Source organism: Somniosus microcephalus, chromosome 12, assembly GCF_052327205.1.
Source record: "Somniosus microcephalus isolate GS21.2 chromosome 12, FLI_Smic_1.0, whole genome shotgun sequence".
NCBI classification, from domain to species: domain Eukaryota; kingdom Metazoa; phylum Chordata; class Chondrichthyes; order Squaliformes; family Somniosidae; genus Somniosus; species Somniosus microcephalus.
In genome coordinates, this window is record NC_140998.1 from 92236246 (window position 1) to 92308334 (window position 72089).

The window sequence follows — 72089 nt, forward strand, 5'->3', positions numbered from 1 at the left end:
GCCACCCAGGGGTCACGCGGCTGTTCCACTTCATAAAGTCCCGCAACTTACCCTACTCGATTGAGGAAGTTCGGTCTCTGACCAGGAACTGCCGCACTTGCGCTGAGTGCAAGCCTCGGTTCTACCGCCCAGATAGAGCCCATTTAATCAAAGCTACACGGCCCTTTGAGCAGCTCAGCTTAGATTTCAAGGGCCCCCTCCCGTCCGTCGACCGCAATGTTTACTTCCTGAACATTGTGGACGAATACTCCCGTTTCCCATTCGCCCTCCCCTGCCCAGACATGACCAGCGCCACAGTCATTAAATGCCTCAACAGCCTGTTCTGCCTGTTCGGTATGCCGAGCTACATCCATACGGATAGGGGGGCGTCCTTCATGAGTGAAGAGCTACGCCAGTACATGCTGTCCAGGGGGATCGCCACAAGCCGTACCACCAGCTACAACCCCCAGGGTAACGGTCAAGTGGAGCGAGAGAACGGGACAGTATGGAAAGCAGTCACTCTAGCTCTAAGGACCAAGGGCCTCCCTATCTCCTGCTGGCAGGAAGTCCTCCCAGATGTGCTCCATTCGATACGGTCGCTATTGTGTACTGCCACTAATGCCACGCCTCATGAGCGAATGTTTGTCTTTCCCTGGAAATCCACCTCAGGCGTATCCATGCCGTCATGGCTCTCCACCCCGGGTCCGGTATTCGTGCGAAGGCATGTGAGGGGCCACAAGACGGACCCTCTCGTGGAGTCAGTGCACCTACTCCACGCCAACCCCCAATACGCGTATGTCCGGCACGCCGACGGAAGGGAGGACACCGTGTCCATAAAAGACGGCGCCCCAGCCGGTAACGACAACAACCACGACAACAGCAGCAACAACGATCACAGCAACTCTTACCCACCCACTACTCTGTCATCACCCCCAGAAGAACATCGACCAACGGTACCCCCAGCAACAACCCCTTCAACAACCCTGGCGGCACCCCTGGCAGAGACCCAGGAGGCCACCGGGGACACCCAGCCGACACCCACGGCACCACAACAGCCACGTCGGTCGCAGAGGACTATCAAACCCCTGAACAGACTAAATCTATAGAAGGGGTGAATGTGATGAAATAGTCCATTCATCACTCATTGGTATTCTCTGCCTGTGACTGTGGTTGGTTTCAGTTTCATTTCCCTTACCTCAGTTCCGTTTCCTCACCATTGTATTGTACTGTGTGTAGGGCTCCGCCCATACCTGGCCCCAATGTAAGCTGGCCCAGCCTGCATCACATCCAGTACGGCAGACCTCTGGATGGAAGATACCTCTCCTCTGTGTGTTACCTTCTAAGTCAATAAAAGCCTTGTTTTGTTTCGCTAACATCGAGTCTCGGATTTATTGAGGCACATCAGAGGCGATGAAAATCAGGGATGCAAGAGAGGACAGAATTAGATAATGCAGAGACCTCGGAGGGTTGTAGAGCTGGAGGAGGCTGCAGAGGTACGGAGAGGTGAAGCCATGAAGGGATTTGAAAACAAGGATGAGCAATTTTAAATTGAGGTGCTGCCGGACCAGAAGCCAATGTAGGTCAGCGAGCACAGGGGTAATGGGTTAACGGAACTTGGTGCGATTTAGGACACAGGCAGTAGAGTTTTGGATAAGCTCATGTTTATAGCTTAAAGAAAACATATAGAACATCTGTAACAGTTTGGTCTGTACCTGTATTGCCTATATTAGAATTTTAAGTTTATCTGTTGATCTCCAGTAATATTGCACACAGGGGTGGAGAAATTGGTTTGCACCGGCCAGGGAACAGCCCCTGCACCGGAACAGGTAGGCCCGAGGCCTGATCAAAATTGCACTCGAGCCTCATTTAAAGTAGACCAGAGAGGTGTGGATGCTTGCTGTGCATCCCCAGGTAGCTCACTGGAGAAGTGGCTGCCAATTTTTGGTCATTGTGATGCCATCAGCAGCCCTCAGGTATGTCCTGAATGGGTGGGGGGGTGGAGGAGGCGATCGGGAGGGTGTCAAGCAAGGGCCGGCAACGGTCTTCGGAACTGCTGTGGAGCCAGGAGGCGCATTGATGTTCCTCCAGGCTCCACATTCAGGTAAATATTTTTTGCAAAACGTACCTTTTTGATGGCAGCCTCCAGCGGTCCCTTTAAGGACCATTAGTTAGGTCACATGTGCACCTAGTTATCCTGAATGCAGGTTAACCAGCTCAGTCAATTGTAAACTAGGCTATCAACACAGATTGTGTCCATTCAATAGTGATAGCTGATTATCTTGGGTTAATTAAACAGTGAAAGGCATGTGGTTTTTCCGTGCTTCTAAGGATGGGTCTATTTTGGAGCCTTTGGTGATTGACAGTTCAGCAGGTCAAACCTGCCTGAGCTCACAATCCAACCATTTCTTTCACTCTCTGACACAGAAATGGATGTGTGAATTGAGCAGCCTGTAGCAGAAATACAGGGTAATTAGTTTGGGAATAGCAAGCTTGAAAGTGCAACTGGGCTAGCTAACACAGCAACAAAATGCATTTCAGTGGGAACATTCACCAACAAATTCTGTGTTGTAGTTGCAGATCCAAAAACACTGTGGCCTAGAAATTCGGTGGGCTGCGCCACCAGTTAGCGCCCAAAGAGGGCACTTAGTGGTTTTAGCGCCACTGGCCACGCCCCCCACGAAATTTAGAGGGGCACTAATGGCGGCGTTAGCCTGTAGCGCTGCGCCACCACCGATGACATCATCGGTGTGCACAGCGCCCTGCTACCACCCCAATCGCGATATTTGGTAGTGCCCCCTGCTGTAACGCTGGTCGCAATCTGCGACCGGTTCAGGGGGGCCTACCTGCAGCGGTAGAGGCGCTATTTAAAGTAGAGGTGCGGGGCGGCCATTTTTTTTGCTGGCCGCCTGCCAGCTCCTCTCCGCGCTGCCGTCCCCGGCCTTCTGAGCTCCCCCCTGTGTTGTGCCAGCTGTGTCCCAAGGGCCCGGCACTTCTCCTCGGTGCCGGGCTCTTTTGCCGGTACTCGCGATCTCAGATCGCGCTGCAGCAGTCCCCTCCCCTTTAAGAAGAGGAGGAAGGCCTGCAGTACCGCAGCGCACCGTGCCGCAGCGTGTGGTGCTGTGGCACGTTGTGCTGAGATTTTCAGTTGCAGCGCCCCAAGAGGGATGCGGGGCGTCTCGAGCAGCGCCCCGCTTCCGTTTGGGGCGCTGAAATTGAATTTCTCGCTAGCGCTCGTGGCTCCTTCCGGGGCAGTACTTCTGGCGCCCAGGCGAGACTGGCACCCCAAGCGGGGTGCCACCGAATTTCTAGGCCTGTATCTATTCAGTTTAAATTGGTGTGATTACTTTAGTCTTGTCTACTGTGAAAAAAACAATCCAGGATGCATTGATTTAATCTTTCAAAATCTTCCACAACTTCTTGCTTTAAATAACACAGTCTAATTAAAAAATCAATTTCAACATATTCCTCGTAATGCACACCATCATTAACATAGGGATGTTAAATTGCAGTGGAGATTGCCAGCTCAGGTGTTAAAGGGTGTAAATGCAAGACAAAACTCCAAATACACTGGGGTAGAAATTGGACCTGATTGCACCTGTTTTACAGGCGTAAAGCGCGCACAATAAGGGCCAATTTTGGGGACCAATGTCCCACACCTGAAGGAGGTGTGAAAGATGTCTGACCCGATATTGGGTTGGGCCATTATTCAGACGTCCCTGGTGGCAACATAAAACAGGCATTACGTCCATTATATATGTAAATGAGACAGCGGCCTCCTGTTTTCGGCTCTCTGGCAGAAATTGGTTTGACAGGAAACAGTAGCATAGTGGTTATGTTACTGGACTAGTAATCCAGAGGCCTGGACTAATGACCCAGGGACGTAGAATCATAGTATCATAGAATTGTTACAGCACAGAAGGAGGCCATTTGGCCCATCGAGCCTGTGCCTGCTCTCTGCAAGAGCACTTCAGCTAGTCCCACTCCCCTGCCCTTTCCCCGTAGCCCTGCAAATTTTTTTCCTTCAGGTACTTATCCAATCCCCTTTTGAAAGTCATGATTGAGTCTGCCTCCGCCACCCTTTCAGGCAGTGCATTCCAGATCATAACCACTCGCTGCGTAAAAAAGTTTTTCCTCATGTCGCCTTTGGTTCTTTTGTGAATCAACTTAAATCTGTGTCCTCTGGTTCTCGACCCTTCCGCCAATGGGAATAGTTTCTCTCTATCTACTCTGTCTAGACCCCTCATGATTTTGAACACCTCTATCAAATCTCCTCTCAAACTTCTCTGCTCTAAGGAGAACAACCCCAGCTTCTCCAGTCTATCCACATAACTGAAGTCCCTCATCCCTGGAATCATTCTCGTAAATCTTTTCTGCACCCTCTCTAAGGCCTTCTCATCCTTCCAAAGTGCGGTGCCCAGAATTGGACACAATACTCCAGTTGAGACCGAACCAGTGTTTTATAAATGTTCATCATAAATTACTTGCTTTTGTACTCTATGGGCTCGATTTTGCCATTGGTGCGGGCTGGGTGCGTGTTAGCCGCTTTTCGTGTTAGCCACCCGACTCCAATTTGATGTGGGAAAAATATACGATTTTCACCTAAATGGGCAATTGATTTCCAGCGTGTGGGAACCTCTGGCCCACTTAGTCTTTCCATCCTGAAAGTCGTCTCCGATGACATCATCGCTGCTTCTTCTGCAGACTGCAAACCTTATGCCCTTTGCTGTGATAGATTCCTCCAGCCAATATGTCCAGCAGTAGGCCAAAGTCTGCACCAAGGTTTGATGATGCCGCCCTGCAAGCTCTGGTGGAGGGAGCAAGAGGAAATAAGGAGATGCTCTTCCCATCCTCAGGGAGGAAGAAGCCTCCCCAGCAGACAAAATCTGTGTGAATGCAAGTGGCCCAAGAGGTCAACTCTTTGTCTATGTGCTGCAGAGCCTGGTTGCAGTGCAGGAAGAGGTTTCATGACCTTCTGCGTGCTGGAAAAGTGAGTATGACTTTCCCATCACCCTCAATCTGACCCCCATTGCTTCTACTCACCAGCACTCAGCTTTGACAACCTCTTCCTCCACATCCCACTTGACACTGACATCCCTGCACCCTTACCCATTCCCTCTCTCTCTATGGTCACATTCACCTAACTATTTGATTATGCAGCCCTCACACTCCCTATCGCTGTGATTCTATAAAAACAACATGCAACACACAGGGAGGGCCCTTGGTCTTGCCACCTCACTCCATCTTTGTCTCCTTCTAACCATCAATGATATGAATTCTCTACACTCACTCCTTCATTCTCACTCAAACTTCAGTTGTCTCCCTCATTGCAGGAAAAGAGAGCTCACAATAAGAGCGAAAGAGCAAGGACAGGAGGAGGGCCATCCTCAGTAGCCCAGCTCACCCCCTGGGAGGAGACGGCCCTAGAGATCATGGGAGTGGAGGAGGATGCGCAAGTGGGGGACGGACAGATGGGTGCATCAGAGCAAGCTGGTGACAGAGTAGTTTATCACCTCTCTCATTGACATTGCATGAGTCACTGATAATGATTTTGATGCTCTAACAGATTGACTTTTGATCATCTGCAATATTCAATGTGCATGTAACCTTGGCCTCACATCTCTGACTCTTTCCTTTACTCCCCCACAGGACCATCGAGAGCCCCCGTCCCCACTGTCCAGGAGGAAGAGCCTGAGCTTCCAGACTCCTCAGAGGAAGCTGCAACTTCTGAGGGCGCTCTGTCAGCAGAATTAAGCGCACCATGCACCAGCGCAGACACTCACATCTCGGTGGGACCTTCGGGACATAGAGTTGAGTTGTCACCTGGTGTATCACAGCTCACAAGTGAGCATCAGCAGATGGTGGAGACAGGGTCAGCAGTGGAGAGTCCTCGTCGGAGGGCGCAGGATGATCCCACCTCGGCTCTGCTGCATGTTGACCCTGTGCCTTCGAGTCCATCCAGAAGGACAGCGGTGCTGGAACTCCAGGAACAGGTGCAGGAGTCTCTGGCAGGTTTTATCTCCAGGGTCGCTGCGAGTGTGGAGCGAATGGAGGACTGTATCGCTAACATGAGCAAAGACTTTGTGGAGGCATTGGCACATGAACGCATCACCATGGAAAGGATGGCAACCTCCGTGGAAAGGATGGCTACCGTAGAGGAGAGGATGGTTAGGGCCATGGAGGAGCTTAGTCGCCAGGGTCGTGAAAACATTGTTCACAATAGACTGACGTCTCTTGAGGAGCGATGGTCAGCTATTGAGCATACAAACCAGACATTCATGCAAGTCCTCGGGAGTAGGACTTCCAGTACAGAAACGGGTCCTCATGGCCCCCCTGAAGTGCAGCAAGGTGCTGTCAAGCTACTTGCTAGCTCTGAAGTGGGGCTGACCCATGAGAGGCATGTTGGTGGCATACAACAAGGAAGTGGGGGCTCCTCTCCAAGCGCTCACATGACCATGCCACTGCAGAGCCCTCGGTCAGAGCCCCACCAGAGTCCCCACCCAACCCCAACTGAGATCGGCGTCTCAGCCCCTGTACAGCTGCAGGAGCAGCAGACTGTTGCCGAGCCCTCACAGGTTCACAACCCCAGGGGACGCCCGCAAAAGGTGTCAAGACAGGAGCAGCAAGAAAGTGAGCAAGGGGCCTCCACATCTACTGAAGCCACAGGGGAAGTACCACGTAGGAACACGCGTAAGAGGAAGATAATGCACAAGTAGTCACAAGTGTAGTCACTTGGGTGTAATGTGTTTATTTTTAAAATGCCATCACTTGCTTATTGTCATAAAAAATTCTGATGGCAAACTGTTGCAGTTGTGGTGTGTGTCATTTCGCAAATGGGACTTCCACATTGAGGGCTTAGGGCAACTTGCAATTGTCAGTATGGTGGTCAGAGTGATAAGAATCCGCAGGTTCTTGGTCATTGTTGATGGTCTGATAAGAATTTGCGAGGCAAAAGTGTTTGCTTGTGCAGGCTAAGCAAATCTGGCCAAGATGAGTGTGTCCCTTGCATCCCGGGCAGAAATGTGGTCGTGCGCTGGCGCCTTCTGGCCTGTGCAGCTTCAGGTGTTGCTCCTGCAGTTGGTGCTACTGTTGTTCAGGGTTCTGCTGCTGCCGCGGCTAGTTTTCATCCGAATCTGATGCCCAGGAGGAAAGGAAATAAATGATTCCCATTCTTCTGGTATATACCTCAGTTAAGGAAGCGCTCAGTCAAGGTGGGGAGAGGGGTTTCCCAGGAGGTCACACTGGAGATGGGTGTCAGGCTCCAAACTTCCACAACAATGAGTAGGCCTGTTAAAAGTTTCCCCAGACCTGAGACAACAAAGTTCTGCCACCTGCAAATGAAGATTGCTGAAAACTCCTTTTTAATGGTGGAGCTGCAGCTTTTAGTAAGCAATCCACTAATGCTGCCGCCAGGTTTCACTGTCGTGTTTCAGAGGAGGCGTGCAGCATGTGGGAAAACTGTTAAAATCACAAATGCCTCTCAAAATGGGATTAAAGAGGCACTTAACTGGTTGTTAAGGGCCTTAAGGGCCTAACCCGCCTCTTGGAGGCGGGATGGAGACGGGGTCAGAAAACTCGCATGTGGGAAAATTGCTTATAGGCAGGATGGAGGTGGGATCGGGCCCACCTGCCAGTTTTTGCGATTTTAACACCTCACACGCCTCCAATCCCACCTCCTCGGGCCTGGCAAAATCGTGCCCTATGCCTCTATTTATGAAGCCCAGGATCTCGTCTACTTTTTTAACTGCTTTCTTAACCTGCCCTGCCACCTTCAATGAATTTTGCACATATACCCCCAGGTCTCTCTGTTAAAGCACTCCCTTTAGGATTGTACCCTTTAGTTGATATTGCCTCTCCTCATTCTTCCTACCAAAATGTATCACTTCGCACTTTTCTGCATTAAATTTCATCTGCTACGTGTCCGTCCATTTCACCAGCCTGTCTATGTCTTCTTGAAGTCTACCACTATCCTCCTCACTGTTCACTATACTTCCAAGTCTTGTGTCATCTGCAAATTTTGAAATAGTGCCCTGTACACCCAAGTCCAAGTCATTAATATATATCAAGAAAAGCAGTGGTCCTAGTACTGACCCCTTGGGATCACCACTGTATACCTTTCTCCAATCCGAACAACTGTTCACCAATACTCTCTGTTTCCTGTCAATTAGCCAATTTCATATCTGTGCTGCCACTGTCCCTTTTATTCCATGGGCTTCAACTTTGCTGGCAAGCCTATTAAGTAGTTACCCTTTACCCCTATTAATGTAGGGGTAAAGGGTAGCTATTCAGAGTGGCAGAAGGTGGGTAGTGGTGTTCCACAAGGATCAGTGCTGAGACCACTGTTGTTCACAATTTATATTAACAATTTCGCCTTTGGAATCAAAAATTCTAAATGTGAAGATGGCACCAAATTGGGGGGGGGGGGGGATAGTCAATACTCAGGAGGACTGCAACAAATTAATAGAAGACATTAATAAACTTGAAGAATGGACATGTAATTGGCAAATGAAATTCAACACAGATAAATTTGAGGTATTATATTTTGGTAAGAAAAATAGAGAGGTCACAAATTACTTGGAAAATATGAATCTAATTATGGTAGAAGAGCAAAGGGATCTCGGAGTACAAATACACAAAACACTAAAAGTTGCAACATAGGTTAACAAGGCCATAAATAAAGGAAACCAAGCACTGGGGCTGTTTTTTAAAGGGATTGAATTGAAAAGTAGAGAAGTTAGGCTAAACTTGTATCAAACCTTGGTTAGACCACACTTGCATACAATTCTGGTCTCCATATTATAAAAGGATATAGAGGCACTGGAGAGGGTGCAAAAAAGATTTACAAGGATGATACCAGAAATACGAGGGTACACCTATCAGGAAAGGATGAACAGGCTGGGTCTCTTTTCTCTTGAAAAGAGAAGGCTGAGGGGTGACCTAATAGAGGTCTTTAAAATTATGAAAGGTTTTGATAGAGTGGATACTGAGAGAATGTTTCCACTTGTGGGGAAGAGCATCAATATAAGATAGTCACCAAGAAAACCAATAGGGAATTCAGAGAGAACTTCTTTACCCAAGAGTGGTGAGAATGTGGAACTCGCTACCACAGGGAGTGGTTGAAGCAAATAGTATCGATGCATTTAAGGGGAGGCTAGATAAGCATATGAGGAAGAAGGGAATAGAGGGTTATGCTGATAGATTTAGATGAGGAAAGACGGGAGGCGGCTCGTGTGGAGTATAAATGCCAGCATGGACTGGGAGGGCTGAATGACCAGTTCCTGTGCTGTATAACCTATATAATCCTGTGTAAGGACTATCCGTTTCTCATAGCCCCCTATGGAAACTATATCCTGTTAGTCTCAGATAAATGGACCCATCCTGCCTGATATACCTATCAATTCGTCCAATAAAAAGCGACGAGTTAGGAACGTAACTAAAGGTTTTTATTGACTAAATAACAGAGCCCACCCTCGTGGGTGATCGGGTCCAACAAGGAGGAATACCAGCCAGTCGACTACCTTTATACCTGGGCAGGTAGGTGGAGCCATGGGCGGAGTCGGAGGTGGTCAGCCCAGGTATAACAGCGCGACAAGAGGCGACCTCGTATCGTGATACAACAGTGATAACGGTGATAACAATACAACAGTGATAACTATAGTGTAACGATAAAAGTGGTTTACCACATTCACCCCTTGTTTAGATTTGAGTCCGGCGGGGTGAAGTGTACTACCAGTTCTGGTATGTCAGTCTGTCCGGAGGCCTCGTAAGCCTCTCCGATCGTCGCAGCGGCGGTGCTGCATTATCCGGTGTTAGTGCTGGTGTCTGCGTGGTCGGCGAAGGCTCGTGGGGTTCCGGCATGCCGTCTACCTGGGCTGGAATTGGGGGGGTGGTGGGGGGGGGTAAAGGTGGTGTCTCCGGAGTGCCCGAGGGTGCGAGGTCTCGTAAGGAGACAGTGTCCTCCCGCCCGTCTGGGTAAGCCACGTAGGCGTACTGGGGGTTGGCGTGCAGGAGGTTCACCCTTTCGACCAGGGGGTCTGTTTTATGGGCCCTCACGTGCTTTCGCAGCAAGACGGGCCCCGGAGAGGTCAGCCAGGTTGGTAGAGTGGTTCCCGTAGTCGACTTCCTGGGGAAAACAAACATTCGTTCATGGGGGGTGGCGTTAACGGCAGTGCAAAGTAGTGACCGGATGGAGTGCAGCGCTGTCGGGAGGACTTCCTGCCAGCGGGAGGTTGGGAGGCCCTTAGACTTTAAGGCTAAGAGGACGGCCTTCCATACCGTCGCGTTCTCTCTTTCCACCTGGCCGTTCCCTTGGGGGTTGTAGCTGGTGGTCCTACTTGCTGCAATACCTCTCGCTAGTAGGAACTGACGGAGTTCCTCGCTCATGAAAGAGGAGCCCCGGTCACTATGTATATAGTTTGGGAACCCGAACAAGGCGAAGAGGTCGTTCAGGCATTTAATGACCGTGGTACTGGTCATGTCTGGGCAGGGGAAGGCAAAGGGGAAACGGGAGTACTCATCAACAATGTTGAGGAAGTACACATTACGGTCAGAGGACGGGAGGGGCCCCTTAAAGTCGATGCTCAGGCGCTCGAAGGGGCGGGTGGCCTTGATCAGGCTTGCTCTGTCCGGCCTAAAGAAGTGCGGTTTGCACTCGGCGCAGGTCTGGCAGTTCCTGGTTATGGTCCTGACCTCCTCGATGGAGTAGGGCAGGTTGCGGGCCTTAATGAAGTGGTAAAGTCTGGTGACCCCGGGGTGGCAGAGGTCGTTGTGGAGGGTCTGAAGTCTATCACTTTGCGCGCTGGCGCATGTAATTCGTGACAGAGCATCGGGGGGTTCGTTCAGCTTACCTGGCCGGTACAAGATATCATAATCGTAGGTGGAGAGCTCGATTCTCCACCTCAAGATCTTGTCATTCTTGATTTTGCCCCTCAGCTTGTTATTAAACATAAAAGCGACCGAACGTTGGTCGGTAAGGAGGGTAAATCGTTTGCCTGCCAGGTAGTGCCTCCAGCGTCATACCGCCTCCACAATCGCCTGGGCCTCCTTCTCGACCGACGAGTGTCGGATCTCAGGGCCCTGTAGGGTCCTTGAGAAGAAGGCCACCGGTCTCCCCTCCTGGTTAAGGGTGGCGGCTAGGGCGAAGTCGGATGCATCGCTCTCGACTTGGAAGGGGATGGACTCATCCACTGCGTGCATAGTGGCCTTGGCAATGTCTCCCTTAATGAGGGAGAAGGCTGCGCACGCTTCCTCCGTAAGGGGGAAGGATGTGGACTTCATGAGGGGTCTGGCTTTGTCCGCATAATTGGGCACCCATTGGGCATAGTAGGCGAAGAGCCCCAGGGTTCTCTTAAGTGCCTTAGGGCAGTGGGGGAGGGGTAGCTCCATGAGGGGGCGCATTCTTTCGGGGTCGGGGCCGATGAGTCCGTTCTCTACTACACAGCCAAGGATGGCAAGGCGCGAGGTGTTAAACACACATTTCTCCTTATTGTAGGTGAGGTTCAGCCGTTGGGCTGTACGGAGGAATTTCTCCAGATTCACGTCGTGGTCCTGCCGGTCGCGGCCGCAGATGGTGACGTTATCTAGGTAGGGGAATGTGGTCTGCAGTCCGTTCTGGTCAACCATCCGGTCCATCTCCCTTTGGAAGACCGAGACCCCGTTGGTGACACCGAAGGGGACCCTAAGGAAGTGGTATAGGCGCCCATTCGCCTCGAAGGCGGTGTACTGGCGGTCCTCGGGGTGGATAGGGAGTTGGTGGTAGGCCGACTTAAGGTCGATGGTCGAGAATACGCGGTATTGTGCAATCTGATTGACCATGTCAGATATGCGGGGAAGGGGGTATGCGTCCAGCTGGGTGTATCTGTTTATGGTCTGGCTGTAGTCGATGACCAGGCGATTTTTATCGCCGGTCTTAACGACCACGACCTGGGCACGCCAGGGGCTGTTGCTCCCCTCGATGATGCCCTCCTTCAGGAGACGCTGCACCTCAGAGCTAATGAAAGCTCTGTCCCCAGCGCTGTACCGCCTGCTCTTGGTAGCGACGGGTTTGCAGTCGGGGGTGAGGTTAGCGAACAGGGAAGGTGGCGGCACCTTGAGGGTGGATAGGCTGCAGGTGTTACGCGGTGGGCGGTTTAACCTTCGCTGGTTGTCGACTGTGAGTGGGGGGAGGGGTCCACCGTATGCTAGGGTTACACTTTGGAGGTGGGATTGGAAGTCCAGCCCTAGTAGGACGGCAGCGCAGAGCTGGGGGAGGACGAGGAGTTTAAAGTTTTTATACTCTGTACCCTTAACCGACAAGGTCACAGCACAGTAGCCGCTAATGTCCGTGGCGTGGGACCTCGATGCCATCGAGATTCGGTTGCGCGTTGGCAGGACAGGGAGTGAGTAGTGGCTCACCGTGTCTGGGTGGATGAAGCTCTCCGTGCTTCCGCTGTCGAACAGGCAGGTCGTGGCGTGGCCATTTACTTTGATGTCCATCATCGACTTGGACAGGTGGTGTGGGCGGGCTTGATCCAGAGTGACGGAGGCTAGCGTGTAGGTAAGCGAGTCGTTGTCGTCTGCGGGCGAGGCGGTCGTCGGGTCCGGGGGCCCGGTGGCAGTCGGGCGTGGTGGGTAAAATGGCGTCTCCCACGAGGTAGGACAAAATGGCGGAGAAGATGGCTGCCCCCATAACTCACATGAGGCACTATTGGGGTCGGTTGCCTTGATCAAAGATGGCCGCCCCATGACTCACGTGTGGGGATACTGGCCTCAGTTGCCGTGAAAGAAGATGGCCGCCCCCACAGTTCGCATGAGGCACTGCTGGCCTCTGAAGATCCGCTCCTGCAGGCCTTAGAGAAATGGCCTTTCTTCCTGCAGGTTGTGCAGGTAGAGTTCCTGGCTGGGCAGCGCGACCTCGGGTGCTTCTCCTGGCCGCAAAAGAAGCAGCCGGCGGCCCGATCGCGGGTGCCCGATGTCGGAGCCGGTACCGGGGGTGGCGGGCCCGGTCGGGTCCGGGACGCCGACGCTGAGGTAGGTCCCGGGGGCGGCGCTGCGAAGGGTATTGCGGTAGGGGTCGGGGTAGGTCCCGGGGGCGGCGCTGCGAAGGGTATTGCGGTAGGGGTCGGGCCCGAGTCCCAGGGTCGCGAGCAGTACCTGGAAAACGCCTCCTGGTCCTGATGGGCCACCTCCAGGGAGAGAGCGAGGGCTTCAGCTTTGTCCAGGTCGAGGTCTTTAGCTTCAAGCAGTCTTTGCCGTGAGTAGTCGGACCGTAGGCCTTTCACAAAGGCATCGCGGATATTATCTTCCGTATTTTCAACAGCCGTCACCGCTTTAAAGTCACAGTTCCTGCCGAGTGCTCTTAGCGCCCGTAAAAATTCAGCTACAGACTCTCCTGGCTGTTGCGGGCGGGATCTTAGGAGGTGCCTGGTGTACATGTAATTTACCGGGCTGCGGTACTGCTGTTTCAGTAGGTTGATAGCGGCCTCGTACGTAGTCGTGTCCTGTATGAGTGCGTATACTCTCGGGCTCGCTTGGGCGTTCAGAAGTCTTAGTTTGGATCTCTGCGGGGCGCCGGATTCTTCCAGGTAGGATTCGAAGCAGTCCAGCCAGTGTTTGAAGTTGAGGGCTGCGTTTGCTGCCTGTGGGTTTAGATCCAGGTACGGTGGTTTGAGGGCTTGCAGCCAAGCCGGCTGGTGTGGCTGTGCTTCTGGGAGGGCTTCTGGCTGGCCAGTAGTAGACATCTTTAAAATTTAGTCAATAAAATTGATATACCTATCAATTCGTCCAATAAAAAGCGACGAGTTAGGAACGTAACTAAAGGTTTTTATTGACTAAATAACAGAGCCCACCCTCGTGGGTGATCGGGTCCAACAAGGAGGAATACCAGCCAGTCGACTACCTTTATACCTGGGCAGGTAGGTGGAGCCATGGGCGGAGTCGGAGGTGGTCAGCCCAGGTATAACAGCGCGACAAGAGGCGACCTCGTATCGTGATACAACAGTGATAACGGTGATAACAATACAACAGTGATAACTATAGTGTAACGATAAAAGTGGTTTACCACACTGCCATAATAGGGAACATTTTTGTGGGCTGTCCCTCGGGGTCACCCAGGCACAGTGAATATTGGAAAAGCAGGCAGGTCAGAGCATACGTTTAAATTAATACTGTAGAAGGGAACTCAGGCTGATTTCTTTACGGGTATTCACTCCAACTCAGTGATGCAATACACCTGGATGCAAATGCAGGAAAATCTCCTCTTATGAGTCTGGATGGCTCACAATGAACACTCTCCATTGTCTGTAGCTGCAATAATATGCTAGAAGCAACACTCCACAAATTGGTTTACCTGGCTTTAATACACAACTCACAGCCCTCCTGGTCAGAGAATTCAAACCCCGAAGAGCAAAGTTTAATTTAAATGTAATACTTTAATATAAATAATACCAAGATTCTGCTGGAGCAAAATAGTCAGAAACCCCAAAATGTGACAGAACCACTCACTTAATTCGAAATAATTTAAAACACAGTATCAGAGACAGCAGGAAAATAGCAAATGAGTTCCAATGGTATTCGTGCAGTTTTCTAATCATATTCATTCTAATGACAACTATAACCACTTATTTTGTAAATGAGACAATTCCCTGTTTGACTTTGGTTTTGTAAGGGGACAAAAACGGCTGCTTAGAATTAAAAGTTAGAAGAAACTATAACTTCTTAGAATTAAAATTAGTGGAAACTAGAAGGCTGATAAATTTGTCTCCTATCCTTGCTTAGGAATGTAGGACGCAGACAAGACAGGAACTGTAAAGCTAATAAGCTGGTCTTTTGTCCTTGCTTAAGGTAAGGCAGGACATACAGATTCTCAAAGCATGATGTAATCACCTCCTGGAAGAGAAGGAATAGATAATGTAGCCCGCGAATGCTGTAAAGATGGGTTTCTGTGAACCATTCAGCAACCTCCCTGATAAGGGGCATCAAATGGACACAGCCCTTCGCCAATTCTGTAGACCAATCAATAATCGTAGAAGGGGTGTGCACGAGGGGTGCATGCCTCAAGTTAGGGTATAATTGCTGTACGTATTTGATACTCGGTGGAAGAATCCATTCTCTGGGATGAGACTGAGATTTTCCCCCTGCATATGCTTGAATAAAGATCGTGAAACTTATCCAAGGTGTCCGCCTGGTGAATTCGTGGTTGCTATAGGGCAAGTGTCGACCCCTTATCTCAGGGGGTCCGCTTGAGAGGAGGGAAGACTTCTCCTTTACCCCAACAGGTGGCGTAGCTGGCAGGATGCAGACTCTCTGACCCGAACAATGTGGCAGCTGTTGGGGAGAGTATCTTTTAAATACCACCGACAAGTTAGAGCTGCTACATTGTGGATGGAAGGGGAGGTAATTCGTATAAAAGAACTAAGTATAGCAAACCACAAACTGACGGGAAACGAGGAATAAGCACGACACGGGTTATGAGTAGGTCCTGAAGTGTGGCGACGAGCCAATACCAGTGAACCGGTATTGGTCACAGTCAACCGGCGCAGACAAGAAGGAGCACATGAATTACCTAGAGGTGACATAATGACCCCAGCATTTTACAGGTTAAGAGTAGGTCCTGAAGCGCAGCAAAAGAGGCAATAGCAGCGAACCGGTATTGGTCGTATATGGCCAGCACAGACAAGAAGGAGTACAAGAGTAACCTAGGGGCAACGTCATGACCCCAGCAATAAAATAGGTGAGTTGCAAGTAGTGCAGAAAGTTTAAGCATACCTCTGACAACAAATCGCCAGAACAAAATTGTTGCAAGTACAGTCTCACTCTGCGAGAGTATTTAAGAGAGGTACCTCTGACAACTCCAGTTGCAAGTACCGTCTCACTCTGCGAGAGTAAAGTAGGGGAGATACCGCTGACAACAATTAACAATGGGAAGTGAAAAACTCGAGTGGGGGCCAGCAGGGTCTCTGACACGCTATTTAGCGGACAAAAATAAAAGATTGATTGACAAAACGGTGAAAAACGATTGGCAACCAAACAGCCCACCGGTAAAATAAAGACAACAGAAACATAGAAACATAGAAGATAGGAGCAGGAGTAGGCCATTCGGCCCCTCGAGCCTGCTCCGCCATTTAATGAGATCATGGTTGATCATCCAAATTCAGTACCCTGTTCCTGCCTTCTCTCCATATCCCTTGATCCCTTTAGCCTTAATAAATATATCTAACTCCTTCTTGAATATATTTAATGAATTGGCCTCTACGGCCTTCTGTGGTAGAGAATTCCACAGGTTCACCACTCTCTGGGTGAAGAAATTCCTCCTCATCTCTGTCCTAAATGGCTTACCCCTTATCCTTAGACTATGACCCCTGGTTCTGGGCTCCCTGACCATCGGGAACATCCTTCCCGCATCTAGTCTGTCTAGTCCTTTTAGAATTTTATAAGTTTCAATGAGAATCCCTCTCATTCTTCTAAACTCCAGCGAGTATAAGCCCAATCAACCCCATCTCTCCTCATACGACATTCCTGCCATCCCAGGTATCAGCCTGGTGAATCTTCGCTGCACTCCCTCCATGGCAAGAACATCCTTCCTCAGATAAGGCGAACAAAACTGCGCACAATACTCAAGGTGTGGTCTCACCAAGGCCCTGTACAACTGCAGCAAGGCATCCTTGCTCCTGAACTTGAATCCACTCGCTTTGAAGGCCAACATACCATTTGCCTTCTTAACCGCCTGCTGCACCTACATGCTTACCTTCAGCGACTGGTGCCCAAGGACACCCAGGTCTCGTTGCACTTCCCCTTCTCCCAATATATTGCCATTCAGATAATAATCTGCCTTCCTGTTTTTGACACCAAAGTGGATAACTTTGCATTTATCCATGTGATATTGCATCTGCCATGCTTCTGCCCAATCACCCAACCTGTCCAAATCATACTGGAGTTTCTCGGCATTCTCCTCACAGCACACACCCACCCAGCTTTGTGTCATCTGCAAACTTGGAGATATTACATCTAGTTCCCTCGTCTAGATCATTAATAAATGTTGTGAATAGCTGGGGTCTAAGGACTGATCCCTGCGGTACCCCACTAGTCACTGCCTGCCTCTCAGAAAAAGACCCGTTTATTCCAACTCTTTGCTTTCTGTCTGCCAACCAGTTCTCTATCCAAGTCAATACCTTGCCCCCAATCCCATGTGCCTTAGCTTTACACGGTAATCTCTTATGCGGGACCTTATCGAACGCCTTTTGAAAGTCCAAATACACCACATCCACTGGTTCTCCCTTATCTATTTTACCAGTTACATCCTCAAAAAATTCAAGTAGATTAGTCAAGCACGATTTACCCTTTGTAAATCCATGTTGACTTTGTCCGATCCGGTCACTGTTTTCCATGTGCTCTGCTACTACACCTTTTATGATGGACTCTAGCATTTTCTCCATTACCGATGTCAGGCTTAGCGGTCTGTAATTCCCCATTTTCTCTCTACCACCTTTTATGAATAGTGGGGTAACATTAGCTACCCTCCAATCTATGGGTACTGTTCGAGAGTGTATCGGATTTTGGAAGATGACCAGCAATGCATCTACTATTTCTAGGGCCACTTCCTTAAGTACCCTAGGATGTAGATTATCAGGCCCTAGGGATTTATCGGCCTTCAATCCCATCAATTTCCCTAACACCATTTCCCTACAAATACTGATTTCTTTCAGTTCCTCCCTTTCATTAGACCCCATGTTCCCCGACATCTCGGGGAGGTTATTTGTGTCCTCCTTTGTGAAGACAGAACCAAAGTATGTATTTAATTGGGCTGCCATTTCTTTGTTCCCCATTATAAATTCCCCTGATTTTGACTGCAAGGGACCTACGCTTGACTTCACCAATCTTTTTCTCTTCACATATCTATAAAAGTTTTTACAGTCAGTTTTTATGTTCCCTGCAAGCTCACTCTCATATTCTATTTTCCCCTCTTAACTAATCCCTTTGTCCTCCTTTGTTGAATCCTAAACTGCTCCCAATCCTCAGGTTTACTGCTTTTTCTGGCCAATTTATATGACCTCTCCTTGGATCTTATGCTATCTCTAATTTCCCTTGTTAGCCACGGTTGAGTCACCTTTTTTGTTTTCTTTTTATGCTAAACTGGGATGAACAAACTCTGTAGTTCATCCATGCGATCTTTGAATGTTTGCCATTGCCTATCCACCATCAACCCTTTGAGTGACATTCCCCAATCAATCCTACCCAACTCGCACCTCATACCATCGTAGTTTCCTTTATTTAAATTCAGGACCCTAGTCTCTGAGTCAACTACTTCACTCCCATCTTAATGAAGAATTCTATCATATTATGATCGCTCCGACCCAAGGGGCCTTGCACAACAAGATTGCTAATTAATCCTTTCTCATTACATAATACCCAGTCCAAGATGGCCTTGGGTGGGCTAAGGATACAAAATTAAAGGAAGAAAAGCTCATCATTTTAGTGGCTCACGCATATTATGAGTTGAGTAGACGTACTCAAATTTGGACCAAAAACGGGTGCCAAAATTGTACCCGAGTACCAATAATTTAAGAAAGGCAATAAGGAAAAAAATTAAAGCTTTATCAACACAGATGCTATCAGTTTCTGTCCAAAGCATATAAAATACAGGATTTGCTGAGTGAAAGGAATCTTAAAAGGAATGCTGGAATCTCAGTTTGTGTGGAAGTGTGTGATAAAAGTGTGGAAGTTTTCTGTCTTTGAAAGTGTCTGTTCTGTTTGTTTTAGCTCCACCTACTCTTTTGTACAGAGAGCTAAAAGCTGTTTAACCCTTTGAAGACATGCCTTGAATGATGGACAAGCGTGTGTTGTTTTAAGTTTGTTGTTGGTTTACAAAAGATAAGCTTCAGCCTTGAAGTTACAGTTGCCAATGTGCCTGGAAGGAAATTAATTTGAATGTTTACAAGGCATGGGTGATTGTTTCTTTGTTAATGTGGTTTCTTTCTTTTCCTAGTGATACTGGTTAGTTGAAACAATTGACCTGGATTAAATTGGAGTTATGAGTTTAATTAACCTATTAAAATCAGAATTTCATTGTGGCCATGGTGAAATTCTGGTTGGTGTAAATTTGTGTAGACTGAATTGAATAAGATAACTCCACGAGAACATCCGATAGTGGCAGGTCCCTCTACAATATTCAATTGACTACGGTACTGGGAGCCCTACAGAATGCGGGACTAAAAGTAAACCCTAGAAAGGTACAAGTAGGGAAGGACAAAGTAACCTACCTAGGATACATAATAACACAAGGGAAGAGACAAATGCCCGAAGACAGAAAGGAGGCTATTAGAATGATGCCGAGGCCAGGAACAGTGAAAGGGGTCAGGCAGGTACTAGGGCAATTTAATTATTGCTGGAAATTTATCCCAGAATATGCAGAAATGGCCCAGCCAAGACAGGATTTGATCAAAGGGGGGAAACCATCCCAGGAGATGGTGGACTGGGGCCCCAACCAAGAAACAGCATTTGTAAAGTTAAACAAGCCCTCGTAAGTGCTCCTGCCCTGGGATTACCAGACCAGAATAGGCCATTCCACATCTATAACTACCACAGTAAGGATCATTACAATGCAGTAGTAACTCAGGTGTATGGGGATAGACAAAGGCCGGTAGCGTACTACTCCACTAAGCAGCAGCCTGTAGCTGCAGGATTGTCCAGATGCATTGCTGCCCTCGACTCCGCTGTGTGGGCCATCAGAGTTAGTGAACCAATAGTGATGTCAGGACAAATTATTCTACATACCCAGCATACCCTAATGGAGTTGCTTAACACAGAAAGGCTAAGAACTGTATCAGATGTGCATAGAGCCACATGGGAGCCAATGCTCATATCCCCCAATGGCACAGTAACAATAGTTAAAGACAATAATAGCAATCCCACAGGGTGGATTACAGATAGTCGATATGCCTTTGGGGTGGTGCATGATTACATGGTAGCCTGGAGTAGGCGAGGATATATGACATCAGGAGGAGGACCTATAAGGCACAAGAATATAATCAAGGAATTAGTGGGAGCCTCCCTCCTACCCCAAGAGTGCGCAATAATAAAAATTAAAGCACACAAGAAGATTACTGACTGACACCAACAGGGCAATGCATGGACAGACGAGGCAGTCAAGCGGGCAGCTGAGAAAGGGAATCTGACCAATGAAGCCCAAGTCGGTGCATGTACAATTGGGCCCGAGGAGGTGAACATGCTTAAGGAACAGGAAGATGCCACCCCACGGGACAGGGGTGGGTGGACGTGTTACCCCGAGTCCTGATGAAATTAAGGGCAACCCCTAGCTGGACTACAGGACTGTCGCCCTTTGAGTTAATGATAGGGAGAGCAATGAGACTGCCCAAGATACTGGTCACAGGAAGTGAGGACGTAGGACCATATAAAGACAGAATACGGAGGTTTGTGATGGAACTCTGTAAGCAATTACATGACCTGAAAGCACAGGCTAGGGATCAGCAAGTAATTAAAGACTTAGAGAACAACACCAAGGAACAGAAAGTCCAAATACCCCAGGTAGGCAGTCAGGTAATGGTAAAGATAAACAACCCATAGAAACCCGGGTTCTCGCCAAAGTGGACCGGCCCCCATCAGGTAATAATGGTAAGTGACACGTGAGCTTGCGTAGTTATAAGGGGCACCAGCAGATGTAAACACTGGACCCAGTTGAAAATGCATGGACCCTAACTAACTGGTGACAACCGGGAAATATTGGCCCAGAACTTCGGGTCTCCACGAGTGAGTACGCACGGTTTACTCACCCGTAGGCCCAATGGAAGTGCCGGTTTCCTGCATGCACTGCACATGCGCGGGAAACCGACACTTCCGTTCCCCTGAAAGAAGGGGTTCAGAGTTCGAACGCGTGTGCAGGAGGCCTGCTTTTTACAAGGTAAGTGGTGAATTAATTAAAATTAAAACATTTTTTCCACAGGTTTATTATTTTTAAATACTTTAAAGCAAGGTAAGTTTATTTTTAGCCCCGTTAGAAAATAAAATTATTTTTTTCAAAAATTTAAATTATTGTTTAAAATAGTTATTTCATGTAATTTATAGTTTATTTAAAAAATGTGATTTAAAAAAAAATTATTTGAAGATTTAGTGCTGTTTTGGTGCCGTAGTATTTATAAGTTTTGACAGGTCTTCCTGTCAAACTTATGAATGGGCATTCCCTGCTCCGATTGGCTCTCCATGGCCCACGTGATCCCAGGGGATGCATCGAACGAACTGCGCCCCTGGGATATGCAAGCACTGTGCGCCGGCAGTTGGAGCAGGCCCAGGATCGGAATTCCACGGGGACCCACAGCTCAATGGCCAGCACACAAGGTAAGTGCAGGTCAGGGGCTTACACCCGATGGAAGCCCTCGATCTGAATTTCTGGGCCATTATGTTTTACAGGATCTTATCCCTTATAAGAACATAAGAAATAGGAGCAGGAGTAGGCCAATCGGCCCCTCGAGCCTGCTCCGCCATTCAATAAGATCATGGCTGATCTGATCCTAACCGCCAATCCACTATCACAGAACCATCTCCTGAATCTAACAGAATTAGACACACGAAATAGGAGCAGGATCAGGCTACACGGCCCCTGAGCCTGCTTCGCTACCCACAGGGCCATGACCGATCCGAACCTAGACTCATGTCCAAATTCCTGCCCGCTCCCCATAACCCTTAATTCCCTTTACTTCTAGGAAACTGTCTATTTCTGTTTTAAATTTATGTAATGATGTAGCTTCTACAGCTTTTTGGGGCAGCATATTCCATGGACCTACCACCCTCTGAGTGAAGTACTTCCTCCTCATCTCAGTTTTGAAAGAGCAGCCCCTTATTCTAAGACTATGCCCCCTAGTTTTAGTTTCACCCATCATCGGGAACATCCTCCCCGCATCTACCCGATCCAACCCCTTCACAATCTTATATGTTTCAAAATGATCGCCTCTCATTCTTCTGAACTCCAATGAGTAGAGTCCCAATCTACTCAACCTCTCCTCATACGTCCATCTCCTCATCCCCGGGATTAACCGAGTGAACCTTCTTTGTACTGACTCGAGAGCAAGTATGTCCTTTCTTAAGTATGGACACCAAAACTGTACGCAGTATTCCAGGTGCGGTCTCACCAATACCTTGTACAACTGAAGCAATACCTCCCTATTTTTATATTCTATCCCCCTAGCAATGAAAGCCAACATTCTATTGGCCTTCTTAATCACTTGCTGCACCTGCAGACTAACCTTTTGAGTTTCGTGCACCAGGACCCCCAGATCCCTTTGTACTTCAGTACTTTCCAGTTTCTTGCCATTAAGATAATAACTTGCTCTACGATTTTTCCTGCCAAAGCGCATAACCTCACACTTTCCAGTATTGTATTCCATCTGCCAAATCTCTGCCCACTTACTTAGCCTGTCTATGTCCCCTTGCAGGTTTTTTATGTCCTCCTCACTCACTACTTTCCCTCCCATCTTAGTATCATCTGCAAACTTTGATATGTTACACTCGGTCCCCTCCTCCAAATCGTTAATATAGATTGTAAAGAGTTGGGGACCCAGCACTGACCCCTGCGGAACACCACTAGTTTCTGATTGCCAGTCTGAGAATGAACCATTTATCCCAACTCTCTGCCTTCTGTTAGATAGCCAATCCTCTATCCATGCCAGAGTATTACCCCCAATCCCGTGATTTTTTATCTTAAGCAATAATCTTTTGTGTGGCACCTTGTCAAATGCCTTTTGGAGGTCTAAATACACTACGTCCACTGGTTCCCCTTTATCCACCCTATATGTTACTTCCTCAAAGAACTCCAGCAAATTTGTCAAACACGACTTCCCCTTCATAAAACCATGCTGACTTTGTCCTATTAAATTATGATTATCCAAATGTCCTGTTACTGTCTCCTTAATAATGGACTCCAAAATTTTACCTACCACAGATGTTAGGCTAACCGGTCTATAGTTTCCAGCCTTCTGTCTACTGCCCTTTTTAAATAAGGGTGTTACATTAGCAGTTTTCCAGTCTGCCGGGACCTTTGCCGAGTCCAGGGAGTATTGGAAAATTATTACCAATGCATCCACAATCCCGACCGTCACTTCCCTCAAGACCCTAGGATGTAAGCCATCAGGTCCAGGTGATTTATCCGCCTTGAGTCCCATTATTTTACCGAGTACCACTTCCTTAGTGATTTTGATCGCGTTTAACTCCTCCCTCCCTTTAGCCCCCTGTTTGTCCAGTGTTGGGATATTCTTAGTGTCTTCTACTGTAAAGACTGATATAAAATATTCATTCAGTGTTTTTGCCATCTCCATATTTCCCACCATTAATTTCCCGGTCTCATCCTCTAAGGGACCAACATTTACTTTAGCCACCCTTTTTCTTTTTATATAACTATAAAAACTCTTACTATCTGTTTTTATATTTTTTGCTAATTTACTTTCATAATCTATCTTCCCTTTCTTAATCAATCTTTTTGTTATTTTTTGCTGTCTTTTAAAGTTTTCCCAATCCTCTATCCTCCCACTAGATTTGGCTACCTTATATGCCCTTGTTTTTAGTCGAATACTATCCTTAATTTCTTTACTTCGCCTCGGATGGCTGTCTTTTCTTTTACACCCTTTTCTTCTCAGTGGAATATATATTTTTTGGAAATTGTAAAATAACTCCTTAAATGTGCACCACTGATCATGTATCGTCTTACCCTTTAATCTATTTTCCCAATCCACTCTACTCAATTCCGCTCTCATACCTTCATAGTCTCCTTTATTCAAGCTTAGCACGCTTGTTTGAGATCCAACCTTCTCACCCTCTAATTGAATATGGAATTCAACCATGTTATGGTCACTCATTCCAAGGGGATCGTTTTCTAGGACATTTTTAATTAATCCTGTCTCGTTACACAGGACCAGATCTAAGGTTGCTTGCCCCCTGGTCGGTTCAGTTACATACTGCTCAAGAAACCCATCCCTAATACACTCAATGAACTCATCCTCAAGGCAGCCCTGCCCAATTTGATTTGTCCAATTAATATGATAGTTAAAATCCCACATAATTATAGATGTTCCCTTATTACAAGCCTCAGCTATTTCCTGATTGAAACTCCGTCCAACAGAGTTGCCACTGTTCGGAGGCCTATAGACTACGCCCACTAGTGTTTTTTTCCCCTTATTATTCCTTACCTCCACCCAAACTGTTTCATAATCCTGATCTTTTGACCCAATATCATTTCTCTGTATTACAGTGATTCCTTCCTTTATTAACATAACCACCCCACCTCCCCTTCCTTCCTGCCTGTCCTTCCTGATCATTAAATAACCTGGTATGTTTAATTCCCAGGCATTGTCACCCTGCAGCCATGTTTCTGTAATGGCCACAAGATCATACCCATGTGTAGTTATTTGTGCCATTAACTCGCCTATTTTGTTACGAATGCTACGTGCATTCAGATAGAGAATTTTCAAATATGTTTTGTGACACTTAGTTCCTGCTTTTGCCCTTTTTATTACTTTACCTTTTACTCCATACCTTCTGCCCCTTCCTGACACGCTCTGGTTTTTAATTTCCCCACTGCTACCTAAGTCTATGGAGCAATGGGAGAAACTGTGCAGGCCGGCCAAAAGAACCAACAAGGCCTGTATTACAGAAACTCGAGTGACGTTAGCTGTGATCAGGAGTGAAAGGGTATTGGTAATAAAGAAAACTAAGGATAAAATACACTTTGGGGTACGCCAATGAATAATTATGGTGTTCCTAAACCTAACGGATATAACCATTTCCAGCTTTTGTGGAAAGGAAACCGTAAGCCTGTACAATAACTTGACCCTACGAGCTCTTGAAGGCCCTGAATCAAGAGACATGATATTTAATGTGTAAAGGAGGACAGGTAGAAAAGGGGACTGAGAGAAAAGAGGGATACTAGAAACGGCAGGCGTGGGATACGCGGCAGGGGTTGCGACGGTGAACACTATAGACATGCATACCATAGACGATCGGGTTGCTGCCCGAACCCGAACCATACAAGGATTGTTGGGTAGGGAAGGGGATAATCAAAGACTGCAGGCACAGTTAGGTGATGGCGCAGGGGGAGAATTGCTACAAGTGGCCCACATGTTGCGGGACCACGCCAGAACCATAAATTTGATAAACAAAGCAGGGGAAGATGTGAGCCAGCAACTACAGTCGGAAATAGTTTGCGCAGGGTACGGAGCATGGATACTTAGTGAAGTACAACATAACCTAGAGCAACTCCAAAATGGAGAAGTGCTGGATTGGATACCGAATGATGTATTTAACAATTGGACCTTAGATAAAAACATGACTCATACATATGAGGTACGGAGGAATAGTCATGCTTGGATACCAAAAGCTAGATGCCAAACCGGACATTTAAATATAATAGGATTTGTACTATCAATACCGCAGTATGATGTAACAAAAGGAGGTGCCTTATACCAAACAAACAATATAGGGGAGATAAGGAATCAAACTCGCTTGCGCTACCATGACTTGTCCAGACATATGTTTAAAGAGAACAACAGTACGAGGGGTATTAACATAGATGATTGTTATTATAGAAATAATCAAGATGTTTTATGCCGAGATCCACCAAGAATGACCAAGGATGACTGTGATTATGGCCGAACGGAAGGGTGCACATTGAGTATCACGCCAATGACATGGGATTCCGAAACAACCGCCGCCCCACAGGGGAATGGAGAATGGTGTGTGAGCACCCACCGCCCCGTGGGGGAATGGAGAATGGTGTGTGAGCACCTGCCGCCCCGCGGGGGAATGGAGAATGGTGTGTGAGCACCAGGCACCGCCACCCTGCGGGGAATGGAGAATGGTGTGTGAGCACCAAGGCACCGCGGGGGAATGGAGAATGGTGTGTGAGCACCCGCCGCCCTGCGGGGAATGGAGAATGGCATGTGAGCACCGCCACCCCGCGGGGAATGGAGAATGGAATGTGAGCACCGCCACCCCGCGGGGAATGGAGAATGGTGTGTGAGCACCCGCCGCCCCGCGGGGAATGGAGAATGGTGTGTGAGCACCAAGGCACCGCCGCCCCGCGGAGGAATAGAGAATGGTGTGTGAGCACCACCGCCCTGCGGGGGAATGGAGAATGGTGTGTGAGCACCACCGCCCTGCGGGGGAATGGAGAATGGTGTGTGAGCACCAGGCACCGCCGCCCCACGGGGAATGGAGAATGGTCTGTGAGCACCCGCTGCCCCGCGGGGGAATGGAAAATGGTGTGCGAAAGCCAAGGCACCGCGGGGAATGGAGAATGGTGTGTGAGCACCAAGGCACCGCGGGGGAATGGAGAATGGTGTGTGAGCACCTGCCGCCCCGCGGGGAATGGAGAATGGTGTGTGAGCACCAAGGCACCGCGGGGAATGGAGAATGGTGTGTGAGCACCAAGGCACCGCGGGGAATGGAGAATGGTGTGTGAGCACCAAGGCACCGCGGGGAATGGAGAATGGTGTGTGAGCACCAAGGCACCGCGGGGAATGGAGAATGGTGTGTGAGCACCCGCCACCCCGCGGGGAATGGAGAATGGTGTGTGAGCACCTGCCGCCCTGCGGGGAATGGAGAATGGTGTGTGAGCACCCACCGCCCCACGGGGAAAGGGGAATGGTGTGTGAGCACCCGCCACCCCGCGGGGAATGGAGAATGGTGTGTGAGCACCAGCCGCCCCACAGGGGAATGGAGAATGGTGGGTGAGCACCTACCGCCCCGTGGGGAAAGGAGAATGGTGTGTGAGCACCTGCCGCCCCGCGGGGGAATGGAGAATGGTGTGTGAGCACCTACCGCCCCGTGGGGAATGGAGAATGGTGTGTGAGCACCTGCCACCCCGCGGGGGAATGGAGAATGGTGTGTGAGCACCTGCCGCCCCGCGGGGGAATGGAGAATGGTGTGTGAGCACCTACCGCCCCGTGGGGAATGGAGAATGGTGTGTGAGCACCGCCGCCCCGCAGGGGAATGGAGAATGGTGTGTGAGCACCTACCGCGTCGTGGGGAATGGAGAATGGTGTGTGAGTACCTGCCGCCCCGCGGGGAATGGAGAATGGTGTGTGAGCACCAACCGCCCCGTGGGGGAATGGAAAATGGTGTGCGAAAGCCAAGGCACCGCGGGGGAATGGAGAATGGTGTGTGAGCACCAAGGCACCGCCGCCCCACGGGGGAATGGAGAATGGTGTGTGAGCACCAGGCACCGCCGCCCCGCGGGGAATGGAGAATGGTCTGTGAGCACCCGCTGCCCCGCGGGGGAATGGAAAATGGTGTGCGAAAGCCAAGGCACCGCGGGGAATGGAGAATGGTGTGTGAGCACCAAGGCACCGCGGGGGAATGGAGAATGGTGTGTGAGCACCTGCCGCCCCGCGGGGAATGGAGAATGGTGTGTGAGCACCTGCCGCCCCGCGGGGAATGGAGAATGGTGTGTGAGCACCAAGGCACCGCGGGGAATGGAGAATGGTGTGTGAGCACCAAGGCACCGCGGGGAATGGAGAATGGTGTGTGAGCACCAAGGCACCGCGGGGAATGGAGAATGGTGTGTGAGCACCCGCCACCCCGCGGGGAATGGAGAATGGTGTGTGAGCACCTGCCGCCCTGCGGGGAATGGAGAATGGTGTGTGAGCACCCACCGCCCCACGGGGAAAGGGGAATGGTGTGTGAGCACCCGCCACCCCGCGGGGAATGGAGAATGGTGTGTGAGCACCAGCCGCCCCACAGGGGAATGGAGAATGGTGGGTGAGCACCTACCGCCCCGTGGGGAAAGGAGAATGGTGTGTGAGCACCTGCCGCCCCGCGGGGGAATGGAGAATGGTGTGTGAGCACCTACCGCCCCGTGGGGAATGGAGAATGGTGTGTGAGCACCTGCCGCCCCGCGGGGGAATGGAGAATGGTGTGTGAGCACCTGCCGCCCCGCGGGGGAATGGAGAATGGTGTGTGAGCACCTACCGCCCCGTGGGGAATGGAGAATGGTGTGTGAGCACCGCCGCCCCGCAGGGGAATGGAGAATGGTGTGTGAGCACCTACCGCGTCGTGGGGAATGGAGAATGGTGTGTGAGCACCTGCCGCCCCGCGGGGAATGGAGAATGGTGTGTGAGCACCAACCGCCCCGTGGGGGAATGGAAAATGGTGTGCGAAAGCCAAGGCACCGCGGGGGAATGGAGAATGGTGTGTGAGCACCAAGGCACCGCCGCCCCACGGGGGAATGGAGAATGGTATGTGAGCACCAAGGCACCGCCGCCCCGCGGGGAATGGAGAATGGTGTGTGAGCACCCGCCGCCCCGCGGGGGAATGGAGAATGGTGTGTGAGCACCAAGGCACCGCGGGGGGAATGGAGAATGATGTGTGAGCACCCGCCGCCCCGCGGGGAATGGAGAATGGTGTGTGAGCACCAAGGCACCGCCGCCCCGCGGGGAATGGAGAATGGTGTGTGAGCACCCGCCGCCCCGTGGGGAATGGAGAATGGTGTGTGAGCACCTGCCGCCCCGTGGGGAAAGGAGAATGGTGTGTGAGCACCGCCGCCCCACGGGGAATGGAGAATGATGTGTGAGCACCCGCCGCCCCACAGGGGAATGGAGAATGGTGTGTGAGCACCCGCCGCCCCGCAGGGGAATGGAGAATGGTGTGTGAGCACCCGCCGCCCCACAGGGGAATGGAGAATGGTGTGTGAGCACCTACCGCCCCGCGGGGGAATGGAGAATGGTGTGTGAGCACCTGCCGCCCCGTGGGGAATGGAGAATGCTGTGTGAGCACCTGCCGCCCCGTGGGGAATGGAGAATGGTGTGTGAGCACCCGCCGCCCCGTGGGGAATGGAGAATGGTGTGTGAGCACCTGCCGCCCCGTGGGGAATGGAGAATGGTGTGTGAGCACCTACCGCGTCGTGGGGAATGGAGAATGGTGTGTGAGCACCCGCCGCCCCACAGGGGAATGGAGAATGGTGTGTGAGCACCTACCGCCCCATGGGGAATGGAGAATGGTGTGTGAGCACCTGCCGCCCTGCGGGGGAATGGAGAATGGTGTGTGAGCACCCGCCGCCCCGCGGGGGAATGGAGAATGGTGGGTGAGCACCCGCCGCCCCGCGGGGGAATGGAAAATGGTGTGTGAACACCCGCCGCCCCGCGGGGGAATGGAGAATGGTGTGTGAGCACCCGCCGCCCCGCAGGGGAATGGAGAATGGTGTGTGAGCACCTGCCGCCCCGTGGGGAATGGAGAATGGTGTGTGAGCACCCGCCGCCCCGTGGGGAATGGAGAATGGTGTGTGAGCACCTGCCGCCCCGTGGGGAATGGAGAATGGTGTGTGAGCACCTACCGCGTCGTGGGGAATGGAGAATGGTGTGTGAGCACCCGCCGCCCCACAGGGGAATGGAGAATGGTGTGTGAGCACCTACCGCCCCATGGGGAATGGAGAATGGTGTGTGAGCACCTGCCGCCCCGCGGGGGAATGGAGAATGGTGTGTGAGCACCAACCGCCCCGTGGGGGAATGGAGAATGGTGTGTGAACACCAAGGCACCGTGGTGGAATGGAGAATGGTGTGTGAGCACCCACCGCCCCGTGGGGGAATGGAGAATGGTGTGTGAACACCAAGGCACCGCGGGGGAATGGAGAATGGTGTGTGAGCAGCAAGGCACCGCCGCCCCGCGGGGGAATGGAGAATGGTGTGTGAGCACCAAGGCACCGCGGGGGGAATGGAGGATGGTGTGTGAGCACCTGCCGCCCCACGGGGAAATGGAGAATGGTGTGTGAGCACCAACCGCCCCGTGGGGAATGGAGAATGGTGTGTGAGCACCCGCCGCCCCGCAGGGGAATGGAGAATGGTGTGTGAGCACCTGCCGCCCCGTGGGGAATGGAGAATGGTGTGTGAGCACCGCCGCCCCGCAGGGGAATGGAGAATGGTGTGTGAGCACCCGCCGCCCCGCGGGGGAATGGAGAATGGTGTGTGAGCACCCGCCGCCCCACAGGGGAATGGAGAATGGTGTGTGAGCACCTGCCGCCCCGTGGGGAATGGAGAATGCTGTGTGAGCACCGCCGCCCCACAGGGGAATGGAGAATGGTGTGTGAGCACCCGCCGCCCCGTGGGGGAATGGAGAATGGTGGGTGAGCACCCGCCGCCCCGCGGGGGAATGGAAAATGGTGTGTGAACACCAAGGCACCGCGGGGGAATGGAGAATGGTGTGTGAGGACCCGCCGCCCCGCAGGGGAATGGAGAATGGTGTTTGAGCACCTACCGCCCCGTGGGGAATGGAGAATGGTGTGTGAGCACCTACCGCCCCGTGGGGAATGGAGAATGGTGTGTGAGCACCTACCGCCCCGTGGGGAATGGAGAATGGTGTGTGAGCACCTACCGCCCCGTGGGGAATGGAGAATGGTGTGTGAGCACCCGCCGCCCCGCAGGGGAATGGAGAATGGTGTGTGAGCACCTACCGCGTCGTGGGGAATGGAGAATGGTGTGTGAGCACCCGCCGCCCCGCAGGGGAATGGAGAATGGTGTGTGAGCACCCGCCGCCCCGCAGGGGAATGGAGAATGGTGTGTGAGCACCTACCGCCCCGTGGGGAATGGAGAATGGTGTGTGAGCACCTACAGCCCCGCGGGGAATGGAGAATGGTGTGTGAGCACCCGCCGCCCCGCGGGGGAATGGAGAATGGTGGATGAGCACCGCCGGCCTGCGGGGGAATGGAGAACGGTGGGTGAGCACCCGCCGCCCCACGGGGTAATGGAGAATGGTGTGTGAACACCAAGGCACCGCGGGGGAATGGAGAATGGTGTGTGAGCACCAAGGCACCGCCGCTCCGCGGGGGAATGTTGAATGGTGTGTGAGCACCAAGGCACCGCCGCCCCACGGGGGAATGGAGAATGTTGTGTGAGCACCAAGGCACCGCCGCCCCGCGGGGAATGGAGAATGGTGTGTGAGCACCCGCCGCCCCGCGGGGGAATGGAGAATGGTGTGTGAGCACCAAAGCACCGCGGGGGGAATGGAGAATGATGTGTGAGCACCTGCCGCCCCGCGGGGAATGGAGAATGGTGTGTGAGCACCCGCCGCCCCGCGGGGGAATGGAGAATGGTGTGTGAGCACCTGCCGCCCCGCGGGGGAATGGAGAATGGTGGGTGAGCACCTGCCGCCCCGCGGGGAATGGAGAATGGTGTATGAGCACCTGCCGCCCCGCGGGGGAATGGAGGATGGTGTGTGAGCACCTACCGCCCCGTGGGGAATGGAGAATGGAGTGTGAGCACCGCCGCCCCGCAGGGAAATGGAGAATGGTGTGTGAGCACCCGCCACCCCGCAGGGGAATGGAGAATGGTGTGTGAGCACCCGCCGCCCCGCGGGGGAATGGAGAATCGTGTGTGAGCACCTACCGCCCTGTGGGGAATGGAGAATGGAGTGTGAGCACCGCCGCCCCGCAGGGAAATGGAGAATGGTGTGTGAGCACCCGCCGCCCCGCAGGGGAATGGAGAATGGTGTGTGAGCACCTACCGCGCCGTGGGGAATGGAGAATGGTGTGTGAGCACCCGCCACCCCACGGGGAATGGAGAATGGTGTGTGAGCACCTACCGCGCCGTGGGGAATGGAGAATGGTGTGTGAGCACCTGCCGCCCCGCGGGGAATGGAGAATGGTGTGTGAGCACCCGCCGCCCCGCGGGGGAATGGAGAATGGTGTGTGAGCACCCACCGCCCCGCGGGGAATGGAGAATGGTGGGTGAGCACCTGCCGCCCCGCGGGGAATGGAGAATGGTGGGTGAGCACCCGCTGCCCCGCGGGGGAATGGAAAATGGTGTGTGAACACCAAGGCACCGTGGGGGAATGGAGAATGGTGTGTGAGCACCCGCCGCCCCGCAGGGGAATGGAGAATGGTGTGTGAGCACCTACCACCCCGTGGGGAATGGAGAATGGTGTGTGAGCACCCGCCGCCCCGCAGGGGAATGTAGAACAGTGTGTGAGCACCCGCCGCCCCGCGGGGGAATGGAGAATGGTGGGTGAGCACCCGCCGCCCCACAGGGGAATGGAGAATGGTGTGTGAGCAGCAAGGCACCGCCGCCCCACGGGGGAATGGAGAATGGTGTGTGAGCACCAAGGCGCCGTCGCCCCGCGGGGAATGGAGAATGGTGTGTGAGCACCAAGGCACCGCTGCCCCGCGGGGAATGGAGAATGGTGTGTGAGCACCAAGGCACCGCTGCCCCGCGGGGAATGGAGAATGGTGTGTGAGCACCAAGGCACCGCCGCCCCGCGGGGGAATGGAGAATGGTGTGTGAGCACCAAGGCGCCGTCGCCCCGTGGGGAATGGAGAATGGTGTGTGAGCACCCGCCGCCCAACGGGGGAATGGAGAATGGTGTGTGAGCACCCGCCACCCCACGGGGGAATGGAGAATGTTGTGTGAGCACCAAGGCACCGCCGCCCCACGGGGAATGGAGAATGGTGTGTGAGCACCAAGGCACCGCCGCCCCGCGGGGAATGGAGAATGGTGTGTGAGCACCAAGGCTCCGCCGCCCCGTGGGGAACGGAGAATGGTGTGTGAGCACCAAGGCACCGCCGCCCCGCAGGGGAATGGAGAATGGTGTGTGAGCACCTACCGCCCCGTGGGGAATGGAGAATGGTGTGTGAGCCCCTACCGCCCCGTGGGGAATGGAGAATGGAGTGTGAGCACCGCCGCCCCGCGGGGGAATGGAGAATGGTGTGTGAGCACCCGCCACCCCACGGGGGAATGGAGAATGTTGTGTGAGCACCAAGGCACCGCCGCCCCACGGGGAATGGAGAATGGTGTGTGAGCACCAAGGCACCGCCGCCCCGCAGGGGAATGGAGAATGGTGTGTGAGCACCTACCGCCCCGTGGGGAATGGAGAATGGTGTGTGAGCCCCTACCGCCCCGTGGGGAATGGAGAATGGAGTGTGAGCACCGCCGCCCCGCGGGGGAATGGAGAATGGTGTGTGAGCACCCGCCGCCCCACAGGGGAATGGAGAATGGTGTGTGAGCACCCGCCGCCCCACAGGGGAATGTAGAACAGTGTGTGAGCACCCGCCGGCCCGCGGGGGAATGGAGAATGGTGTGTGAACACCAAGGCACCGCGGGGGAATGGAGAATGGTGTGTGAGCAGCAAGGCACCGCCGCCCCGCGGGGGAATGGAGAATGGTTCGTGAGCACCAAGGCACCACCGCCCCACGGGGGAATGGAGAATGGTGTGTGAGCACCAAGGCACCGCTGCCCCGCGGGGAATGGAGAATGGTGTGTGGGCACCAAGGCACCGCTGCCCCGCGGGGAATGGAGAATGGTGTGTGGGCACCAAGGCACCGCCGCCCCATGGGGAATGGAGAATGTTGTGTGAGCACCCGCCGCCCAACGGGGGAATGGAGAATGGTGTGTGAGCACCAAGGCACTGCTGCCCCGCGGGGAATGGAGAATGGTGTGTGGGCACCAAGGCACCGCCGCCCCATGGGGAATGGAGAATGTTGTGTGAGCACCCGCCGCCCAACGGGGGAATGGAGAATGGTGTGTGAGCACCCGCCGCCCAACGGGGGAATGGAGAATGGTGTGTGAGCACCCGCCGCCCCACGGGGGAATGGAGAATGGTGTGTGAGCACCAAGGCACCGCCGCCCCACGGGGGAATGGAGAATGGTGTGTGAGCACCAAGGCACCGCTGCCCCGCGGGGAATGGAGAATGGTGTGTGAGCACCCGCCGCCCCGTGGGGGAATGGAGAATGGTGTGTGAGCACCAAGGCACCGCGGGGGGAATGGAGAATGATGTGTGAGCACCCGCCGCCCCGTGGGGGAATGGAGAATGGTGTGTGAGCACCCGCCGCCCCGTGGGGGAATGGAGAATGGTGTGTGAGCACCAAGGCACCGCGGGGGGAATGGAGAATGATGTGTGAGCACCCGCCGCCCAACGGGGGAATGGAGAATGGTGTGTGAGCACCCGCCGCCCCACGGGGGAATGGAGAATGGTGTGTGAGCGCCCGCCGCCCCGCGGGGGAATGGAGAATGGTGTGTGAGCACCCGCCGCCCCACGGGGGAATGGAAAATGGTGTGTGAGCACCCGCCGCCCCACGGGGGAATGGAGAATGGTGTGTGAGCACCAAGGCACCGCCGCCCCGCGGGGGAATGGAGAATGGTGTGTGAGCACCAAGGCACCGCCGCCCCGCGGGGGAATGGAGAATGGTGTGTGAGCACCAAGGCACCCAATATGACAGTTACGAATAAGGGAGGGACCACCTCCTGTGCCATCACGGATACTGACTTCTGCTTTACCCCACTAGAATAAACACATATAAATGGGTATATCATATATCCTGAACTAAAAGAGGAAACCATTAATGGGACAGTGACGGACACTATCCGAGAAGGGTATACAAAGGCAATAAGGACACATGGAAAACTGATACCTGAACAGAATGAAGAACAGACACAACTGGAGCATAACATTCAGAAGCAGAGACAAAAGTATTTAATTTTGATGGAAGAAATAGATAAGCTACAAAAGGACACTGAAGAAATGTTGGCTAGTCGGCCTTGGTATACTAAGTTTTGGAATGCTGGACTCAATGTGCAAATACACCCCTGGATAAGGATAATATCACATGTATTGGTTGTCGTACAAGGCGTTGTATTGGTGATCTTGTTGTTGTTATCCTGTCAAAAATGTACCAGGAATAAGAGACAATCCATAGTGAGAACGATAAGTAAAAAAACTGGATAAGGCAAATTTAAAAAGTCCGGCAGAAAGGTCTTATCTTATATAAACTCGATGGGAAAGCCAACAGGCAGATGCTGCAGTTTGGGAAGTAGCTACCCAAGTGGAGGGACAAACCTGGGGCTCACCTATGAGAAAGTAATAGGGAAATGGCCTGGCCTGGGCATATCGCCAAGGGCCATAAGGGGGGATTGTAAGGGGACAAAAATGACTGCTTAGAATTAAATGTTAGAAAAAACTATAACCTCTTAGAATTAAAATTAGTGGAAACTAGAAGGCTGATAAGTTTGTCTCCTATCCTTGCTTAGGAATGTAGGACCTAGATAAGACAGGAACTGTAAAGCTAATAAGGTGGTCTTTTGTCCTTGCTTAAGATAAGGCAGGACATACAGATTCTCAAAGCATGATGTGTAAGGGGTTTTCCTTGAGAGGTGTCTCTGAGGTTTCTCTCTCTAGAGGCCTCTCTCTCTTGCACAGTAAAACTTTGAGTGGTTCGACCCACTCGCCCCTTAGATTTTATACTCTGGACTTTGGGGCAGGAACTACAATATAGAGAAAACACTTGTAGACCAAGTTTGATGAAACAAAATGAAACTTTATTGCATAAGGAAAAATATCAAATCAAATGCAAGCAGATAAGAGAGTACATGGGAGGGAAAAACAGAAACAAATCATAACGACACAGTACTAACTAAGGCAAATACAGGCATCTTATACTCTACAAAGATCATCATGAAATAAGGAAACACACGGAACATCGAGGGACAACAACTCATGTTAATTGCACCCTTAAATCCACCCCCTTACTAAACCTATCTAGATCTGATTGTGAAGTGCCAGAAACATGCTCACCAATCCCACTAGGAAGTACAAGGCTTTGAACCAGTCTGCGTTTGATCCTTTCAGGCGTTCCGTCTCCACGTGGATCGTGGAGCCCCAGCGAGCTGCGCCACACCTCTCTCCTGAGGTGGGGGTCGGGGGCGGCTGGACACTGGCTGGTTCTGGCTGTCGGCGGGGTCGGGGATCGTCAGCTCGACCCCAGTCAGAGGAGCCTTGGGCTGGTCTTCAGTTTAATTTTCGTCTCTTCCCGAGCTGGAGTGGCTGGAAGGTTTCTTCTCTTGGGGTTTTATTTTATCGTTTCTTCTCCCAAGTTGGGTCGATGGCCTCTCGTTTCGGCAACGGCCCGGGGATGGTCGATGATCTCCCGATGTGTTTCCCCGGGGCGGGACGCTGGCTCGAGCGGCCTTCTTGATGTTGGCTTAATTCTTCTTCCTCCTCCGGTGGTGGAGAGGAGTTTGCTGATCTTCTCCCGAAGCGACTCCTCTTCACCCACTGCTGTCTCCAACTGTCTCCGCAACTACAACTCCGGTGTCTCCTTCAGTCTCTGTACAACTCCAACTCCTCCAATTATACCTTTCTTCAGGAGTCTCCACTTCCCGCCCAAAATCAGGTTAGTCTTTGTTTTACTTTTGGCGGGCTGGAAGCACAGTGGGCTAGTTATTATATTTTAAAATGTTTTCGATGGCCGGTAAAGGCCCATCTCTGGTCTGGAATGACCTTCATTGTTTTTAATGTCCTGCTGATCTCGTTATCTAGTCCTTGGTGCTGTTCTCAGGAATATGAAATTGTTCCCTTTTGTCTGGGTCAACATTTAGATGGCCTCTGTCTCCAGGCCGATTTTGACTGGATCTGCGTCTAATCCATATGTATATGTGTGGGTCTGGTTTCGTTCTCTCAGAAATGGCTTCCAGAACTTACTGTGGGTTGAATCCACAAAGCTGTCTGAGGGTTCGCAGGAACCATTTTAAAATGTCCCAATAAGCCAGTCACATGGTATGGCAGCCATTTTGTATGCCCCTTTTTCTGGGCTTCTTTTAAAACAGTCTTTAAAATCATGGTCTCTTCTGCCATTTGACCCTTATTAATACAAAGTCCAATTTTGCGAATCCTACACTCCCCACTGATGATACTGTAACTTGCTTGAAGTATCATAATTCTGGGTGAGCAAAATTTTCTGACTTTCCACAATCTAACCATCCCCAGTATTTACCTATCTATGGCCCCACGACACATGCATTTCCCATTTCAAAAAAATCTAGTGTACATTAAGGATCTATAGATGGCAATACCTTGGAGTTAAAAATTGAACAACTTACTTCCAGGCGTGGAGGGGGTCCTTATACCCCTACATCACCTAGTGCATACACATTACCCTTTTAATAATAACATCACATCTAATAAGACTTCAATAATAAAATAAAATACACACGAAAATCACAATGCACATGAATACATATCAAAATGATACAGAGGAGGGAGCGAAAGTTTTATCTTTATACAAAGCAGCAAAATCTAAACGGGTGTCTCTTCTTCTACCCGCACATAATGCTCCCTCCATTCCCCTCTATTGTCATACCTTTGTGAATGTTTGATCCTTTTACAGTGTACAAACAACAAATAAACTACAATGACAACCTGGCACACTACAAGAATGTGGGAGGCTATCCTAATCCAGGAAGGGACTTCTATATTAGTGAACAGGTCCCACCATGGTGGGGTCACTATATCCAATATGTCTGCCCTTATCTCTAAAGTCTTCTGCTCCAGTGTGTAGAAGTGTTTCTGTGAAACAAAAATGGCTTTTAATATCTTGGTGAGGTGTTCAGGGAGAGGGGGAATGATATACCCAAAATGTGCAACGAATCGCTGCAGATCGGTGAAATTCTCTTTCACAGTGATGTGAACAGTGGAAGGTTCAGGAATGGGGACTATTCGCTCTTGGGCCACTTGAACTTCTGCCCTGGGCTTGAAACAGAAGCTGCTGTCACTAACCGGACACCAGCCGTGCTGTCCATGTTGGTAGTGGGGCGCTGCAGTGGTGACGCAGTATGTCCCACCTCCTATATATGCCACCTGCGGGGGCACATGGCCTTGTGCCATTGCCTCCATGGTGCAATTTATAGGCTTCGCGCCAGCAGTTCTGAACCCGCGCTGTGGTTTAAAATGGGCATTCAAGTGCTGGGGACACAGGATGATGTGTGCTCCCCGGCTCCGGCACCCTGAGAGGTCGGTACCCATCATTGCATGCTCCCATTGAATGATGTAAGGTGGGACCACTGTGTAGCGAATGAGCGCACCCCCCTGAATGACTCCAATGTTCTCCACCCTGTATACCGGGGCGGGTTTTGCTGTCTTTCCCATCACCGGCATTCTTACCACTATACCCATAATGGTGTGATTAGACCATCCACAGTCCACTGGGGCTGGGTAGGCTTCTGAAGCTAGTCTGAGCTGGCATGGACTCAATGCATTCTCAAAAGGCTGGAGGGCTGCGAGGTGCTTGTTGCTGATCCAGGAGGGGACTAAACCTTGCTTTAAATCCTCCAGATTACTGCGGCCCTCACCCAGTAACCACGCCCCGTATAGCACACAAGCTTCGGTCTGCGCAGCCTGATCGGACGCATTCCGATCCTCCCTGATGAGAGCATTTACCGTTCTGGCGTGTTTCTCCAGTTCAGCTATTATCTCTTTCAAATGTAGTGTCATGGCCTGGTCCTCGTGTAACTCAGAACCCACTACCTTATTCTCATCAGTCAGTATCTTTCTTAACTGTGTTTTCAAACCATTGATTTGGGTTTGCAGCTCCACGTCATCCAGTGTGTTGATGACGGAAGTACCTGTATTAAAAGCTGTGAAAATATCATTTACTACACCCCTTCTTTGTCTCCCTACTCTGTCCAAGACCTCATGTGATGTGGTGTACAATTCGGCTCTGTTGACATTGGCAAAGTCGAATTCGTAAAATTGTTTAAACATGTTTGTTAACAGGACCTGGTATAATTGCTCCGTTTCCTTGGGGCACCACTCTGGCAATCGTACCTCGGTGAAGTTTAAAATCACCGAAGCCACCGCGTAGTGGACCCCTTGGTACAGTACCTGACCTGTGGGTACCAATACCAATCCGTTCCCGGGTCCCTTTGTCATGGTGGGGCTCCCTTCCTTGAGGGCTTTAGCTACCGGAACTGTGGGCAGGGGCTTGCGGGATTGGGTGATGAGTTCGGTGGCGTTTACTGGGATCTGAGAGTATGGGACTCCGCACGCCCGTGTGCTGACGTCCCACCTCATTCCTTGTCCAGCATCCTGCCACTGTCTTTGGAAAAAGATGGAGACGCCTGTGGGGCAAGCGCGTTCTGAACCCCACACACAGATGTAGATCCCCTCATCTGGTTCCCACCATTTGTCCCAACAGACACTCAACCCCCCCGTGAGTTCCCGTAATTGTCTGATGGGTGTTGTTACCCAATCTCTCCCATTCCACAGTGGAGTTCTTCATGGTGCTGCTCAACTTGCGCAGCCACCACCAACAATCCAAAGGTACATGTCCCAGACAGTTCAAGCTAATCTTCTTGCCCACGGTGACGCTGATCCTGGGTGCAATGATCCGCACCCTGGGGCACATCAGAGACGTTTCTCTGTATACGAACCCCGTCTGGCTGGAGTATTCAGTACAGTTCGACCCCAGCCAACCTGGCCATCTTCCTTCATGGAAGTAGGCAGCAGTCTCTTCAGCGTCCCGTGAGCCGGTTCCATCAGTCGCGATGGGGCCTCTGTTGCCAGAGCACCCGTAGATGGTAGAGTCCTTAGTGCGGCCCCGATAGGCCCAGCTCCACCCGATCGTCACGAACGCGATGAGGGTCCCTCTCATCTTTCTCCTGGTTCCTGCAACAAATCACACAATATAGCCAGGCTCCCGAGAGAGTCTGGCTTAGGTGACGGCATGATCGGGTCTTTCGACCTCGATCCAAAACAACACGCATACTGGGCAGATTTAAAATTACTTAAACTCTCATCATTTTAATATATACACACCTTAAACTTAAACCTAAACTTATGTACAGCGCCGCCCGTCCCTGGGCGGCTTGCCTAATCCCTGATTGGACTGCAGCTCGCCGCTCCCTGTGGAGGGCTGCAGTGACCTGTGGCTCGGGTTGCCCGCAGCCTTTTGCTGTTAATCGGGGACTGTGTTTTTTCATGGATTTCTGAAGTCGGCGTTTACTTAGAACGGGGGACTCGGACCAAAGTTTTACTGGCTGAGGCGTACGAGTCGACCTGCGAAAAGGTGCTTTGGGCGTGGCTCCCTTAGCGAGTGGACCTTCGGGTGGGACCTTAGCTCTCACAGTCCGTGGCTCTTCCACGACTGTGGGCTTCGGCTCCCTTCCCTCAGGCTCCGCCCCTTTGGGATTTGGGCAGGCTCCCTTGGCGAGTGGACCTTCGGGTGGGACTTTAGCTCTCACAGCCCGTGTCTCTTCCACGACTGTGGGCTTCGGCTCCCTCCCCTCAGGCTTCACCCCTTCGGGAATTGGGCCTGTGGCAGGCGGCTCCTCCTCACCTGTCCCTACAGGTGGAGAATCTCTGCCCCCAATTTCTACCTCCCCCACGCTCGAGTCAAGGGCGGGACCTCCGTCCTCCGACTCCACCTCCTCCAGAATCGTGTCGAGGGCGGGACCTTGTTGTTTGGGCCCCTCTTCGTCCGAGTCCCAGGCCATCGGGGAAACCTCCCACTAGGTGGGCGGGACAGCTTCTCCTTCCAAGCAGGCTACAACGCCAGCTTGTGTGGTCTGTGACTCATCGCATGCCTCAGGCTGAGGATCTTTACCCTCAGACCTGGCTTCGGTTGCTGATGCTCTTGCACCCGGTTTAAACAGTTTGCACTGATTGATGTGAAACCATTTAGTGCGCCGGGGCAACTTCACTGCGTATACCATGGGGCTGGCTTTGCCTACTATCTTGCAGGGTCCCCTGTACAGTGGTTCTGAACTCCCCACTTGGGCAGAGTCTCCTACCATGACCTTATCTCCTACTTCCCACTCCTGGGCTCCGGTAGTGGGAATCGATAGATCTTGTACTGATTCCCGTCTGGCCTTATCTATGGCTCTCTCACCGGCGCGGATGGTCAGACCCAGGAATTTCCCTTCCTGCTGGCCGATCTGTGCCTTCTTTGGGTTTACTTTGAATCCCTTTCTTCCTAACAGCTCCAATAACTCGGCCAATAGTGGGCCATGCTCCTCTCTTGAGTCTGTGAACAGGAGCAGGTCGTCCACATACTGCACTAGCTGATTGGGCTGGCTGAACTCTTTTAAACTCCCTGCCATGCATTGATGGAAAACGCTGGGGCTGTTGTGGAAACCCTGGGGCAAGCAGTTCCAGGTGTACTGTTGCCCTTTAAACGTAAAGGCAAACTTGTATTGATCCTCCCTCCTTAAAGGGATGGACCAAAACCTATTAGAAATATCCAGTACCGTGAACGTGGTCGCGGAGGCTGGAATACTTCCTATCAGGTCGGCAACTGCTGCTACTGTCGGCGCGCAGGCTGGGATGTTGCTGTTGAGGACTCTGTAGTCCACCATGGCTCTCCAGGAATCGTCCGGCTTCCTCACTGGCCATAACGGAGAGTTCACATGGGTGACTATCGGTCTCAACACGCCCTGCTGCACCAGTGAAGATATTGCTGTCTCCATGTCGGGCTCTGCTTCCCGGGGGAAGTTGTACTGTTTTTGGGGTCTACGCTGACCTCAAACCCGGTGACCATTCCGCAATCGTGCTTGTGAGTGGCAAACGTCATCAGGTGGTTGCACATGAATGCCTGCAAATCTTGTGGGACGCCCGTGACCATGAGCTCGAGGTCGTAGCCCTCTTTTGGCTTCACGCTACACAGGGTCCCTCTTTCTCCTTCCCCTGGGATGATGACTACCTTGTCCGGCTCAACCTTACCCGCTCCCCAAAGACAATGGTTTCTTAGGTCCACGAGGATCCTGTGTTCGACCAAGAAATCGGACCCGAAGATCCCTTTCCCATTCTCCAGCTCCCACTTCATCAGTATACACCTCCACTTGGTGCGGAGTGGTCCTAAATGAATGGAGAGGGGAATGGAATGTGCGCCAGCCTGTTCGTTGCCTGTGAAGCCCGACAGAATATATGGAACCCCGGTGGACAGAGGCGAGGTGGCGGGTTATCTGTGTGGATCACGGTGCATGATGCCCCCGTATCCAACAAATACGTCCCTTTTACCTCCTGCACTTCCATCTCCATGAGGGGTCGCCTCCATATATCATATGGCAGCACACACAAGTAAACGGGCTGCGCCGGCTCTAGTCATTTAGGCACAGCGCTCGGGGTTTCGGGAGCGACAAGACCAGTGGTGACGGCTATTTTCCCCTGCGAAATCATCAGAGACCGCATTGTCTCTAAAATTAATTCAATCGCAGCGGGATCCATAACTGCACCAGCTCCTTGTGCTGGGGCAGGAGCTACGGCTTGGGTTTGGGCTTGTGCTGGGGCGGCGGTCGGGGCTTGGGCTTGGGCTGCGGGAAATCTCCTTCCACGGATTTCTACAGTCCTTGTGCCAATGTCCATCCTTCCCACACCCGTAGCAATTGAGCTTGGCTTGGACAGGGCAATTCCTCTCCTGATGCCACTCCTTCTTGCTTGGGGCTGCGGGTTTTGCCTCATGCACTTTTCCCTTCTGGGGAGGTGTTTCCCGACCTCTACAATTCTTGTACACCACATTGAGCTGACGGAGCACCGTCTCCTCCGTGACGCCGGGACCTTGGGGATCAAACCAAGATCTGGCTAGGGCCCGTATCTGTGGCAAACTGTTGGTAACCAAGCAATGGAGCCAATGAACCCGCTGCTCGTCATTCATTGCAACCCGTTCAGGCATGCCCGGACAGCTGCTTCGATACACTGGCCACAGCCTTTCTGCGAAAACCCGTGGGGGTTCTCCAGATAGCTGCACGGTCCCTTTCACACGGTCGAACGGACTACCGTCGTCCACTCCCATTACTTCTAAAACTTCCTCCCTGAGATCCGCATACCCTTTCCGTCCCCTCTTACTATCCTCTGAGAGGCACTGAAGGATTGTGCAATCCAGGGAGAAAAGCAACAGTTTCACCTGTTCCTGATCATCACAGTCATTAATGGCTGCTGTTTCCTCTATCTCCCTGAAATGAAGCGAGGGATCTCCCTTTACTGTGAGTCATGCGAGGTGGCTCACCATGGACCTTAATTGCGGGCCAGCGTAGGGCACCACGAGCTGGTTCTGGTGGGGTCGGATACCACCATCGGCAGCGTTGGGACCGAACCTCTGGTGCCAAGCGGGACACATTGGTGCCGGTCCCGGCTTTGCTACCAGTGGTTCTTCCTCACACTCCACCTCGGCTACCTCCTCTTTCACTACCCCCTCCTTTTCCGGCCAAGTCTCACTATAGCTCGGCGGTGCTGAGGGCTCGGTGGCTGGTACCACAATTACCTCAGCTGGAATCGGCTGTTTTGATTCCTTTAAAAAGTCCATGGCCTAGAAATTCAGTATAGCCACTTTTGGGGCGGTAAAGTCGGGCGGCCGCTAAAGTTTGCGTCTGGCGCAAAGTCGCGCCACCTTCGCCGATATTCAGTCGCATCACCCCAAGAGGTTGCTGCTGCGCTAAAACAGGCGATGCACGACTATCTTTAGGCGCTAAGCCGGCGGTGCTGAGCGATACCCCCGAGGCCGGGCGCAGCGCCAGTGTGGCGAGTTGTTGATTGACGGCAGACACTCTGGCGCCGGTCAGCTCTTAAAGGGGGAGGGTGGATTTGTTTGCCTGCCACGCCCTGCACACTGCAGCCCTCAACCTAGGCCTGACCACTTCAGCTTCATCTGCACAATGCCCAGGGCGATGGAGAAGGCCAGGGAGAGAGCGCAGCGCTTCAGCGACGGTGACCTGAGGGTGCTGGTTGGCGGAGTGGAGCGCAGGCGCCATGTTCTGTTCCCAGAAGGTGGCAAGAGGCCGCTGCCCAGCGCCTACCGGAAAGCCTGGAGGGAGGTCTCAAACAGGGTGTCTTCCAACAGCGTGGTTGCCAGGACTCCTGTGCAATGCCGGAAGAAGTTCAACGACCTCACTCGGGTTGTCAGGGTGAGTACCCTTTCCAGTGTCCTCCTCATCCCTGCATGTGCACCTCACTTTATGGGCAAAGGGACCTGAAAGGCCTAATGGCCAGCCCTCATCCAGGAGCTATGGGACTGTCATGAAAATCACTTGCACATTCAGCACTTTACACACTGTACAAGCTATTCGACCATGGGAGGCATTGCAGACAAGATCAGGGCTTCACACTGTACAAGCTATTCGACCATGGGAGGCAGTGCAGACAAGATCAGGGCTTCACACTGTACTTAGAGGCCGTCCTTTCTCTTGCAGGCCAAGGTGGCGCACAACCGGCGGAAACGAACTGAGACCGGGGGAGGCCGTCCTGACGTAAAAGAGCTCTCCGACCTCGACCAGCATGTGGAGCGCATTATGGCAGGCCGGCTGATTGGCCCCGTCGCCATTGGAGATGCCGACCCTGTTCTGGGCACCAATGGTAAGGGCATCACCTTTTTGACCTCTCTCGTTCCACTTGCACCTCAGATCAGCATCCTTTGCCACTGTCCGACCAATGCAGTGCATGGCAGCACTCATGCCTCCCTCGCTGCCGCCCTGTCCTCACTCTAAAGCTACTCTTGTGCCGTCCTGCTTTCAGATGGTGAATCGCCAGGTGAGGAGGCGGGCCCTCAAGCTGCCACTGTCAGCGCTTCCGAATTCGAGGAGGTTGAAGAGGAAGCCGGCCCATCAGTGCCACCCTCAGCCGCGCCAGCCCATGGCGATGAAGGGGACACGTCTTCCCTGGAGGGGAGCCGGGGGGAAGGGTCAAAGGAGAGTGAAGCTCTGGGGCCCAGCGGCCTGCAGCAACGCGGGAGGGGTGGGGAAGCTCGGCGGACTTCTCCCCAGAGGGTGAGTGTGGCCTCCAGTCCTGCGACGGTCAGCGCAGAGGAGGTGCGGCTCCTGGAGGAAATGGCCGTCCAGGCTGAGCGCAGGCACAATGAGCTCATGGCTGCAGTGGCAAGGATGCCTGACTCCACTGAGTCTTTGTCAAGGAGTGTGCAGCAATTTGGAGCAGCACAGGCCAGGAGTCTACAGGACTTTGTGGCAGCACAGGCGGTTTCGAGCCAAGTGTTCAGTCATGCCGTCCATTCACTGGCTGTTGTCATGTGGACACAGACCAGGGCCACACGGGCACTAACTGCTGCCACCCTCACTGGATCAGCCAGGCATCGCCAGGGCACTCGCCACGCAGCAGCAGCCCAGCAGTCTGTTCTTCAGCTGTTTGCTGCGCATGCTGCAGTGCTGGCCCGTGCGAGTGCCAATGTATCAGGCGACCAGCGAGCACCTGCGATCTGCCAGGTTGGCACCATTCCTGCAGCCGACACTGCCACTCCGCCATTGCAGCTGCCATGAGCCGCTGGACAGACTGCTGCTGCCCAAGCAGAGTTGGAGCAGTCAGCAGCCGGCCCCTCCAAGGCCAGAGCTGGTGCAGGCCGACCCCCAAGGGCATCTGCCGCCTCGCCATCTGACCCTCAGCAGCCTTCCCCCAGCCTTGCTGCAGCCACTGGGCTCCCATTGAGGAGGAGCTGCAGGGCGGGCAGGGGCCAGGCAAGGATGCGAAAGGCATCGCCCTCGCAGGGCAAAAAGTAGAAGGTCTGCACAAATGCCTGGTGCTTTTTGTAAGGCCGACATTGGTGAGGTTGTGTTTTTGTAAGGCCGAGACTGGTGTCTTTCTTTCTTTTTGTAAGGCCGAGACTGGTGTAGTTGTGTTTTTGTAAGGCCGAGACTGGTGTCTTTCTTTCTTTTTGTAAGGCCGAGACTGTTAGTTTTGTGTTTTTGGAGGGGGCTTCTCCACATGAGGTTGTAATGTGGGAAGGGCAGAGGTTTGCAATAAATTAATGTTCTTAAATTGCAATGTGCATGGTTTTTTTGTCAAGTCCTGGTTGCCCTGCTCGGCTGAGGGCTTGTGGAGCGGCTACATTCATCTGCTGACATTGGCACAAGCCATTCCCTGAGAGGGGGCCTAGAACCGACGTTCAATAAGCCGGCGACGGGCGGCCCTTGCACTTTCTGCCTCCCTCCTGTGCTGGTCCTCCTCCTCCTCCTCCTCCTCCTCCTCCTCAGGTGGTCCTCCAATCTCTGGTAGCAGTGGCTGAGTCCTGCAGATAGCCAGGTTGTGCAGCATGCAGCAAACGACAACGAAATGGGAGACTCGCTCCGGCGAATATTGTAGGGCTCCACCGGAACGATCCAGACAGCGGAACCGTTGCTTCAGGACGCCGATAGTTTGTTCGATGATGTTCCTGGTCGCTTGATGGCTATCGTTGTATCCCTCTTCAGCAGGGGTGCTGGGTGCACGGAGCGGGGTCATCAGCCAGGTACACAAAGGATAGCCTTTGTCCCCGATAAGCCATCCTCATGGGTGAGGCTAGGCCTGGAACATGTCTGCCACAGAAGTCTGGCGCAGGATGAAGGCATCGTGGCTGCTGCCTGGAAAGCGGGCATTGACAGCTAGGATGAGCTGCCTGTGGTCACACACCAGCTGGACGTTGAGCTAATGGTAGCCCTTCCGGTTGCGGTAATCATCGGCATTCTCCAGAGGTGCCCGCAAAGCCACATGCGTGCAGTCAATGGCGCCCTGCACCATGGGGAAGCCCGCGAATGCTGCAAAGCCCATTGCACGCTGTTGCTGCTTGGCAAGGGCCATGGAGAAGGAGATGAACTGACGTCTCCTTTTGAAAAGGGCATTGGTCACCTGGTGGATGCAGCAATGCACGGCGAACTGGGAGATGTTGGAAATGTCCCCAGTAGCGGATTGGAAGGAGCCGGTGTCATAGAAGTTGAGAGCCACCGTCACCTTCACTGCCACCGACAGAGATGTCCTGCTCCTCAGCTGTGGCTGCAGATCACCGCCAAGCAGGTGGCAGATCTCTGTGACCACCTCCCTTCGGAATCGCAGCCTCCGAACACACTGCTCGTCAGATATGTTGAGATAGGAGAACTGCTGGCGGTATACCCTGGGTGGGTAAGGCCTCCTTTCCCGACGCCTGTTGCCCCCTCTCTGTCTAGCCAGGGCTGCCACTCTCTCACGGCGTCTGTGAGCCCTTTGGATGCAATGGAGAAAGCCAGCGTTTGCACCCATTGCAGCCCCCATAATATGCTGGCAAACAATGATATGTCAATGAAGGCAAAGACAAGTGGAAAGCTGTGGCCTGAAGCCACAAATACCTGTCCGAGTGTTGAGCCAAAGCAGAAAGCTCTCTACCTTGGTCTCTCTGCAAAGATCCGTCACTTAAGAAGGAGTGCTGCGAAATGGCAGCCTTTTATAGTGCAGGAGGAGTGCCCTTTAATTTGCGCCCCCCGCGCCCCGCATCGACTGAGCACCGTTCCACTCTCCCAGTCGCTAGGGGCACCAGGCGCACAATGGGGCGTCGTGACTGAATTTCCGGTTGGGGGCGCACAAAGGGCGTTGCACAAGGAAATGACGTCATGATCTGCGCGCGCAGCTGAGCGCGCGCAAAGACTTTGCGCCGCCGCTAAATCGTGAGTGAAGTTGGGGAGAGGCGCTCCCGACATCTACTCCTCCTAAGGCGCTACCGGCTGGCGCAACCAACTGAATTTCTAGGCCCATGTGACTAGCTTTCGGGCTGACGAGACACACCATGCCTTTTGCCTTAACCAGGGCCGTTCTTAGGTCCTCTATGGTCTTTTGGCAGGGGCTGTGGTCTGTGCTCTCAAACCCGTGCTCGAGGGCTAGCTTGTAAGCTGCCTTAACCTCCACTACTCTCTCCTCCTGCGCTCTTAGCTGTTGTGCGAGGCGGGCGTTTCTCTCCCGTATCCTCGTTTCATTCATCTTTGCCTCAGTAACCTGGCACTCCAGGTACTCTATCCTAGCCTGATGTTGACTAGCTACCACTTGGCGTTCCTGATTCAGCGCATGAAGCGCTGGGATGAGTTTTTCCCCTCCCATGGCCTTTTCCTTTATCTCTGCTGCCTGGGGTTGTGATCTTGGCTGCCTGTGCTGCAATGACCCGGTCCAAGATCTGGACCTGCTGCTTGTAACACATCAGCCACACTGACTTCTCCACTGACTTCTTATGCTCTTTGCTCTCTGTCCACCTGATGGCTGCGTCCACCGGACGCCCATCCAGCAAGAGATCGGAAATCCACTGTTTAGTGAGATTTACCTTGCCAAAGACACATTCTGCTATCCTCTCATCCATTGCATTTCGACCATTCAAACTTGGCTCTACTACATTGCAATCTTGCTGCCAGAGTCCTGCCGCAGTCGCCATTTTCTGTAAGGGGTTTTCCTTGAGAGGTGTCTCTGAGGTTTCTCTCTCTAGAGGCCTCTCTCTCTTGCACAGTAAAACCTTGAATGGTTCGACCCACTCGCCCCTTAGATTCTATACTCTGGACTTTGGGGCAGGAACTACAATGTAGAGAAAACTCTTGTGGACCAAGTTTCATGAAGCAAAATGAAACTTTATTGCATAAGGAAAAATATCAAATCAAATACAAGCAGATAAGAGAGTACATGGGAGGGAAAAACATACAAACAAATCATAACGACACAGTACTAACTAAGGCAAATACAGGCATCTTACACTCTACAAAGATCATCATGAAATAAGGAAACACACGGAACATCGAGGGACAACAACTCATGTTAATTGTACCCTTAAATCCACCCCCTTATTAAACCTATCTAGATCTGATTGTGAAGGGCCAGAAACATGCTCACCAATCCCACTAGGAAGTGCAAGGTTTTGAACCAGTCTGCGTTTGATCATTTCAGGCGTTCCGCCTCCACGTGGATTGTGGAGCACCAGCGAGCTGCGCCACACCTCTCTCCTGAGGTGGGGGTCAGGGGCGGCTGGACACCAGCTGGCCTGGACGTCGGCGGGGTCGGGGATCATCGGCTCGACCCCGGTCAGAGGAGCCTTGGGCTGGTCTTCAGTTTAATTTTCATCTCTTCCTGAGCTGGTGTGGCTGGAAGGTTTCTTCTCTTGGGGTTTAATTTTTTTGTTTCTTCTCCCAAGTTGGGTCGATGGCCTCTCGTTTCGGCAATGGCCCGGGGATGGTCGATGATCTCCCGATGTGTTTCCCCGGGGCGGGACGCCAGCTCGAGTGGCCTTCTTGATGTTGGCTTAATTCTTCTTCCTCCTCCGGTGGTGGAGAGGAGTTTGCTGATCTTCTCCCGAAGTGACTCCTCTTCACCCACTGCTGTCTCCAACTGTCTCCGCAACTGCAACTCCGGTGTCTCCTTCAGTGTGCCTGTACAACTCCAACTCCTCCAGTTATACCTTTCTTCAGGAGTCTCCACTTCCCGCCCAAAATCAGGTTAGTCTTTGTTTTACTTTTGGTGGGCTGGGAGCACAGCGGGGTAGTTATTATATTTTAAAATGTTTTCGATGGCTGGTAAAGGCCCATCTCTGGTCTGGAATGACCTTCATTGTTTTAATGTCCTGCTGATCTCGTTATCTAGTCCTTGGTGCTGTTCTCATGAATATGAAATTGTCCCCTTTTGTCTGGGTCAACATTTAGATGGCCTCTGTCTCCAGGCCGATCTTGACTGGATCTGCATCTAATCCATATGTATATGTGTGGGTCTGGTTTCGTTGTCTCAGAAATGGCTTCCAGAACTTACTGTGGGTTGAATCCACAAAGCTGTCTGAGGATTCGCAGGAACCATTTTAAAACGTCCCAATAAGCCAGTCACATGCTATGGCAGCCATTTTGTATGCCCCTTTTTCTGGGCTTCTTTTAAAACAGTCTTTAAAATCATGGTCTCTTCTGCCATTTGACCCTTATTAATACAAAGTCCAATTTTGCGAATCCTACAGATGTAAGCACCTCCTGGCCAAAGAAGGAACAGATCATTTAGCCCGCGAATGCTGTAAAGATGTGTTTCTGTGAACCATTCAGCAACCTCCCTGATAAGGGGCATCAGATGGACACAGCCCTTCGCCTATTCTGTAGATCAATCAATAATCGTAGAAGGGGTGTGCATGAGGGGTGCACACCTCAAGTTAGGGTGTAATTGCTGTATGTATTTGATACTCGGTGGAAGAATCCTTTCTCTGGGATGAGAGTAAGATTTTCCCCCTGCATATGCTTGAATAAAGATCGTGAAACTTATCCAAGGTGTCCATCTGGTGAATTTGTGGCTGCTATAGGACAAGTGTCGATCCCTTATCTCAGGGGGTTTGCTTGAGATGAGGAAAGACTTCTCTTTTACCCCAACAGTTTTATGCAATGCTTGTTTCAACTGCTTCATCAATAAATCAGTTCTATTCACTACCTCACTCTGAGCTAACAATTATGAATATGCACATTTAATAAATCTGGCTCTTGAGTCCAATTAAAGACATGAATAAACAGAAACTCCAAACTATTTACTTAGAGTTTACATTCGAACACTAACACTCATTTGTTTTCTGAAAAATGACAGCAATCTTTTTAGCCTCGTTCTGGGATCAGTTAGATGCAGTTTCAACACATCAATTGGAAAATCAAATGAGGTAAGCAGAGCCACAATGGATTCTCTGTTTTTCTTCAGCTTTTAAACAGCAATTAAATTAGTCTCAGTAATGGCGACCATGATACCATTGTCGATTGTTGCAAAAACCCATCTGGTTCACTAATGTCATTTAGGGAAGGAAATCTGCCGTCCTTACCTGGTCTGGCCTAAATGTGACTCCAGACACACAGCAATGTGGTTGACTCTTAATGCCCTCTGAAATGGCCTAGCAAGCCACTCAGTTGTAAACAACCGCTACGAATAACAATAAGAATAAAACTGGACGGACCACCCGACATCGACCTCGGCACCGGGAACGACAACGACAACGGCAAACCCAACCCTGTCGACCCTGCAAAGTCCACCTTACCAACATCTGGGGGCTTGTGCCAAAATTGGGAGAGCTGTCCCACGGACTAGTCAAGCAACAGCCTGACATAGTCATAATTACCGAATCATACCTTACAACCAATGTCCCAGACACCACCATCACCATCCCTGGGTATGTCCTGTCCCACCGGCAGGACAGACCCACCAGAGGTGGTGACACCGTGGTATAAAGTCGGGAGGGAGTAGCCCTGGGAGTCCTCAACATTGACTCAGGGCACCATGAGGTCTCATGGCATCAAGTCAAACATGGGCAAGGAAACCTCCTGCTGATTACCACCTACCGCCCTCCCTCAGCTGATGAATCAGTACTCCTTCATGTTGAACACCAATTGGAAGAAGCACTGAGAGTAGCAAGGGCACAAAATGTCCTCTGGGTGGGGGACTTCAATGTCCATCACTAAGAGTGGCTCGGTAGCCCACAACTGACCGAGCTGGCCGAGACCTAAAGGACATAGCTGCCAGACTGGGTCTGCGACAGGTGGTGAGGGAAACAACAAGAGGGAAAAACCTACTTGATCTCGTCCTCACCAATCTACCTGTTGCAGATGCATCTGTCCATGACAGCATTGGTGGAAGTGACTACCGCACAGTCCTTGTGGAGACGAAGTCCCGTCTTCATGTTGAGGATATCCTCCACCGTGTTGTGTGGCACTACCACCATGCTAAATGGGACAGATTTTGAACAGATCTGGCAACACAAAACTGGGCATCCATGAGGCGCTGTGGGCCATCAGCAGCAGAAAAATTGTATTCAACCACAGTTTGTAATCTCATGGCCCAGCATATCCCTCACTCTACCATTACCATCAAGCTGGGAGATCAACCCTGGTTAAACGAAGAGTGCAGGAGAGCATGCCGGGAACAGCACCAGGCATACCGAAAAATGAGGTGTCAACCTGGTGAGGCAACAACACAGGACTATTTGCATGCCAAACAACGGAAGCAACATGCGATAGACAGAGCTAAGCGATCTCACAACCATCGGATCAAATCAAAGCTCTGCAGTCGTGGTGGACAATTAAACAGTTAACAGGAGGAGGAGGCTCCAAAAATATGCCCATCCTCAATGATGGTGGAGCCCAGCACGTGAGTGCAAAAGACAAGGCTGAAGCATTTGCAACTATCTTCAGCCAGAAGTGCCGAGTGGATGATCCATGGGTCGGAGCGATAATAATATGATCGAATTCCTCATTAAGATGGAGAATGAAGTAGTAGACTCAGAGACTAGGGTCCTCAATTTTAATAAAGGAAACTACGATGGTCTGAGGAGCGAGTTGGGTAGGATTGATTGGGGAATGGCACTCAAAGGGTTGACGGTGGATAGGCAATGGCAAACATTCAAAGACCGAATGGATGAGCTACAGAATTTGTTCATCCCAGTTTGGCATAAAAATAAAACAAAAAAGGTGACTCAACCGTGGCTAACAAGGGAAATTAGGGATAGCATAAGATCCAAGGAGACGACATATAAATTGGCAAGAAAAAGCAATAATCCTGAGGATTGGCAGCAGTTTAGGATTCAACAAAGGAGGACAAAGGGATTAATTAAGAAAGGGAAAATAGAATATGAGAGTAAGCTAGCAAGAAACATAAAAACTGACTGTAAAAGCTTTTATAGATATGTGAAGAGAAAAAGATTGGTGAAGTCAAGCGTAGGTCCCTTGCAGTCAGAATCAGGGGAATTTATAATGGGAAACAAAGAAATGGCAGATGAACTAAATTCATACTTTGGTTCTGTCTTCACAAAGGAGGACACAAATAACCTCCCAGAGATGCCGGGGAACATAGGGTCTGATGAAAGGGTGGAAATGAAAGAAATCAGTATTTGTAGGGAAATGGTGTTCGGAAAATTGATGGGACTGAAGGCCGATAAATCCCCAGGGCCTGATAATCTACATCCCAGGGAACTTAAGGAAGTGGCCCTAGAAATAGTAGATGCATTGCTGGTCATCTTCCAGAACTCGATAGACTCTGGAACAGTACCCATGGATTGGAGGGTAGGTAATGTTGCCCCACTATTCAAAAAAGGTGGTAGAGAAAAAGCAGGGAATTATAGACCGGTAAGCCTGACATCGGTAGTGGGGAAAATGCTAGAGTTTATTATAAAAGATGTAATAGCAGAGCACTTAGAAAACAGTGACCGGATCAGACAAAGTAAACATGGATTTACAAAAGGTAAATCATGCTTGACTAATCTACTGGAATTTTTTGAGGATGTAACTGGTAAAATAGATAAGGGAGAACCAGTGGATGTGGTGTATTTGGACTTTCAGAAGGCCTTCGATAAGGTCCCACATAAGAGATTAGCGTGTAAAATTAAGGCACATGGGATTGGGGGCAAGGTATTGACTTGGATAGAGAACTGGTTGGCGGACAGAAAGCAAAGAGTTGGAATAAACGGGTTGTTTTCCGAGTGGCAGGCAGTGACTAGTGGGGTACCACAAGGATCGGTCCTAGGACCCCAGCTGTTCACATTGGCCCAGTAATTCGGGTCCAAATGCGTGAGTACGGTCTGGGTACTCACGCATTTGGCCGGAGGAAATGCCGGCGTTCAGGAAGCACCGCGCATGCGGGGAACGCCGGCATTTCCAGTCCTCTGAAAGAAGGGGTTCAGAGGCTGAACGCATGCGCGGTATCGGGCAGCGCGTGCGCCTTGGGATTCCTGTATTTTGAGAGAGATGCGCGTGTGTAAAGGCCTCCGATATTTACACACAGAAAAACAACACGTAAGTACTTAGTTTTTCAGGTAAGTGGTCTATTAATACAATTTAGAATTTTTTTATCCACAGGTTTGTTATTTTTAAAGAATTTACAGTAAGGTAAGTTTAGTTTTAGTCCCGATTTTTTATAAATTTTTTTTTTTCAAATTTTATAATTATTGTTTAAAATAGTTTTTCATTGTTATTTATGGTTCATTTAAGTAGTGCAATGTTTTTTTAAAATTTTCTTTCAGGTTTAAGTAGTGTTTTGGGGCCAGGAGTTTTCATGAGTTTAACAGCTCTCACTGTCAAACTTATGAATGAACTTTTGCAACCTCCCATTGGTTGCCCTGTGCTCACGTGATCCCAGCCGGCTCATCGCACCAAGTACGCCGCTGGGTCACGCACGCACAGCGCGGCAGGACCTCAAGCTGGCCAGTCACAGGAATTGCATTGCGGGCCAGATTTCAGATGTCGGCGCGCCGGGTAAGTCCACCTTGGGGCCTTGCACGCGCGGCAATCACCCGAGCCGAATTACTGCCCCAATATATATTAATGATCTGGATGAGGGAATTGGATGTAATATCTCCAAATTTGCAGACGACACAAAGCTGGGTGGGAGGGTAAGCTGTGAGGAGGATGTCGTGAAACTCCAGTACGATTTGGACAGGTTGGGTGATTGGGCAGAAAAATGGCAAATGCACTATAATGTGGATAAATGTGAGATTATCCACTTTGGTGGCAAAAACAGGAAGGCAGATTATTATTTGAATGTCAATAGATTGGGAGAAGGGGAAGTGCAAAGAGACCTGGGTGTTCTTGTGCACCAGTCGCTGAAGGTAAGCATGCAGGTGCAGCAGGCGGTTAAGAAGGCAAATGGTATTTTGGCCTTCGTAGCAAGAGGGTTCGAGTACAGGAACAAGGATGTCTTGCTACAGTTGTACAGGGCCTTGGTGAGACCGCACCTTGAGTACTGTGTGCAGTTTTGGTCGCCTTACCTGAGGAAGGACTTTCTTGCCATGGAAGGAGTGCAGCGAAGATTCACCAGGCTGATACCTGGGATGGCAGGAATGACGTATGAGGAGAGATTGTGTCGATTGGGCTTATACTCACTGGAGTTTAGAAGATTGAGAGGGGATCTCATCGAAACCTATAAAAGTCTGTCAGGCCTGGACAGGCTAGATGCAGGAAGGATGTTTCTGATCGGCGGGGAGTCCAGAACCAGGGGTCATAGTCTAAGGATAAGGGGTAAGCCATTTAGGACTGAAATGAGGAGGAATTTCTTCACCCAGAGAGTGGTGAACATGTGGAATTCTCTGCCACAGAGGGCGGTGGAGGCCAGTTCATTAAATATATTCAAGAAAGAGTTGGATATATTTCTTAAGGCTAAAGGGATCAAGGGATATGTGGAGAAGGCAGGGACAGGGTACTGAATTTGGATGATCAGCCATGATCTCATTGAATGGCAGAGCAGGCTCGAAGGGCCGAATGGCCTACTCCTGCTCCTATCTTCTATGTTTCTATGTTTCTATCACAGATGCCAGTCTTCAGCCCATTCAATTCACTCCATGTGATGTCAAGAAACGGCTGAAGACACTGGATACTGCAAAGGCTATGGGCCCTGACAACATTCCGGCAATAGTACTGAAGACTTGTGCTCCAGAACTAGCTGCGCCCCTAGCCAAGCTGTTCTAGTACAGCTACAACACTGGCATCTACCCGGCAATGTGGAAAATTGCCCAAGTATGTCATGTCTACAAAAAGCAGGACAAATCCGACCCGGCCAATTACCGTCCCATCAGTCTACTCTCAATCATCAACAAAGTGATGGAAGGTGTCGTCGACAGTGCTATCAAGCAGCAGTTACTCAGCAATAACCTGCTAACTGACGCCCAGTTTGGGTTCCGCCAGGACCACTCAGCTCCTGACCTCATTACAGCCTTGGTCCAAACATGGACAAATGAGCTGAACTCAAGAGGTGAGGTGAGAGTGACTGCCCTTGACATCAAGGCAGCATTTGATCGAGTGTGGCATCAAGGAGCACTAGCAAAACTGAAGTCAATGGGAATCAAGGGGAAAACTCTCAAACTCTCCATTGATTGGAATCATACCTAGCACAAAGGAAGTTGGCTGTGGTTGTTGGAGGTCATTCATCTCAATCACATGACATCACTGCAGGAGTTCCTCAGGGCAGTGTCCTAGGCCCAAACATCTTCAGCTGCTTCATCAATGACCTTCCCTCCATCATAAGGTCAGAAGTGGGGATGTTCGCTGATGATTGCACACTGTTCAGCACCATTCGAGACTCGTCAGATACTGACGCAGTCCGTGTCCATATGCAGCAAGACCTGGACAACATTCAGACTTGGGCTGACAAGTGGCAAGTAACATTCGCACCACACAAGTGCCAGGCAATGACCATCTCCAACAAGCGAGACTCTAACCATCTCCCCTTGACATTCAATGGCATTACCATCGCTGAATCCCCCACTATCAACATCCTGGGGGTTACCATTGATCAGAAACTGAACTGGACCAGCCACATAAATACTGTGGCTACAAGAGCAGGCCAGAGGCTGGGAATTCTGCGTCGAGTGTCTCACCTCCTGAATCCCCAAAGCCTTTCCACCATCTACAAGGCACAAGTCAGGAGTGTGATGGAATACTCCCCACTTGCCTGGATGAGTGCAGCTCCAACAACACTCAAGAAGCTCGACACCATTCAGGGTAAAGCAGCCCGCTTGTTTGACACTCCATCCACCACCTTCAACATTCACTCACTCCACCACCGGCGCACTGTGGCTGCAGTGTGTACCATCTACAAGATGCACTGCAGCAACTTGCCAAAGCTCCTTCAACAACACTTTCCAAACCTGTGACCTCTACCACTTAGAAGGACAAGGGCAGCAGATGCATGGGAACATCACCACCTACAAGTTCCCCTCCAAGCCACACACCATCCTGACTTGGATCTGTATCACCGTTCCTTCACTGTCGCTGGGCCAAAATCCTGGAACTCCCTTCCTAACAGCATTGTGGGTGTACCTACACCATATGGACTGCAGCGGTTCAAGAAGGCGGCTCACCACCATCTTCTCAAGGGCAATTAGGGATGGGCACTAAATGCAGGCCTAGCCAGCCAGCAATGCCCACATCCCATCAATGAATATAAAAAAAAAACAGGTGACCATGGTTTTCCAGACCACATGAATATTGATGGCATAGCAAGATATCCAGCAGTTTTAAGAATTTAAGAACCTATCTGCAGACATCGCTAGACATTTAAAAGAAATCACAGCATGGTGACGATTAGGACTAAGGGCTTTTCCTTTCAAAAGCTCAGACTCGGACTTAACCCATTCAGGGTACTGTGTTATTTTCCAAGGCAGGGTACTCGAGAAGGGGAGACATGGAAGTTACCTTGTAAACTAATTGTGAGCATGTCTGTCTCTAATGTTAAAACACCATGTAAACCACCAAGCTTGGGAATTACTTGTTTCTGAAATTGGAATTGATAAGCTAAATTGCTAAAAATAAAATTGATATGAGTTTCTGTTTCAAGCACTCAAGAAGGGAACATTTACTTGAAGTTTAAGGGGATAGCCAAATTTGCAATAAAAGAAACAGGTGGAAAGCAGTCAAGGTGATCCTGCCAATTGCTGTGTTTTAAGGAAGAAAGTTTTGGAGGCTATAAAATTGAACATTTACAAAACCTGTCAGTCCAACAATACTGCTATGATAAAATGGACATGAGCATAATATATTGGGTTCCTTTTAGGAAAATCAAAGATCCTCTAAAATAAAGAATAAAAAAAACCAAAATGTGTTAATAACTTAAACCAAGTGAGAATGTTTTAATCTATGTTTTCTACCTTTAATATTGTATTGGACAGTAAAGTTCCTCCAGGGCGCATGAATGAGATAGGATAGTAATTAATGGGATGCCCCACTTAAGATGTAAGGTAGAAACAGGAAATATTTCATTACGCCACCAAATGAGAATCGTTTCCTTAGTTGATTTGGAATAAATCACCTCAGTGCAATTCACCGAAAGGTAGACATTCTAGTGAAAGTCAGGAAAGTGTAGTTAAGAATAGTAAATCAATAGCTTTTGCTTGGAGACATTTGTGTCCTTGCCTATAATTAACTTTTTAAGAAACCTGAATTTGATAGCCTGGCCACTGTAATGATCAATAACATGTCATTCTATAGTGGACACTAGGCGGAGCCATAGAGCTGTGTAGAGCTGTATATAGCTGTATGTATAAGACTACACAACCCAGCTGTATGTATATTAAGACTGCATTACCCATGAGGCACTAGGCTACCCACAAGGCAACAGTCAAGATGGAAGCCTCTACAGATACTGTACCTAGTCCACATGGGCTCAATAAAGTGTCTAGCAAAAGCTAGCTGTGTTCATAATAAGAATGTCTATTTATTAATGAACATAAGATAGTACCAGGATACCAAGGGTTGTAAATATCTGCTAAAAAATTATGAAAAGCGACATGGAGAATTTGAAGCCACCAGAGCATTTGAATCTCAAGGGAAATGTCGACTACAATTGGCGGATTTTTAAACAACAATTCGAACTCTACATTGCTGCCATCGGATTCGGTACAAAGCCAGACGCAAGGAAGATAGCGTTGCTGCTTACGATTGCAGGCCCACAGGCGATAGAGGTATTTAATACATTTGTATTTAATCCAGAGGAGAACAGAGAAAAATTAGAAGATGTGCTAAAAAAATTTGATGCTCATTGCTCTCCCAAAAAGAATGAGACGTATGAAAGATACATCTTCCGTTCTCGGACACAGCAACAAAATGAGACTTTTGATAGCTTTATAACTGATCTGAAACTGAAAGCACAGACATGTAATTTCTCTGAGCTGAAATCATCCATGATTCGTGACCAGATTGTGCTTGGTATTCATGATAAAAAAGTCAGGGAATGTCTGTTGAGAGAAACCGATCTAAATTTGGAAAATGCGGTGAAAATATGCCAAGCCAGCGAGCTAGCTCGAAAGCACGCGAAGACTTTCAGTGAAATCAATAATGATGCGATTGTAATGAGTGATAATGCTGCTGTCGGTGCTGTGTCTTATAAGGGGAAGAAACGTGGGCAGAACAGAAATGAAAAGCAATCGGAGGATGACATTTTTAATTGTAAACGCTGTGGTTACAAACATGAGTTAAGACAATGCCCAGCATTTGGAGAAATGTGCACAAAGTGTAATGGAAAGAATCACTTTGCCAAACAATGCTTTTCAAAAGTAAAAACAATGAAAGGGCAACGAGTTAATGTAATTGAGAACATTGATTTAAGTGAGACATTTTTTGTAGGAATGGTGTCTTGTGACAATATCAAAAAGGATACAGAAAATGTGCAGCCCTCAGAAATGGACAATGCTGAACATAAAGTCAATGCAGTAAAAGTGGACAAATGGATGATCCCACTGCAGGTAAATGGAGCATTAGTTACCTTGAAACTAGACACTGGGGCAAAAGCAAACTTAATCAGTATGAGTGACATTAAAAATATGAAAGAAAAGCCCAAAATACAGAAAAAGTCAGTACTACTGAAGGACTATAATGGACAGAAAATAGATAGCTTAGGTGTATGCAGACTTAAAGTGACAGTCAAAGACAAAGTGCATCATCTCATGTTTTCTGTTGTGGCTGAAAGACTTGATTCGATGCTAGGTGACAAAGCTTGTGAAGACTTAGAACTGGTCAAGAGAGTCTACCGTATAAACTGTGCCATAAGCAGACCAGATGACTCAGGTGATGAAGCAGAAAGCCCATCAAGGATGAAAAGGCCAAAGGGTATCCATGTCTTCAAAAAGCCTAGTTTCTCCAAGAAGAAAGCAAAAGACTTTAAGGTCAAAGAGAAGCCAAAGGAAGAAAAGCACAAAGAGGAAAAACACAAGGAGCAAAAGTCCAAAGATATAACCGCAGCAGATGTTGTTAAGCAGTGGAAAGAGAAAAAGAAAAAGAAGAAGCCTGCACCAGAGCAGAAAGCAGTTCCGGTGGATACTCCTTCTTCCCTCAGGCCAATCTTTGGTGTTCCATTAGCCGAGGCTGCTGAGAGGACTATGCTGTATGATGGGATCCAGCTGCCAGCAGTTTTTCGAGAGTGCATTGACTACATTGAGAGTTATGGCATGAAGAGTGAAGGAAACACTGAAACCCTCTCCAAGCAAAGGTCGCAAGGAGACCTCGATCTATACAAGAGCAGATTGATGACAATGCCGCAACTGCATCTTGTCATTCACCGCCAGAACAATCTCATGAAGACACATCAGACTTACCCGTGTTGAGAAGATCCACACGTGAAGTAAAAGAGCCTGATAGACTTAATCTTTGAGTACACTGCAAAGCTTTGAAAATGTGTTGACTGTTTTGAAAATGTTTATGTTTATAGAGCACTAACAAAAGTGTTACTGATATTATCTTTATTGTTTTCTTGAAAGTTGATTGATATTGATTTTGTTCAACCTCAAAGAAAGGGGGATGTAATGATCAATAACATGTCATTCTTTAGTGGACACTAGGTGGAGTCGTAGAGCTGTGTAGAGCTGTATATAGCTGTATGTATAAGACTACACTACCCAGCTGTATGTATATTAAGACTACATTACCCATGAGGCACTAGGCTACCCACAAGGCAACAGTCAAGATGGAAGCCTCTACAGATACTGTACCTAGTCCACATGGGCTCAATAAAGTGTCTAGCAAAAGCTAGCTGTGTTCATAATAAGAATGTCTATTTATTAATGAACATAAGAGCCACTACCTGAGACATCGGGACCATGCAATGGGAGATGAGCAAAGATCTCCAGACACCCCATGATCCTTTGATGAGATAACCTGAAAGTCCAAGAATGGCTTGGATCTGATGTCACGTGTGGCATGATATTGTGATACAGGTGTGAATGTGCAAATGTGATTTGTTACATATGAAGCAATTAGCATGCGGAAATGCATGGTGAATCTGCACTGAAGAACGGGTCTCAAACATGCTCAGTTACTTGACAACAACACGACATGAAATGGTTAATGTGGCTCAAGCGAGTGAGACAACATTTAAAACACTCTCACATACTCCATCGAGAAACTATCTAATTAATGAAACACTCAGGATAGAGTTAAACACACTGGTACCTGTCAGAGTGATTGAAATTGAAGTTGAAGTGGTGAATGACATAGAATTTGGATTGGGACAATTGAAGGCTAGAGAGAGATCATATTTAACAAGAATTATCCACAAGATGGATATGAGTAAAGTGAGAGCTGGGGAATCTTTCAATTCCATGTATTATGATTTTCTTAGTCTGCACCATGATATGTTGCTTGAAATGTATGTGCATGGTCGACATGCTCATAACTTAGAATTAGTGGACATCCTACAGAAGGATAAGAAATAAGATTGAATGAGGAGTCGGAGGAGGATCTACTCCCCCTCAAGCCGGGGACTGTAAGATTATCATGGATTAGTTGGTTTTCAGAATACTTGCTTCACTTGCTGAGACAGAGGGGGGTGTAAAGGAAGAGGTGGTGTCGCATTATTAATCAAGGAGTCAATTACTGTTATAAGGAGGGATGATATCTTAGTAGGTTCCTCTAATGAGGCCACATGGGTAGAACGTAAAAACAAAAAGGGGGCAAGCACTTTGCTGGGAGTGTACTATAGGCCCCCAAACAGTCAGGGAGAGATAGAGGAACAGATATGTAGGCAAATCTCAGAGAAGTGTAGAAATAATAGGGTAATGATAGTAGGAGATTTCAACTTCCCCAACATTAACTGGGATAGTCAGAGTGTGAAAGGCTTAGAGGGTGCAGAATTCTTAAAGTGTATCCAGGAGAGCTTTTTGAGCCACCATGTAGGAACTCCTACAAGAGAGGGGGCAGAACTGGACCTAATTCTAGGAAATGTAGCCAGGCAAGTGGTAGAACTGTCGGTAGGAGAGCAGTTTGGTGACAGTGACCATAATTCGGTGAGATTTAAGGTAGTCATGGAAAAGGAAAAAGGTGGACCAGAAATAAAGGTTCTAAATTGGGGGAAGGCCGATTTTAATATGATAAGGCAGGATCTGGCCAAAGTGGACTGGGATCAGCTACTTGTAGGAAAATCCACATCAGAACAGTGGGAGTCTTTCAGAAAGGAAATAGAGAGAGTACAACGCCAACATGTTCCCGTAAAGGTCAAGGGTGGGACCAACAAGTCCAGGGAACCCTGGATGTCAAGGGATATACAAGAATGGATTAGGAAAAAAAGGGAGGCTGTTGGCAGATACAAAGAACTAAAAACAATGGAAGCTCTAGAGGAGTATAGAAAGTGCAGGGGGGTACTTAAAAATGAAATTAGGAGAGCGAAGAGGTGGCATGAAAAAACACTGGCGGGCAAAATAAAGGAAAATCCCAAGGTGCTTTATAAGTATATTAAGGGCAAGAGGATAACCAGGCAAAGAGTAGGGCCCATTAGGGACCAAAGTGGCAATCTGTGTGTAGAGCCGGAAGATGTAGGTGAGGTTTTAAATGAATATTTTGCATCTGTGTTCACTATGGAGAAGGGTGATATATATATAGGCATATAAATCAGGCAGGGGGATTGTGATATACTTGAACAAATTAGTATTGAGAGGGAGGAGGTACCAGCGGTTTTAGCGGGCTTAAAAGTGGATAAATCCCCAGGCCCAGACGAGATGTATCCCAGGCAGCTGTGTGAGGCAAGGGAGGAGATTGCAGGGGCTCTGACACAAATTTTCAGAACCTCTCTGGCCACAGGGGAGGTGCCAGATGACGGGAGGATAGCAAAGGTAGTACCATTATTCAAGAAGGGTAGTAGTGTAGTGGTTCGTGTAGGTCGCCACTAAATAAGAGAGTTTGACTTCGACGAACTATTAACAAGTTGTTTATTTACAGGAACAGGCTAATTACAGCAGGTAAGATAGCAGGTAAGATGGCTGACTGTAGGAGCACCGTGGTGTAGGTCTTTCCCCAGCAGGGATGCCACGAGGACTAACTGTAGGAGCACTGCGGAGAGCGTGATGATGTCATCACGCTCTGCTGTGTGTTCCCACGCTTTGGACGTCACGTGATCGTGTCGCCGCGTTTGCCCGCGCTTGTGGCATCGCGTGACCGCGTCGTTGCGTCAGCGCGTCTCCCGGTACGGAGGCTGGCCGTTGAGGCCGAGGTCGCGAGGCCGGGATGTGCCGGTGCTTGCCCCGGGGGCGGAAGATCGCGTCGCTCCCGTCAGCTGGCCGATGCGGCCGAAGTCGCGGTAGGCCGGGCTGTGCCGGCGGCCGTCTTGGAAGACGGAGTCGGGCCGGCGGCCAGCGCGCATGCGTCAAGTGATGCGTGACGTCAGCGCGTTAGGTCGCCTCTTAAAGGGGCAACGGCCCAACAGGTAAGTTAAAGGGGCAACGGCCCCAACAGGTAAGTTATACATACATAAGTAAGTTAAAGGGAATTATGTATATATATCTATATGTAAGGGACAACCGGTGGTACCGCCACATGGGCCCCCCCAGAATTCGCTTTAACGAAAGTCCAAGGATGAGATGGTCTGACGAGCTGGTGGTCACGGCGGTCGTGCTGTCTCGACTTGGTAGGCGAGGTATGAAGATGCTGCTCGTGAGCGGATCCTTACACGCGTCGTGGCGAATAAAACGTATCCGTCAGGCAAAGGACCATAGAGACGTGCGAAACAGCAGGCCTTATCAGAGTGACGGGCAGATTGGGCGGACGTGGGCGATGTCTCCGTTGACTGGTGAGCGAAACCTTCAGGAGGCTGGAACGCACGGAACAGTGCGTGCCATAATGCTACGACATTAACAGAACGGAGGGTGAAAAGTTGCTGTGTTGATCCGTGATCAGAGCAACTTCCACGTGTTGATCGTGGCCGCAGGATGCCCGTTGGACCCGTCCTCGATGTATACAGCTTCAATAGACATTTGTATTTGTTAAAAGGGAAAACTGGAGAAAGGGCGGCAACGGTCCAGGTTGTTGTTGCTTTCAGGAGGGGTTAACTCTGCCTGGAGGGCGGCAACACTTGTAACAGTTGTAGATTTAGGAGAAAACAGCCGGGAGGGCGGCACGCTTTTGTTCACGCCGAATCATGTAGTAGGTAACACAACCAGCAGGCTGAAGGGCTGGTGCGTCGTCGGCGGAGAAGGAGTCGTCGGTGTTCACGAGAGATGGGTTCTCGTGGTTCGCGAGGGATGGGTCCTCGTGCGCGAGGAGTGCATCCTCGTGTTTTGCGGGGGTGAGTCCTCGTGGTATCCCCGCGGGGCGCGCTCCGATCTTGTGGGCCCGAACTTGCTGTACCCCGCGCTTGGAGAGATGAATACCTGCTGTCGCTGTGGACGTAGAGGCGGACGATCCGTGTGGCGGTAGGAAAAACGAGTACGGGGACCGTGAGCAAGTGCATGGTCGGCGCCGCATCGATGTTCTCGTCGAACGGGGCTTCTACCAGTATAAAGCACGAGGGAGACTGTGGCTCCCTGGATTGCGGTAGCAACAGCAAAACGGCTGGTGCTTCCATGGCGTGCTTCTTTTGTGAAAATTGGTCACAAAAAAAAAACGGGGTCCGGTTGAGTTTTGTCCGTGTCAAACGGGATCTGCTCCAGGCTGCGCTTACCTTGCGAATACGTTCGCAAAGACGGGGTCGCCTTTGGAGGAATCGGTGTTAGGCGGTTGCTGATCCGTAGTTGTTCGTCCGTTGTGCGTCGGTCGTCTTGTGGGAAGACAAGGTTCAGGCTACACGTTGCTACCGTGAAAATCATTCACGGATACGGGGTCATCAATTGTAGTGTTGGAATTGATCAGCTTCCGTACTCACGTCGTTGGGTCACCAATGTAGCGGTTCGTGTAGATCGCCACTAAATAAGAGAGTTTGACTTCGACGAACTATTAACAAGTTGTTTATTTACAGGAACAGGCTAATTACAGCAGGTAAGATAGCAGGTAAGATGGCTGACTGTAGGAGCACCGTGGTGTAGGTCTTTCCCCAGCAGGGATGCCACGAGGACTAACTGTAGGAGCACTGCGGAGAGCGTGATGATGTCATCACGCTCTGCTGTGTGTTCCCGCGCTTTGGACGTCACGTGATCGCATCGCCGCGTTTGCCCGCGCTTGTGGCGTCGCGTGGCCGCGTCGTTGCGTCAGCGCGTCTCCCGGTACGGAGGCTGGCCGTTGAGGCTGAGGTCGCGAGGCCGGGATGTGCCGGTGCTTGCCCTGGGGGCGGAAGATCGCGTCGCTCCCGTCAGCTGGCCAATGCGGCCGAAGTTGCGGTAGGCCGGGCTGTGCCGGCGGCCATCTTGGAAGACGGAGTCGGGCCGGCGGCCGGCGCACATGCGTCAAGTGATGCGTGACGTCAGCGCGTTAGGTCGCCTCTTAAAGGGGCAACGGCCCAACAGGTAAGTTAAAGGGGCAACGGCTCCAACAGGTAAGTTATACATACATAAGTAAGTTAAAGGGAATTATGTATATATATCTATATGTAAGGGACAACCGGTGGTACCGCCACAGTAGGGATATACCAGGGAATTACAGGCCAGTGAGTGGTAGGGAAATTATTGGAAAAAATTCTGAGGGACTGAATTAGTCTCCACTTGGAGAGGCAAGGATTAATCAAGGATAGTCAGCGTGGCTTTGTCAGGGGGAGATCATGTCTAACCAGTTTGATTGAATTTTTCGAGGGGGTGACTCGGTGTGTGGATGAGGGTAGTGCAGTTGATGTAGTCTACATGGACTTCAGTAAGGCTTTTGACAAAGTCACATATGGGAGACTGGTCAAGAAGGTAAGAGCCCATGGGATCCAGGGCAATTTGGCACATTGGATCCAAAATTGGCTTAGTGGCAAGAGGCAGAGGGTGATGGTCGAAGGTTGTTTTTGTGACTGGAAGCCTGTGTCCAGTGGTGTACTGCAGGGATCAGTGCTGGGTCCTTTGCTGTTTGTAGTGTACATTAATGATTTAGATATAAATGTAGGAGGTATGATCAGTAAGTTTGCAGGTGACACAAAAATTGGTGGAGTGGTAAATAGCGAGGAGGGAAGCCTCAGGCTACAGGACGATATAGACAGGATGGTTAGATGGGCAGAACAGTGACAAATGGAATTTAATCCTGAAAAGTATGAGGTGATGCATTTTGGCAGGACTAACAAGGCAAGGGAATACACAATGAAGAGTAGGACCCTAGGAAGGACAGAGGATCAGAGGGACCTTGGTGTGCATGTACATAGATCCCTGAAGGCAGCAGGACAGGTACATAAAGTGGTTAAAAAGGCATATGGGATACTAGCCTTCATTAGCCGAGGCATAGAATATAAGAGCAGGGAAGTTATAATGGAGCTGTACAAAACACTAGTTAGGCCACAGCTGGAATACTGTGTGCAGTTCTGGTCGCCACACTATAGGAAGGATGTGATTGCATTGGAGAGGGTGCAGAGGAGATTCACCAGGATGTTACCTGGGCTGGAGAGACTGGACAGGCTGGGGTTGTTTTCCTTGGAGCAGAGAAGGCTCAGGGGGGGACCTGATTGAGTTGTACAAAATTATGAGGGGCATAGATAGGATAGATAGAAATGAACTTTTCCCCTTAGTAGAGGGGTCAATAACCAGGGGGCATAGTTTCAAGATAAGAGGCAGGAGGTTTCGAGGGGATTTGAGGAAAAACTTTTTCACCCAGAGGGTGGTTGGAATCTGGAACTCACTGCCTGAAAGGGTGGTAGAGGCAGGAACCCTCACAACATTCAAGAAGCATTTAGATGAGCACTTGAAACGCCATAGCATACAAGGCTACGGACCAAGTGCTGGAAAATGGGTTTAGAATTGACAGAGCTTGATGGCCGGTGCGGACACGATGGGCCTCTTTCTGTGCTGTATAACTTTATGACTCTATGGCCTAGAAATTCGGTATAGCCGCATTTGGGGCGCTAGTCCTGGCGACGCACAAAGTTTAGCGCCAGGCGCAATTTAGCACCACCTAGCGCGATATTGGGTTGCAGCACCCCTAAAGGTGATTGCGGCACTAAATCAGGCGCTGCACGCTACTCTTAAGGCGCTAACACGGTGGCACAACGCAATGTCACGGCGGCGGGGCGCAGTGAAGGTGCTGTCAATAATCACTTTCCCTGAGACACACTGGCGCCAGCCAGCTCTTAAAGGGGCAGGTCAATTGGCATCACCAGACACACTCACTGCCATGTAGGCCTTCAAAGCGGTGGGAGCCTACCTGTGGCGCACCAGCCTAGCAAAACATGGAAAGGGTGAGGCAGAGGGCGGAACGCCTCACTGCTGGGGCATTGGATGCTTTGGTTGGCGCAGTGGAATCAAGGCCAAGGAAGATGTTCGTATTGTGATTTATGTTTTGGACAGTCTCCCGGGTGTCAGAGGCAGTTATGCATCAGTGTATTCGTTTTGCTTTCTGTTGCCATAGCTTTCTCATGTTTGAAGGAACCACATTTTGTGTAATGAAGCACTTTCTTCATTCACAATGGCCATGCCTGCTATTTACATGCATCTTGCCCTTCACAGGCTTGGGGTATCAGACCGGCTCCATCCCTCTTCTTGGAATGGCAGCAAGCATTCCGTGAGAGGGGCCTAGAAGCTACTTCTGATCAGCCTCTGATGCGCAGCCCCTCGAAGAGCCGCTCGCGTAGAAGTTCAGGCCAGCAGGCATCTTCTCAGCCACCGACAGAGATGTCCTGAACCTTATCTGAGGCTGCAGATCTGGCTGAAGCAGCTGGCACAGCTCAGTCACCACCTCCTTTCTAAATCACAGCCTTCTGACACACTGCTCCTCCGGCATGTTCATGTAGGAAAACTGCTGTCAGAAAACCCTGCCAGCGTAAGGTCTGCTGTGGCGACGTCTGTTGGCCCTCCTCCGTCTGGCCATGCCCGCCACCCTCTTCCTGCGTCTCAGTGCCCTTTCCAGATGATTCAGCAGCAGGACGTTCCACTCCAATGCAGCCCCATAATAAGTGCCCACAGGAAGGTTCCTCATTGTCAAGGCTCACCAACAGCAAGGTGATGGTCAGAAGACTGAAGATCGTCTGCCTGCGCTGGCTCAGTGGTCAAATGGCTCTCAGTGTGCAGCTCAGCAACTCTTTGTAGCTCTCGAGGAAGTTGTGCTCCAAAAATGGCTTCCGCTTTTAAACCACACCAGTCCCCTTTAAATAACGCTCCTCCAGCCCGAGAGCGACTTGGTAAGGCCCAGGTAAGCTGTCACTATTAGCGCCAGGCGCTACGGAGGGGGGCGCCACTGAATTTCCGGTCCGGGGCGCCCAAAAGGCATTGCACACTCAAATGACATCATAAGACATCATAATCAGCCTGCGCCCATGAGCGGGCGCTAAGATTTAGCGCCAGCGCTAAATGCATGCTCAATATGGGGTGAGGCGCTTGGCGCCATGCGCCCACCCCGCAATTGGCTAGCGCCCCACTTCTCGGCCTCTTTAGGCGTTAATCGCTGGCGCTAACAACCAAATTTCTCCCCCTATGGCTATTTTATCACCATTAATATCTTATAATCATCAGTAATAGATCTATAATCGTGTGTGAGGATTAAATGTAGAAGTTTGTAATCATTAACTGTATGCAATGCTAACCTGAATTATGTATAACATGTAACCCTTTTGCTTATAATTAAAAGTCTGTGAGTAAGCTGTAACCAGACAGCCTGGGGTGAGAAAGAGGATTGCTATAGTCAAATAGTGAGGCTGTGGGTGAAGGTTGGATATCAGCCAACAGTAAGGATGAGACAGAGTATAGCTAGCCTGGGAACCAAGGTTAGGTGCAGTTACCATTGTGCTGGAATGTTACAACATCCGCAGTGAATTATAAAAACAAAGGCCAACAGCAAGTGCTGTATCTCAACCTATGGAGACATATTCCTTTTGTATTGCCATAACTACCCCAGATATGAGTCTTGATGGTCAAAAACAGATGATGTGAGAGTGTCAGCAGACCAAAAACCTGCGTAAGCCAGGGAGCTACGAACGTGGCATCTTTATGTTTGGATTCTGGGTTTGCGTGCCAGCCAGTGATTGGTTCAGGAGGACTCCATGGGCTAGATTTTCAGTTGCTTGCGCCAGCAGTTAGCGCCTTAAGAGAAGTGATTTCCGGGCGCTATGCGTGTAGCGCCCGGGCGCAGCGCAGTTTGCGCCCCGCCCCAAATTAAGCTGCCCGTTAGCGCCGGCGCAAAGTTTAGCGCCCGCCCGGATGCGCGCGCAGAAAATGACGTCACATCCTCGTGCAACGCCCTTTGGCCGCCCCGATTGCAAACTTCAGTCGGACCGCCCCATTGTGCGGCGGGCGGCCGGAGCGTTTGGAAAAAGGAACGCAACACAACCAGCGCGGGCCCCGGGGGGCGCTAATTAAAGGGAACGTCCTCTCCAGTATAAAGGCCATCCTTTTTTCAGAAAACAGTCTTGTGCAACGCATTTCTGGAGACACAACAAGGAGGATAGCTAACTGGTTTCAAGCAGCAAGAGCCAGGTATTTTTGGACTCAGGCAACAGCGCTGCAAGTGGCCATTTGGAAATTAGAGTGTTTGCCAGGATTTGATGGGGGTTGCATGGGGTGCCAACGCGGAGCTGCAGCTCCATGTCCGTAGGGCTCGCAGACGCATTGTGAGAGGGGCAGCCCTGGCTAGAGGCAGAGGGGGCTACAGGCGTCGGCCACGTAGGCCTTACCCAGTCAGGCTATACCGCCAGCAGCGCTCCTACCTAAACATGAGTGCCGCGCGATGTGTTAAAAGGCTCCGATTCCGAAAGGGGGTGATTGCAGAGATCTGCCACCTGCTTCGCCGAGATCTGCGGCCAAAGCTCAGGTGCAGGACGTCTCTGTCGGTGGAAGTGAAGGTGACGGTGGCATTGAACTTCTATGCCACCGGCTCCTTCCAATACGCTGCTGGGGACATAGCAAACATCTCCCAGTACGGCGCGCATCGCTGCATCCGCCAGGTGACCGAAGCACTGTTCAGAAGGAGAAGCCAATTCATCTCCTTCCCCATGGCCCTGGAGAGCCAGCATCAGCACGCATTGGGATTTTCCAGACTCGGGGAATTCCCCTTGGTGCAGGGCGCCATTGACTGTACGCATGTGGCTTTGCGGGCCCCTCTGGAGCATGGCGAGCAGTATTGCAACAGGAAGGGCTACCATTCTCTGAATGTGCAGCTGGTCTGTGACCACAAGCAGCGAATCATGGCAGTCAATGCCAGCTTCCCAGGCAGCAGCCACGATGCCTTTATCCTGCGGCAGAGTACTGTGCATGACATGTTCCAGGCACAGCTTCCCCCAAGAGGATGGCTACTCGGGGACAAAGGCTATCCTTTGTGCACCTGGCTCATGACCCCGCTCCGCGCGCCCAGGACCGCTGCTGAAGAGGCCTACAACGAGAGCCATCAAACCACCCGCAACATCATCGAGCCAGCTATTGGGGTCCTCAAGCAGCGGTTCCGCTGCCTTGATCGCTCCGGAGGAGCTCTCCAGTATTCGCCGGACCGGGTCTCCCAATTTGTGGTGGTTTGCTGCATGCTACACAACCTGGCTATCCGCAGGACTCAGGCACTGCCACCTGACGTTGGACCAGCACCTCAGGAGGAGGAGCAGGAGGAGCATGAGGAGGAGGAGGAGGAGGAGGAGGAGGAGCAGGAGTACGTTCCCAGGAGGGAGCGACCAGGGCCAAGGGCCGCACGACGCCACCTTATTACACGGTACTTCTAAGCCCCCTGTCAGGGAATGGCCAGGGGCCATGAGGGAAGATGAATGCAGCCGCTCCGCAAGCCCTCAGCCGGCGAAGCCAACAAACACTAAGAAGAACAACCATGGAGACTGCATGAATAAAGATAATTTTTTTTTACACAAAAATGAAAAGCCCTTCCCACATGAATCCCCAAAAACAATAAACGGGCCCCACAAAAAGCCCAACAAACGACTCACTCCCACAAACTGGGGAGGAGCCACTTCACCTTTATTGAAACCGGGCCTCAACGTCGGCCTAACGCAAAAAAAAAGCCCTCCAAAAGCACAACCATGGGCAAAATAAAGATGGCCACCGCCATATTAAAGGAAAGCTGGCCACACCCTCTACTGAATGGCCCGCGAGGGCGAGACCTTGGCCAGCATTTTGCCTCCCCTGCCCTGCCTGCTGCTCCTTCGCAAGCTCTGCCCAGTGGCTGCTGCGAGGCTGGGGGAAGGCGCCTGAGGCTCAGATGCCCTTCCGCCAGATGCCGCTGGGGGGCGGCCTACACGGCGTTTGGGCCTCGAGGGGCCGTCTCCTGAGTGGCGCACCTGAGCCTGGCCACCATCAGCTGCAGCCGCTTGCCCTTGACGCCGCAGAGGGGGAATGGTGGCGACGGATGGCGCAATGTGGGCCAGCTGGCGTCTGGGATGCGCTGGCTGGTGCTGTGGCACGGTGGCACTCGGCCGGGCCCGCACTGCAGGATCCGCAGCAATCAGCCGACGGCCGGCTTGCTGGGATGGTCCAGCGCGGCGCCTGCCCTGGCGATGCCTGCCTGAGACAGCGCGTGTGGCAGCAGTCAGTGGCCCTGTGGTCCTGGTGTGCGCGCGCATCACATCCGCCAGGGTCTTGACGGCATCAGTTAGCATGCGGCCAGTCGCGGCAGTTGCTGCCCCGAACTCGCGCACACTGGTCGCCAGCGACTCGATGGCCTCAGGCATGCGCCCCACCACGCTCATGTGCTCCGTGTGCCGCCGGTCCGAGTCGTCGGCCATCTGATCGAGCTTCCGCACCTCCTCCGAAGTGAAGGTGTCCGGACTGGAGTCGCGACTCTCCCGCTGGGGAGGAGGGGGCCGGACTAGGGGACCCTTGCCGCGTTGGTGACGGCGAGTGTGCCGAGCAGCAGCACTCCCCTCTGATCCTTCCCCCCTTTGGGGGGAAGGCCGCGGGCCACGCGCACGGCTGCTGGGTGGCTGGACGCCACTGGTCCCAGAAGCTGCATTGCCCTGCGACAGTTCCTCCAGGCACTCGTCCAGTGAGGAGGTGTCAAGCATTTCCTCCTCTCCTGCGGGACGTGACTGTTTCCCCGAAGGTCCGGCTTGCTCCTCCTCCTCCTCCTGGTTGGAGGTGCTGTCACTGGCAGCCTCAGGGTCCTGGTCGTCACCAGCTGAAAGCAGGAATGCACAAGAGTCGCTTCAGAGTGAGGAGACGGCGTCAGCGAGGGAGTTAGGACTGGTGGGATTCAGCGCATTGGTGGGACAGTGACAAAGGAGGTAGCTCGGATGGGCCAGTGCGACGCGAGAGGGCCAAAAGGCGAGTTCCTTACCATTGCCGGGCAGTGGAGGGTCGGATACACCGCACGCTGTGGGGACAATCACACGGGCTCCCATGAGCACACACACGCGCTCCTCCAGCCGAGTGAGCTTCTGCAGCTTGGCGCGGCCACCCCTGGCACGGGCCTGGCGATTAAACGCTACTTTAGCCTGCAAGAGAAAGGACGGGCTGTAAGTGCGCAGTGAAGCCCTGATGTAGTGTGCACTGCCTCCCTTGGTGGAATAGCTTGGACAGAGTGAAGCCCTGATGTAGTGTGCACTGCCTCCCATGGTGGAATAGCTTGGACAGAGTGAAGCCCTGATGTAGTGTGCACTGCCTCCCATGGTGGAATAGCTTGGACAGAGTGAAGCCCTGATGTACTGTCCACTGCCTCCCATGGTGGAATAGCTTGGCCAAAGTGTAGAGTGCCGAATGGCCATTTGATGCTCATGACTGTCCCAATGCTGCTGGCTGAGGGCTGGCCAAAAGGACTTTCAGGTCCCTTTGCCCATCATGTCAGGTGTACATGCAAGAATGAGGAGGAGACTGGAAAGGCTACTCACCCTCACAATCCTGGTCAGATCGTTGTATTTCTTATGGCATTGTGTATGGGTCCTGGGGGCCTCGCCGGTGAACGTCACCCTC

At 51.0% G+C, this 72089-nt stretch overlaps 1 pseudogene; it reads left to right on the forward strand.

The window, feature by feature from the left end:
• Positions 1-15614: 15614 nt before the first annotated feature.
• Positions 15615-34614, forward strand: LOC147109401 (uncharacterized; annotated as a pseudogene).
• Positions 34615-72089: the final 37475 nt, after the last annotated feature.